At 33.3% G+C, this 72,089-nt stretch overlaps 4 protein-coding genes and 1 pseudogene across 17 annotated transcripts; 1 reads left to right on the top strand and 4 right to left on the bottom strand.

The window, feature by feature from the left end:
- Positions 1-68: 68 nt before the first annotated feature.
- Positions 69-5,881, bottom strand: LOC115983643 (zinc transporter 1-like). The gene is made up of 3 exons (XM_031106374.1): positions 5,270-5,881; positions 5,009-5,158; positions 69-374 (listed from the first exon to the last, which is right to left on the bottom strand). Exons 1-3 carry the CDS (start codon positions 5,879-5,881, stop codon positions 69-71), a joined length of 1,068 nt encoding a protein of 355 aa, XP_030962234.1.
- A 23,621-nt stretch (positions 5,882-29,502) lies between these two features.
- On the bottom strand, positions 29,503-32,187 carry LOC115983642 (zinc transporter 1-like). The gene is made up of 3 exons (XM_031106373.1): positions 31,382-32,187; positions 31,052-31,201; positions 29,503-29,871 (listed from the first exon to the last, which is right to left on the bottom strand). The coding sequence occupies exons 1-3, from the start codon at positions 32,003-32,005 to the stop codon at positions 29,566-29,568; spliced, it is 1,080 nt and encodes a 359-aa protein (XP_030962233.1). The 5' UTR covers positions 32,006-32,187; the 3' UTR covers positions 29,503-29,565.
- Positions 32,188-36,418: 4,231 nt separating this feature from the next.
- On the bottom strand, positions 36,419-38,247 carry LOC115986183 (zinc transporter 1-like). The gene is made up of 4 exons (XM_031109039.1): positions 37,777-38,247; positions 37,567-37,704; positions 37,045-37,194; positions 36,419-36,724 (listed from the first exon to the last, which is right to left on the bottom strand). The coding sequence occupies exons 1-4, from the start codon at positions 38,245-38,247 to the stop codon at positions 36,419-36,421; spliced, it is 1,065 nt and encodes a 354-aa protein (XP_030964899.1).
- A 5,223-nt stretch (positions 38,248-43,470) lies between these two features.
- LOC115987458 lies at positions 43,471-46,423 on the bottom strand (annotated as a pseudogene).
- Positions 46,424-57,044: 10,621 nt separating this feature from the next.
- On the top strand, positions 57,045-67,302 carry LOC115986413 (pentatricopeptide repeat-containing protein At3g26540-like). 14 transcript variants are annotated; one of them, XM_031109418.1, is made up of 7 exons: positions 57,045-57,262; positions 59,767-59,949; positions 60,842-63,518; positions 63,595-63,677; positions 65,123-65,168; positions 65,302-65,400; positions 66,590-67,302. In XM_031109418.1, the coding sequence occupies exon 3, from the start codon at positions 60,975-60,977 to the stop codon at positions 63,102-63,104; it is 2,130 nt and encodes a 709-aa protein (XP_030965278.1). In that variant the 5' UTR covers positions 57,045-57,262; positions 59,767-59,949; positions 60,842-60,974; the 3' UTR covers positions 63,105-63,518; positions 63,595-63,677; positions 65,123-65,168; positions 65,302-65,400; positions 66,590-67,302. The 14 variants fall into 14 exon arrangements, with proteins under 14 accessions (XP_030965278.1, XP_030965277.1, XP_030965275.1 ...); XM_031109417.1 differs by having other exon boundaries at positions 65,298-65,400; XM_031109415.1 differs by having other exon boundaries at positions 65,290-65,400.
- The last annotated feature ends 4,787 nt before the right edge of the window (positions 67,303-72,089 follow it).

Genomic DNA, 72,089 nt, shown 5'->3' with positions numbered 1-72,089 from the left:
TTATAGGACTTGTGATGGACATTCTTAGCTTGTATAATTGCATAGCAAAATATGTGGTGCTAAAAAATTCAAGACCATTTGGCCAACACAGACATACAACCAACCCCTAGAAGAAGTGATGCATTTGCCCCTAATTGGATCCTCAAGTTGTTTTGCACTCTTGGGTTCATGAAATCGGCTGCTAATAGGTCAACAAGCGCCATGTAAATCAAAATCCCAGCCGAAGCAGCATCGAAAATCCCTTCAACAATCAGAGCAGTTGGGCCATTCTCATTGTAAACACCTGATATTCCAATACCAATTGCAATTCCTACAGGGGCTGTGAGGGAGAAAAATGTTGCCGTAAGTGCTGCAGACCTAGTCTTGAACTGTGCCTATATTGTAACCAAAAGTGTATTTAAATAAGAGATAAAATAAAAACTTCGAAAGCATATCTTAGCATGAAACGTAATACTAGTTACACAAAATTATTCACAATCTTTTTCATAACTGTGGATATCAAGTTGTTATTAGAAGTAATAACACCTCTGATAAATTGTTTTACTCTAGACTTATGGCAGTATGTGTTGGTTTACTACACAGCCAAAGACATCTTTGGTCCGGGAGAGTGGTAGATTAAGGATAGAATATTTCTAACCTTGATTTAAAAAATGGCAAATTGGATGTACGGCTGATTAGGTATTCTATAAGCTGATTTAAAAAAAAAAATTAAATTGATTGCTTGAAAGTTGACATACTGGATGTACGGCTAGCGATATTTTTAATTGACATTTCAAAAACTATAGTAGTGTTAGATTATATTACTCATTAGCATTAACAATTATTAAAGAAATGATGTGCTTATTCCGAGGATATTAGTCTCTCTCTCTTTCTCTCTGCGCTTACTTTAAGTTTCAGTGCTATAACTGAACTTATGCATAGAATTCATAGATGCAGAATATTGCTTATAACAAATGCAAATGGTTCACAATTTTGCCAATTAACAGAGCCCCACTTGAGAGGTCAGGGAGTCATGGCTATAGAATGAAATCCTATGAAGCACAGGTGCGTTTCGAGACTCGGGTGCGGGTGCGGGTGCGGGTGCGGGACTCGGCAATTTTTGAAAAAGGTGGGTGCGGGTGCGGCAGGACTCGGCGATTAAAAAATTATTAAAAATATTTTTATAATATATGTTTAATATATTGCTAAGCATACTTTTACTTTTTCACATTATATAAACAAATACCAAATTTAAGAGCAATAGTAGATAACAACTAAAACATGATGTTCATAAATTAAATATAATCCACAATATTGAAACTAAAACATTCCATGATGTTTGGAAATTAGAATACAACTCATAAGTTTGAAACTAAAACAAAATAAAAGATAATCAACAAAACAATCAAACACAAATATCATCATCCTCAAGATCAATAGCTTCACTTCGAACTTCACTTTCACTAGTAGTAGCACTAGTGTTAACATTCCCAATAACTATAGCCTCCAACTCTGGCTCATCAAGTGTAAGAGCTGCATTCTCAAGAATTCCAGCTCCTCCATGCATGTCGCTCTCATTCCAAGAGTCTCCTGCAATATCCCACATCTTTGTTGTGGTATGTATGTACTCTTCATTGCGCCTTGACAAGAGTCGAAGATTATAATGCACATATACCAAATCCTCAACGCGTGCAAGAGCCATTTTGTTTCTTTTTAAGGAATGAATGAATTTGTACGTGCTCCAATTTCTCTCAGCACATGAGGATGAGCAAGGTTGTCCAAGAAGTTTAAGGGCAAGGGTTTGAAGAGTTGGAAATGCGGAGCCATGGTATTGCCACCAAACCAAAGGTAGTAAGGTCCACCTATCCGTCAAGGCACTTGGTGAAGGAAACCTCCCTCCTGAAAATTTAGCAAACTCATACTTCACCACCGTTAAGTCATTCTCATCTTCAAAGTATCACTCCAAACACTTGCTTCTTTCCATAGAAATTTCATGATCCCGATGTGGAGGGATGCGTTTTGGATTCTCCGAAATCCATTCAATGGAGTAATACCTAGTTAAAGATTAAAAAACAAATATAGATCAAACGTATGTTTTACTAAAAGGGTGAACTAAGGAAAATAGATAATAAATGTACTTACTTAGGATTTAAGTAATGAGCCAAGCAATGTAGTGGTGTAGAATTTTTAGTCCACCGATCAATGAGTATATCATACACCACACCCCAAAATGAGCTATATTGATCCTCTTCCAAGCCTTCATGCCGATATATCACTGCTTTCACCTTCTCTATCATGGAATTCCATATCTCATACACAAGATGAAGACAAGGCTTATCTGTGTCGGCTATTCGTAGCATATCATAAATGGGTGCCGTGAATTCAAGGATATAATCAATATTGTCCCACCAAAGATCACTTAGAATCATATCTTTCACCTTTTGAGCTTTTCCAACGTCATCCTCCCTATAAGAAGCCCATTGGTCACTAATAGCCATGGCTTGAAGGCATCTTTTTATCAACTTCAACCTTTTCAACGTTACAACCACCGAAGCAAATCTAGTATCAGCAACTTGGAGCAATTTTAATGGACAAAATTCATTAAACATTGCCAACCTCATAGAATGGTTCATGATAAAAACACGTATGAAGGATGCATCATCAACAACACGTGTAATCCAACTACATTCCTCATATGTAACTTCATTCTTTTCAGTGTTTTTTGCTGCACAAATATTCTTCAAAGCTAGATTGAGAGTGTGGACAACACAAGGTGTCCAAAATATTTTAGGATACTCACCCTCAATAAGAGCTCCAGCAGCCTTCATCACATTTGCATTATCAGTGATGACTTGGACAACTTTTTCATGTCCAATCTATTTTATAGCATCCTTCAACACCCCAGCAATGTAATGCTTATCTTTGAACTCACCTGACCCATCAATTGCCTTTATAAACACTGGACCCCCATCTGATACAGCCATAACATTAATAAGAGGCCTCCTTTGTGGATCTGACCATCCATTAGAAACTATACTTACACCATTTTCAAGCCAAGAGTCCTTAATTGGTTTCAAGAGTCTTTCAACATGAGCTCTTTCCTTTTGCAAAAGTGTTGTTCTCAAAGCATTGTATCCAGGAGGAAGATAACACGGAATGCTATGAGTAGCAGCAAATGCATAGGAACTACGATAATGTGGGTTCCTTGCAAAGTTAAACGGAAGCCCACCGGTGTAAAACATCCTAGCAATTCTACTATCTAAATCATGTCTAGCATTATTCTGAAATGCTTTCTCCAAAGTAGTATTCATAGTCACCTTCCTCCTCTTAGCATCACCCGGATTTGTACTATGACTACTATCACTCCCTTCTTGTCTCCGAAATGGGGAAATAGGTATCCCACGGCCTGGGGGAGGTGGGGGTAAGGGAATATGACTTCTCTGTTCTTGCTCTAACTTATTAGCCTCAACTTGATCATGCATTCGCTGCATTTCCAACCTATGGCTCTTTGACACATTACGACATGCTCTAATACCTTTGCCAGAAATTTGTAATAAATGAGCCTTAACCCTAGAATAGGATCCCATAAAAACATTATCACAATAGTTGCACTTAAAATATGTGTTTCCACCAGATTTCACAGATGCACCAGCTGGTTTTTCTACTTTAGTCACATACTGCCAAAGAGGGGATTCAGCATTTGACACTTCTTGTGAACTTTCTGTGCTATTAACTTCGTCCATTGTAAATTCAATAGATTCAATTTAACCTACAAATTAATGATAAATCAAACCAAGTTCACAGCAACAAAACACAGCAGCCAGGTTCACACTGTGAACTTCACAGCAAAAAAACACAAAACCACAAAACCAAAAAAACCCTTTAACTCCCACAAATAACCTACAAATAATAACTATTAACTAAATAAATTAATGATAAATCAAACCAAGTTCACAGTAAAAAAAACACAGTAACCAGGTTCATAGCAAAAAAAACACAGAACCCTTTAACTCCCACAAACCACAAATCACAAATCATAGGTTAACAAAACCCTTTAACTCCCACAAGAATTGAAAAAACAAGCAAAAAAACACAGCAAGCAGTCAAGCACATAAATTTTCAGATTCACAGATTTATTTCTAAGCAATTTGAAAGAGAGAAATCGTAAAGAACAAAGAATAAAAATTCAAGAAAAGAGCAGAGAGAGCACACCTAAAGGCTGAAGCAGTGCAGTGTGCACACAGCAATCACTATGGACGGAGCACACAGAGATGAGGGACGAAGCAGTGAAGCACAGTAGCACACAGAGAAGGCAAAGGGAGATGAGGGACGGAGTGCTAGAGGAGATTTGGATGAAGCGTGAGTGACTTAAGGGGTCTGGGTATTTAGGTTAAGACCCCTTAAGTCAAACGGTGCGTTTGCACCTTTTTTTTTTTTTTTTTTTTTTTGAATTTCGGCCTGACTCGGCCGTTTCGGCCGATACAGGCCGATACGGCCGATACGGACCGAGTCGGCCCGATTTCGGCCGTGTCGGCGCCGATTTCGGCCGCGTCGGCGCCGACTTTGGCCGCGTCGACCCGCGTCGGCCCGAGTCGGGATCCGCCACGTGGCGCGACGCGGCACGACGCGAGACGGACGCGCGGTCTGCGGCGTCCCTCCCGCGTCGCCGCGTTGGACGCGGGTGCGACGGCCTGGGAGCCGCGTCCGTGCATCCCAGATGAAATCTAAACCAACATTCAGGTGGCCTAGTTGGTAATATACTGGGCCAACAAGTCTCAGGACTTGGGTTTGAGCCTTAACAGTTAGCTGTGTGTTGGTGATCCTTATATTCTATCCCTATTTCAAATAATCTAAAAAATAATAAGTAAGTTTCTCACAGACCGGGAGTATAGGGTCTTGCTTGGGAGCGGATAGGGTGTTATTATGGTCACGTCCAAGTAGAGAAACCACACTAGTCACCCTCTACTTACTTTTTTTTTTAACTAAAAAAAGAAAAAGAAAAAAAGAAAAGAAAAAAGAAATCTGATACCTGAGCGATGCAGCCACCAAGCCCCATACCCTCAAAAAACTGATGGAAAGACAATGCTGCTAGTAGAGGCTTTATTGTCTGAGGGCTTTGAGAAGAACCCAATGATATTCCAATTATCACTGAATGAGCCACAATTCCCAACTCCAATACCTAAGAAAACACACCCTCCAAAGTTCATTAAAATCTGATTCTAAAATCAAACTAATATAAGATACCCCATAAGCCAATATCACCCAACAATTAATCTGAAATTAACCTTACTTGTGATATAACCCAAAAACGGATTAGCTCTGCCAGATTCAAATCCTCATGATGTGTGGCTGAGCCATGAGCATGACCATGTGTGGCACGTGTATGAACATGTACATGTCCCTCATGCTCTTCATGCATCTCTTCATCTACTCTATTTACCTGCTTAGATTGCCTCTTATAAAACCTCGTTGCGAATGAGTCCACCATTAATGTTCCTATAGCAGAAACCATGGCAATGAAGCAGGTAAAAGGGAATTTTCCCCATGGATTTTCATTAAGGCATGGTGATGTCAAACTCGCAAATGCATCCAGTAGTATGTGAATGAACCCAGTTGCTAGAATTATACCAGCTGCATAGGCTTTGATCGTGAAAATGATGTCATTTTCAGGCCTTAGTGTTCGGATTTTCTTGCCTAACAATGGAATGCTTACTCCCACAGCACCAGCAAAAAGAATTACAGCTATTGAAACTACTTTATATTTAAGTGCATCATTTTTGTTGTTCTTTGTGGCCTCAGCATCACATGTACAATCTCCAGAAACTATAGTGGGGAGGACAAAAACAATTAGAAGAAACAATATCTTTAAGATGTTGAAAAAACAAGGTTGAAAGTTGAACATGATGTATTGGTGCACAAGAGAAAGGTAGAGACACTAGAAAAACTTAAGGAACGAGAGGAAAGATCATCAAATGTTTTGGGTTCTTATATAGAAAATGGAAAAGAAGGTGCAATGCTGGTTGTTTGAATTCATTGGAAGGCTCAATTGAAAATCAAGCATACGAAGGCTTTGCTCAAAAGGCTTCTTAGGTAGATTAGCTTTGTGTCATTCGTGGGGCTTGTCGTCATGTGTTTGATGGCCATATCACATGCACTAAATAGCAAATCTTGATGTTGATAATCAGCAAGTTTGGTAATCCATCTGTGGTCCTGTATAGTACTCTTTCATGTGGACCATGCTACATGCTTGGGGTCTTAGAGACAAATGTTTTGAAGATCATGTTTAAAAGAGGGACTTGAGTATCCCAATTTCTTTTAAAATATGGTAGATAATGGAGTGATGTTTTATTTGTTCATCTTTCCCGTCCCAATTTCTTTTAATAAAGGATCATCAAATCCTATGTGCATAAAAAAAAAAAACCAATTAACGTTTTTGTTTGATGGTAACACTACAAGAAATTTGGTCTTTTGCGACGGCATATAGTCGTCGTTAATGCTTTAAATATCATCGCTAATTATATTGGCGACGAAAAATGTCGTCGCTAACTTTCGTTAAACGAAAATGGTAACAAAAAAGTTTTTTAGTGACGATATTAATGTCGTCGCAAATACAATACTATTAACGATAACAAAGTCATTGCTAATAGTGACAATTGTCGTCATAAATAACTCAAGGACCCAAGACAAAATGTCGTCGCTACTAGCTCATTAGTAGTGACGAATTTTTTTGTCGTCGCTAGTAGATTATTATTAATGATGACATTTTTATTGTCGCTAATATGTCATTACTAGCGATGGCGCTTGCTGTCGTCACAGATAATGATATATTAGTGACCATAAATATGTCATCACTAAAAATTGCATATTAGTGATGATATTGTTTGTCATTACTAATGATATGATAAAAATATTAGCGACGACATTGTCGTCGCTAATAACATTTTACTTTTTTTTTTTTTTGGATTTTTCTTTAAAATTAACATTTTGAATTTTACATGAGTACCTGTTGGGAAATAACAAACCACAACCCTATACACATCACAAATTTTTAATCACAAATACTCATATAAGCATAACAACTGCTCAATCAATAACTACTAATAAGGGAAAATAATACCCAAATGGTATTTATCCATTTAGACCCATCTAATTAAATAACCAAATGGGTCTTTATCCATTTAACCCAAATACTCAAATAGGTTGGGTTAAGACTTATCCAAATAAGGTGGGTAATGGGCGGGTTCATGGATATGGATAAAAATTGTCACCCCTACCCACATTGAGGAGAGATGCCTCCCATCCTTGCCTTATAAGCCTTTGGCCTAAGGAAGGGTGTATCGTAGTGTGTGCACCCCAAAGTGAACAATACCTGATTGGGGACCGAGACGAAAGTCCTCCCACAAGAGATTTCGAGGGTATTTTGGTAATTTAGAGATTTGGGGGTATTTTCGTCATTTTCAAGGGTATCTTGATATCTTACATGCATCAAGAATACATGTTTAGATATTGATGACTTTGGTTTTGGAGGAAAAAACAAAAATAGCTTTAGTTTGAAAACCATTTGAAAAACCCATGATTAGAAAGAGTTAATGTCAAGATAAAATGAAAATCTAATGTTTGATCCAGAGGAGCACCTACCAGTATCTTCCCTTTATACATTAAATTTTGAAAATTAGTACTTTTTATGGAAAATATAATTTTAAAGGTAGTACTTTGAACTACTCCTACCACTCCCATGTGTCATCAAGGGGAAAACATAGCTTTAAAGGAAGTACTTTGTGAAACATAATTTTAATGGGATGGTCAGATTACAAGAACAAGACTAACCAAATCTTCATGGAGTCACATGGCATGTGTTCATCATGCTCCAATTCATATTTAAATCTTGATCAATCGATTGGAAAAGAATATTCAAATATTGTTGTCGGCGAAATTTGAGAATAACTGGATGGTCAAATTGAGAGAACAGAGCCAATCAAAGCTTTTTGCCATGCAGGTACACGACACATGTCCATCACATGCCATAGCCATAGTTTAGGGGTGGCAAAATCAACCTAAACCATTCGCCCACCCAAACCCACCTACTTATATGAGACCCAAACCCACCCAATTAACAGCAATGTTTATTGGGTTTTAATTGGGTGCCTAATTAAACCCAATTATGATCCAAGTATCATTTCAACAAATCACCCAACTCTAAAATACCCCAAAACCACTAAAAATACCCCAAAACCACGAAAATTACCAAAATACCACCTCAACCTAAGGTTATGTTTGGTGATAGTTTTTATTTTCTATTTTCAAAAACTTGTTTTGGAGAATATAAATAAAAAACAATTTTCTTGTATTTTTGAAATAAAAACCATGTTTGGTTAGCTAAAATTAAAAAGATAGTTTTCTGAAGAAAAAAAAATAGAAAATACTAAAATATTTTGTTACTAAGATTTCAACTCTAATGCTAACTCATTAAATGAGACAGATTTATTAAACTAAATGCGTGTTTTCATTGACTTTTAAAAATTAGAAACTGAGAACAACCTTTTACACGTTTTTAGTTTTTTTTTTCACAAATTGAGTTTTGAGAAAAATTTTGTTTTCTGTCTATTTTGGGTTATCAAACAAGTTTTTTAGTCTCAAAAATAGAAAATTGTTTTTGGAAACAGAAAATAAGGGAAAAAAAAAGTTACCAAACATACCCTAAAAAATGACCAAAATAACACCTAAACCTAAAAATAACCAAAATACCCCCAAAACCTTGAAAAAGACCAAAATACCCCTTACACCTATAAAATGACCAAAATACCCTAAAACCTAAAAATTACCAAAATAACCCCAAAACCTACAAAATTACCAAAATACCCTTAAAACCCAAAAATGACCAAAATACCCCCCGAAATCCAAAAAATGACCAAAATACCCCTAAAACCTAAAAATTACCAAAATACCGCTGAAAAAAAAAATTAAAAAAAGACTAAAATACCCCCAAAACCTAAAGATGACCAAAATACCCCTAAAACCCAAAAAAGACCAAAATACCCCCGAAACATAAAAATTACCAAAATACCCCCAAAATCCAAAAAATGACCAAAATACCCCCGAAACCTAGAAAATGACCAAAATACCCCAGAAACCTAAAAAAATGGCGGAAATAACCTCAAAGCCTAAAAATTGACCAAAATAACCTTGAAACCTGAAAATGACCAAAATACCCCCAAAACCTAAAAAATGGTCAAAATAACCCTGAAGCCTAAAAATTTACCGAAATAACCTAAAAACCAAAAAATGACCAAAATACCACCGAAACCTAAAAATTACCAAAATACCTCTGAAGCCTAAAAAATGACCAAAATAACCCTGAAGCCTAAAAATTGACCAAAATAATCTAGAAACTTAAAAATGACCAAAATACCATCCGGAACCTAAAAAATGACCAAAATAACCCCGAAGCCTAAAAATTGACGAAAATAATCTCAAAACCTAAAAATGACCAAAATACCCCCTAAAATTATAAAATTACCAAAATACCGTCTAAACCTTAAAAATGACCAAAATACCCCTTGAAACCTAAAAAATGTCCAAAATACCCTCAAACCTATAAAGTGACAAAAATACCCCTAAACCTTTGAAATGACCCAAATAAACCCAAAATCTCTAAAATGACCATAAACAACCTGAAACCTCTAAAATTACCAAAAATACCCTGAAACTTCTAAAATGACCAAAATACCTCTAAACCTATAAAACGACCAAAATACTCCTCAAAATATCTAAAATGACCAACATACCACTAATCCTATAAGATGAGCAAAATACACCTGAAGCCTCTAAAATTACCAAAATAGGGGTTTGGGGTATTTTGGACGTTTCGAGGGTATTTTCATTAAATTAAAGGTTCTAAGAGCATTTCAATCATTTTGTAGGTTTCGAGGGACTGTCACTAATTTTTTAGGTTTTAGGGGTGTTTTGTTAACTTTTAGATTTTGGGGCTATTTCGGCAATTTTCTAAGTTTTGGAGGTCTTTTAATCACTTTTCAAGTTTTGGGGATATTTCAATCATTCTTTAGGTTTCCGGGGTATCTTAGTCATTTTTTAGGTTTAGGGGGTATTTTGGTCATTTTTTTTATGTTTAGGGAGTATTTTGGTCATTTTTTAGTTTTAGGGAGGATTTTGGTAATTTTTTAGGTTTAGGGTGTATTTTTATCAACTTATAGGTTTAATGGGCATTTTTGTCATTTTATAGGTTTTCGGGTATCTTGGCTAGTTTTTAGATTTTGAGGATATTTTGGTCATTTTAATGTTTAGGAGTTATTTTGGTCATATTTAGGTTTCAGGGGTATTTCGGTCTTTTTTTAGGTTTCAGGGGTATTTCAATTAATTTTTACATTTCGAGGGTATTTCAATCATTTTTTAGGTTTAGGGGATATATTGGTCATTTTTAGGTTTCTAGGTTATTTTGGTCAATTTTTAGGCTTCTGGGTTATTTTGGCCATTTTTAAGGTTTTGGGGGTATTTTGGTCATTTTTAGATTTCGATGTTATTTTGGTCAATTTTTAGGCTTTGAGGTTATTTTGGTATTTTTTAGGTTTCAGAGGTATTTTGGTAACTTTTTAGGTTTCGGATGTGTTTTGGTCATTTTTTTGGGCTTTGGGGGTATTTTAGTCATTTTTTAGGTTTCAGAGGTATTTTGGTAACTTTTTAGGTTTTGGAGGTGTTTTGGTCATTTTTTTGGGCTTTGGGGGTATTTTGGTCATTTTTAAGTTTTAGGAGTATTTTGGTCACTTTTGGGTTTTAGGGGTATTTTTGGTCATTTTTAAGGTTTTGGGTGTATTTTGGTAATTTTTAGGTTTCAGGGGTATTTTGGTCATTTTTTGGGTTTTTGGGGGTATTTTGGTAATTTTAAGGTTTTGGGGGTATTTTGGTCATTTTGTTGGTTTCAAGGTTATTTTGTTAATTTTGAGGTTTTGAGGTATTTTGGTCATTTTTGAAGATATAGAATACTTTGGTCATTTACACTTTAGGGGCATTTTGGAAATTTTGATAATTGGGTAATTGGGTGGGTTGGGGTTTACCCATAATAATTGAGTTGGGTTGGGTTTGAGTTAGAAGCAATTAGTTAAATAGGTTTTAACGGGAAAATGAATTTTATACCCAACCCAATTATGCCCACCCTAAACCCACCCAAACTTGAGTCCAAATCTTGGGTACTACTTGTTATGTATCACTTTATGTTCCACCAATTACTACTTGCCATGTTTTCATTTTACTCTCCTTATAAAATAATTGAAGTTTAAAATCGAAAGCAATCATACACATGGTAAGATGTGATTAGTGGAACATAAAGTGGTATAGAGGATTTGCATTCCTTAAACCCACCCATTTGACACCCCTACGCCATACTTAGATCTAGAATCCGACCGTCAGATTTGAAGAGTGCACTGAAAGGTAAATTATGGTAAATTATGGTTACAATCAGACGGTTGGATTTAGAGAAATGTGTGGTCAAAGTTTAGTTAAAGTTAGTCAAATCTAGTCAAACTTAATAGATAGTCCCGAGACCGCTAGATTTGGTGAAACTAGGTTAAGTGGGAAGGTTTTTAGTGGGTTATTGGGTATTGCCATAATTGTTAGCAAATCTTAAAGAAGAAATGATTTTGCAAAATGATGAACATGATGTTAATATTGACTTAGATAGAGTTAATTAGGCAAGATGACGAAAAAATCTATTATTTTGGCTCATATATCATGTATTATCACTTCTGGGTTTAATCAATTTGAATATATATGTTATAAATATATGTCAATTTGATTTATTTAGTTATTTTGATAAATATTATTACATAATTGATGATTAAATTGTTTATTAGTTGAATATATTATAATTTTATAATGAATATACCATTCATATATATGTATCTATATTAAGTATTTATGTATCTTACGATACATGATACAGAATAATAAAATATTGATTCACAATATGATTCGCATTTCGATAACTATGGGTATTGGTTAGTATTAATTTTGAGTGAAATCAAAACATTATTGATTTTTGTTATTTTATCGATTTCAAGTTTCAAATGGGTAAAATTATGATTTGAGAGTATTTTGAAGCAACAAGCCCTCCTTGTCTCTTTGTTTTTATTTATTTATTTATTTTATTTTATTTAACATATTTGATAATTACTTTAGAGGTTTCAAGGTCATTTTGGTTATTGTATAAATTTGGGGGTATTTCGGTCATTTTAACGAGGTTAATGGTATTTTAATCATTTCAAATATTTTAAAGGAATTTGTGTCATTTTAAATATTTTAAGAGGCATTTGGAGGATATGATAAAAAAAAAAAATCATATTATATCAAAATTATTTTGGCCACATATTTGTGACGACAATCTTTGTCGTCATTAAAAGATCTCTAATAGCGATGACCTAATTTGTCAATAATATATAATCTACTTCCCTCCATTAATTCCCACCACTTTTTGAGAGTGAAAATTTTTCCCTACATCATATTTTGGTAGATATATTTGTGACGACATGTTGTGTCATTGCTAAAAGGTGACTATCAGTGATGACAAGTTATATTGTTGCTAATAGCCTTCTATTAGTGATGACCAATGTGTCGTCGCTGATAAAGAAAGCATGTATATAATATATTTACTATATATTTTTTGCCACATATTAGCGACGACCCACAAGGTTGTCACTAAAAATTATTATTAGCGACGATAGATGTCGTCGTTAAAATAAATCTTATTTTAGCGATGGGAATGTTGTCACTATAAAATTTATTGTCGTCGCTAAAAGTTTCCCTCCATTTTCCAAAAGTAAATAAAATTCCCTCCATGGCATTAGCGACGACTTATTAGCGACTACCTTAGTATCGTCACTACTATGCACTTATTAGCAATGACCATATATTATCGTCGCTAATGTGTGCCTAACAGTGACGACTTTTTGGTCGTCGCTAAAACATTGGTCGCAAAAGACCAAAATTCTTGTAGTGTAAAGAGCAATAATGGAATCAAATCTCATTCACATAAAAGAAACTAATTGTGATCTTGGATCGATAATAAAGAATAATTATTAAGCCTTACAGTAAAAAAAAAAATATCATAGAGAAGACGCCATACCTATTGAATCTTATTGTATCATAAAAATTATACTTAAATATTGTTTACATTCTTAAAGTTTGTATGAAGTTCAATTTTTTGTCTCAATTTTTTTTTTTTAAATTCTAAAAAAATTCTGGTTGTTTGATAGCTCAAATTTTAAGTTAAATAAATTTATAGTATCTATTTTTTCGAATGTAGTGATCTTAATTATTTCCTATATTTGGATGGAGAAGATGGGAAGAAGAAAGAGAATATATATTCTAACCACCCTCTTTTCTCTTTCTTTTTTTTCAGTCAATTTTTTCCCCTCTAAATATACCAAGTGATAATATATTAGGTTTCCTAATGTAGTTGAGAAATGACATATTCAACCAATGGGAAAATGTAAGCACAATATTTTGTTGACTTCAAATTATTTTGCCATATAAAGTATTCAGGTCTCACAATTTTCAATGTCAATATTATAATATATATATACATATATATATAAATATTTTAATTAAGTTTATATTCTATTGTATATTTATGGTTAAAATGCAAAATTTATCTTTTACGTTTCACTAGAATTCATTTAATTAGTTCTCTAACTTTGTTTTTGATTAATTCAGTCCTCTAAGTTTCAAGTTTATTAAATTAAGGTATCTTCATCAATTTTTGTTAAATGTTCAAGTTAGTTGTCCAAACTTTTAATTTTTTTTCTTCAAAATTTTTAAGTTAAAAAAATTCAATTAATGATTAAAAATATTTTCCAGAGTTTTTTTTTGTAAAAAATGTTAAGTGAAGTTGACTTTGAGGCCTTAATTGAGTAAATTTGAAAATTTAAGGACTTGAATAAACAAAGACAAAGTTAGAAGTCTAAAATAAATTATGGTAAAACTTAAAAAAAGGGTCTTGCATTCTAGCCTATATAATAGAATAAACACTTCCATATACAAATACAATCAACATTAACATCTGTAAGGACTTAATTTGTAACGACTCCAAGATGGTATTGGGTTTGTACGTTAAAGGCCCGAACAATATAATTTGTAGAGCGTGGATGTTCAAGAACTAGATTAATTTCTTTAAAAGTAAAAAGACTCAACCGCATGTTTATAGATGGATTAGAACCGATATAACAATCTGTTTTCCTTTGAAACAAATACAATTCTTTGGTTTGCAAGCTTTTTTCCTGAGTGTTCTTTGTGTTTTTCTCTATGTTCCGATCCCTTTTTGCATACTTTTCTTTCATGTTATATACCGCCCTCTTCATATCATCTTCATCACACACGTGTAGATTGGGTTCAGGGGATCTCTTTCTATCCCATCTAACACCTTCTGGAACCTCCTTCTAGTAGCTGTAAGGCTGCTTCATCACTGTTCAGGCATCACTTCCACATTAATGCGACCAGAGAGTTGGTTGAGAGGCAATTAATGCAGAGGCAGCTGTTGCCATAGATATTTGTTTGCCTTCTCTCTCTTACCTTTGGTCCCTTATCCCACCTTTAGTAGTGACGTAGCTCCGAAATATGTTTGTAACAAGATGGCGTCTTGATCGTCCTCGGACTCATATTGCTGAGAAGGATTTTGTTCTCGGGCGAATACTAAACTCACCTTTCGTAATATTCACTCTTCCTTTCATTTGGTTACCCCTTTAATCTGATATGGGCCTCCTCGGACAGGTTTGCATCCTCGGATGGGTCACAGCCCCAATTAACTTGACTTTAATAATTTTAGTGACTGACCGACCCCCACAACATCTATTAATGATTATAATAATTATATATCTAATAATTAAATATAATAACAAAATAATAATGAATACCTATTAATAACTAACATAATTGTTAAATTTCATATTTAATATTTCATAGATAAACACAATCACAATAAATATATTTAAATAACTATCACAATTTTTTTTTTTTTATAGAGAAATGCTAATGGAGGCCCTTAGAGCAATGATAAACAATTCATTTAAAGAAAATTTTTATAAGAAAAGAAAAAAAAAACAATTAGGGTATGTTTGATAACTATTTTTTTCCCTTATTTTCTGTTTTTAAAATAATTTTCTATTTTTGAGACTAAAAAACTTGTTTGGCAACCCAAAATAGATAGAAAATAAAAACTGTTCTCAAAACTTATTTTGTGAAGAAAACTAAAAACATATAAAAGACTATTTTCAGTTTCTAATTTTTAAAAGTCAATGAAAATATGTGTTTAATTTAATGAATCTATCTCATTTAATGAGTTAGCATTAGAGTTCAAATCCTAGTAATAAAATATTTTAGTATTTTCTATTTTTTTCTTCAAAAAATTATCTTTTTAATTTCAACTAACCAAACATGTTTTTGATTTCAAAAATACAAGAAAATTGTTTTTTCTTTATATTCCTAAAAACAAGTTTTTGAAAATAGAAAATAAAAACTATTACCAAACATAACATTAATGTTTTGACAATTTTTTCCATTTTCTATAAAAGTGATTTCAAAAATTTTTTAAAATGGATTGTTAACCATTGTCTTAAGGGCACTCGTTCGTATGACCACTTTTTATAAAATATAGTAATTATCAAATTTGATATTTATATACATAATAAAATAGAGAAAAAAATAATTTTTTGAGATAAACCATATTTTATTTAACTTTTCTGTGGTTGCTGACTAGTTTATAAACAAAGCAGGGTCATCTTTCATTTTTCTTGTTTAGAGCATCTCTGACGTTTTAATCAAAATTTTATACAAATTGAGTTCAAAAGTAACTTAATTTTCTAAAGATTAAATAACATTTTCGACTTTTAAAATTTTGGGTTGTTTTTATTTTTTTCACTAAATTATGAGATTTTTCATTTTGGTCCACCAAGTTTGATTTAGTTTTCGTAGTAGTCATTCAATTCATAACTGTGGCTCATCTAGTTGTGGAGAGAGAGAGGCTGTTTTATTGGCATTTAACTATAGCTACCAAATTAATTATGGAATTGAACAGAATGAAAATTTTAAAACTTAATCAAACTTTTATTTTTGGAGAAATAACTTGATCAAACTTGGTGGATCAAAACAAAATTTTTACTTTATGGGTCCAAAAAAAATTCTCAAATTTTCATGGTCAAAATTTTTATTTATTCTTTTTTAATTTATTTAACTACTTTTTAAATATTCTTTTAATAATTTATATATATTATGAATATATACTCCAACAAATTCTCTATTTTATTTAAATTTTCTTTCTTTCTTTATTTTTCCATTTTTCCATTTTACCTACCTTCATAACTAGTAAATATCTTATGAGTCCACTTACATGGAGCGGACTCACTAGATATTTTCTTGTTATCGGTCAATGTTTTGAATCTCGTTCTATTTATGCTAGAATATTCCATTCCTATACATAAATTAGTGCACTAAGCCTCCTATTCTATCTTGGTCAAAATTTTGGCATGTACTGGCCTACTCTGGCCAATTTCCATTATTTTAAGTGGATAATCCGGACTGAAATTGTTTTTATGGATTTCTAAAATTTTTTCTCTAAGAAATAGGCTCACTTTTATAAGATTTATTATGAGCTTTTTTGGTTTGTTTCATTGTGCACAAGATGTTTTTCAAAAATAAAAAAGTATCAGGCTTTATGAACTTTTAGTTGTTGAATTATGTATATGAGATTTTATGAACCCTTGTCTTTTTTTTTTCTTTTTTTTTTAAATGTTATATATTTTATTTATGTTTTTTTTTAGAATGATATTTTATTTATGTTAATGCTTGTTAGGAATCCGGTGATTCCTAATGGAGATTGATGGGAATTATAGGGAAATTGGTGGGAATTGTAGAGAAATTGACTTAATTCGAGGTAGTCACCCTTCATAGAGAAAGAAAGAGATTAAGAGGGGGAGATACACTAATGCACTAAGAAATTAGTTTATTCTTCAATGATGAAAATGTGATTATACAAGTAGGTATTTATAGAATTATAAAACTATTTTGTTAGCCCACATGGCCTTATCCTAATGGTTATATTATTCCCTATTTGCACTAATAATTCCAATATGTGCTAAATGTGATTAACGTGCTTGACATTGTAACTAACTAACTAAATCTACAACATTTAGGAAATTGATTTAATTCGAGGTAATCACCCTCCATAAATAAATAAAGAGATTAAGAGAAAGAGAGTTGCACTAATGTACTAAGAAATTGGTTTATTCTTCCATTGATATCTAACGTTGAATTATGTAGTGGGCCTTTTTTGGTTAAAGTTGGCTAGGCTACCTCCTGTGGCATTGGGCCCAAGTATTCTAAGTAGGAGAGTTGAGACCGGTCCAATTGCAACTTAATTTGGTCCGGCTTGTACGCAAACTATGTCTCGTCTGCCAGGAGCACGTTTACGGCGGGCAAAACTGTTTCAGATGGATTGCAGCAGGCAGATATGATAATAACAAGATAAAATAAAGTGCTTTGACATTTTTATTAAGGTAAACAGATAATCCCTACTTAAGAAAAAGATAATCACAGTTTAACAACAATTATTTTATAAGAAAAGTAAGGGGAACAAGTGGGTAGTATATGAGTTGATTAAGAGAGGAAATAAATCAGATCAAGTCTAATCCGCAGGACCAAAACCAAAGAGGGAAGAACACCTCTTCTCAAAGTGAATAATCTCTTAGGGAGATCTTGCTGTGGAAATTAATCACTTTGAGGAAAGCGGACCTGAATGGTCGGTACGGTACACAAGAACACTCTTTGTTTCCGGCAGAGAAAAAGATTTTGAGAGGGAGAGAGGGAATCAACCTATTGGTGCATGCTTGCCGTTCTAACTCTGTGGTGGGCCTTTTTGTGGTTAAAGTGGGCTGGGCTGCTTCCTGCAGTATTTGGCCCGAGTATTCTGAGTAAGGGAGTTGAGACCGGTCCAACTGCAACTCAATTTGGTTCGGCTTGTGCGCAAACTATATCTCGTCTGCCAGGAGCATGCTTACGGTGGGCAGAACGTGGTGCTTATCCTTTGTTTCTGCCGCAGAAGTAACTTTTCTCCAGTTTCTACCGCAAAAAGAATTTTTCTTCAGTTTCTGCCGCAGGACTGACTTTTTTTGCTATGTAGCAAAACTTTCTACTGTGCAATAAAGCTTCCTGCTGTGCAACAAAGCTTCTTGCTGTGCAACAAAGCTTCCTGCTATGCATTAAAGCTGTCTATTGTGCTTTAAAGCTGTCTGCTGTGCTTTAAAGCCTTCTGCCGTGCAGTAAAACCTTTTGCAATGTGAATGACTAGTCTTCGTTTTTACTACATAAATACTTTTCTACTTCCTGCACATAAACAAATCTAAAGCCCAAAGAAAATACCCATCAAACAAATGTTAGTTTAAATGGGTTAGCATATTCTCAAATATATACATACATATATGAGTATATATACTTATACGTATTCACATATACATATATAAAATATATTTTGCAGAACATGAGAAACAAGATATATGTATATATATACTTATGGCAGGATAATGATTAGTTTGTGTCAACAGTGAAACATGTAATAACAAATAAAAATGAAAGCTTCCGTAGAAAAGGTTTAGCTAGTATAATAGCTAACACGGTACATATAATGAAAAGGTGCTACAACAGAATAACTAGTACAAAAAGTAAAGATACCACAGCAGAACAACTGATGCAACAGACGTGATAAAAACGTGTTACGGCAGAATGACTAAATACAGCAGATATAATTTATAATGAGAGAAATCAAATATATTTGCAATCAAAATCAAGTATTGAATCTTCCCATAGGATAATTTAACCAAGAAAGAACCTAAACCCCAACTTGAACAACCTTGTCATAGGCTTTTGCCATCAAAGTTGTGCATTTTGGAAAATAGGCCTAAATGGCTACTAGCTGTTACTTTTGGGGACATTAAAGAGTGGGTTTGCTAAGAGGGAGGAAAAAGATGGTCTATTGATGCATGCCCCTATTCCTGCCGTATTTTCTCTCTTTGTTTTACCACTTTCTTTCTTTCTCTACGTTCTTTCTTTACTCTTAGTTTCTTATTACTCTCCTGCCATGGGTTGTTCCTCCTTTTTGGTCTTTACTTTTCCTGGATACCTCTCTCTGGGTGCTTACTACTCTCTTACCATGGGTTTTCTCCCCTTAAGTGCTTCCCTCCATTAGGTCTCCCTCTTTTAGTGTTTTTCTCTCTTCCCCTGTTTTTTTTCCTCTTCCCATGTTTTTTTTTCTCTTCCATTCAGCCTCCCTTTTTTTTGCCTAGTTACCTTCCTTTTATAGCCAACTGATTCAATGGGATTTCTCCCTTTTACCCCTAGGGTTTCACCAACTATTTTTGGTTTGTTGTGGACATCCTTTCAAGATTACCCACTCACTCATTGGTTGCCCAGATCACTGCCATTGTTCAGTTCATGTTTGCTGCACCACTACCCATTTCACGACAAAATATTCTTTTGTTTGTTCCTGCTGTATACCTCTACCTCACTACCTAGCTCTATGGCATGCATCAAATGGTCCCAACCATTTATTACTTCTTTTGGGTAAGATACCATCCCAGCAAGATATATTCCCCAAAAGAAGTCACGGTAGGAAACCAAATATAGACCCCATTTTCCCCCCACCACCAAACCACGCCCTCTGAATCCCCTTGACCGTGAGCCCACCTTCCTTGTATTGGTTGGGTACAGGTTGGTGGTGCCCTGGCCCTTCTGTGCTTGCTCTGCTATCTTCTGTGTTTGCCTCCCACGCCGTTTCTGCCGTAGCAGATTAGTTTTGTTTTGGTCTGCTGCGTGTTTTGTCTTATTTCTTCACGCGTTTCCTACTACGTTTGTCATTTTCCTTTGGTTTGGCTTTTCTTTCCTTCACGTGATTCCTGCTGCTGACACTTCTTGCCGCTCCTTGTTTCTTTTCATCGTGCTTCTTCATATCAGTTTTCACGCTTATCCTTTTATACAAAAGAATTTGGGCCTTTGTAGGCCAGATAATGTTGACTGGATCAAAAGGGTCTTGGGCCCAATTTGTCTTTGTCTGCCGAAGCCATTCTGCCAAAGAACTGTATTATGCAGCAGATCTGTATTCTGCGGCAAATTTGTATTCCGTGGCAAATTTGTTTTTTGCTGTAGGTTGCTTTCACTTGCATTTATTTCTTTGGACCTTTCTTGCTCTTCGGTCTTCTTGGTGGGTCTTTGGGCCTTACTTTTTTCATTGGGTTTTCTTCCTCATGGGCCTTTGGGTATAGTTTTGCAAAAATGGGCATCAACAAACTCTCTATCTTTTTCTTTCCTTCTTTTCTAATATTCCCCTTTCTTATCTTTTTCTTTCTACTTCTTGTTCTTAATCCTTGTTTTCTATTTCTTGGTTTTCAAATTTCTAATATCGTGGTGCTTGTTGTCCCATTTTTCCTGTACACGACAAGGGCCTCTTTATAGTGCCTGCCGTGACCAGATTTTACTATTTTAGCCCTTAACCACGTTTGTCTAGTTTGGGTGTACCTGCCGACCATCATTAGTCCGTCTGTGTGCCACTCCCCATCGCTAGACAAAAGAAAGCCATTTTGTTTGTTTGTCTGCTGTGGCACCCTTTCCTGCTATGGTGTGGGTACCTTCTCTCTCCCTATCCCTCATGGCATGCACCTAGTGGTTCCAGCTTAGGTTTGCTCCTTTGGGTGGTATGTCATCCCAACAGGACACTTCCTCCAAAAGAGCCCTAGCAGGAACCTCAAAATAGGTTTTCCCCTCTCCCCACCACCAAACCATGCCCTCTTACCTCTAACCCATGACCTCACCGTGTCCTGTATTGGCTGGATACAGGCAAGTGAGGTTTGAGCCTTATGCGTGCCTCTGTTCCATGTATGTCCAAAATCTGCCTGCTGCTCATGCGTTTGCCGTGATTGGCCTACACAGTCTACCATCCGTTTTTGACTATTTTCTAGTTTCCCTTTCCTTTATGGCTTTCCCTATTCAGGCTGGACCTTGCTTGACGGTAGGCTTTGCTTTCCTTCAATCCACCTTTTTTCCTGCTACCATCTCCTGCCATACCACTTTATCATTCCTGCTACGAAATTGTTTTGCCTCAATCTGGTTGGGCCTCTTTGGGCCTGCTGTTTATTCTTCTCCCAATGGTCCAGTACAGCCATTGGTTCTTTTATTATATCACTGGCAAGCTCCTGTGTCCCATTTGTTTTCCCTTGGACGTCCCAGGCCCGTTTGCTTCCCTTGGGCTTCCTCGGCCCTTTTTCTTAACTTTGCATTCCCATGGGTTTTTACTGAATTCTTTGGGCTTCCCTGATCCAATTACATTATCCCTCATCCTTGGGGTTCATGGGCTTGCCATCAACCCCTTACTTTTTTTGCTTTCATTACTTTGGGCCCATGGCCCATTCTCACTTTTCCACATCATATAATGCCCATGGTTTGCTTTTTCTCTCTTTCCGGGCTCCTTTAAGCTCATTTACCTCCTCAAGGCCTATTTGTTTATCTCATGGGTCTGTGATCCATTATTCCTGCCGCTTGAGCTTAATGGGTTTTCTATCCATTTGCTAACTCTTTTCTGTCCGTGTTGCTGGGCTTCTCCCTTCTACTTGGGCTTCTGAAATGGCTATCAACAAATTACAATAATGTATTTATAGGAGACTAGATCTAATCCCATTGGCTCACATGACCTTATCCTATTGGTTCTATTATTCCCTATGTGCATTAATAATTCCATCATGTGCTAAATGTGATTAACATGCTTGGTATTGTAACTAACTAACTAAATCTCAATACAACAATTATTATCCATATGCTTATAGCATTCTTAACATTTCCCTCCCCTTGAAAACACCTTACCCACAAGGTGTTGTTGTGAAATAGCATCTTCATCAAAGGAGATCTTCCAATGGACCAATACCTTAGTGACATTTTGATCACCATATTCATGCATTTCTCTTTGACAAGCGGTCCCATGCACATGAAGGTTTCTTCTTCATAGATCTTCAAACTTTGCTCAAATTCTTGAGCTTTCAATGGTTCTTCAATCTTCAAGGTCTCATTGATTCTTTGAACCTTGGAATGTTCTTGTATCCTCAAGACCTCATTTGATTCTAGAACCATTAAAATTGTTGGCGCTTGCATCTTAGATTCTTGGATCACTGACACTTGGATTGCCAATTCTTGAATCATAGACTCTTGAATTGAAGCCTCCATTGGTGCATCAAGAATTGGTTCTTATAAGATCATCATCACCTTCTTTGTTGGTTCTTTGGACTAAACTTCAAGGGCAGCGTGTACATGTATATCATCATCGACTTTGACACAAGAATCAACATCTCGGCTTGCAACAACAGCATTAGATTCTTGGAACTTGATTTGTTGTTCGAGTTTCATTGAATTAAGAGATTGTAATTCCTCTTCCGTCATGTTCTAGAAATCCTCTTGCAATCTTGAGAGCTCTTCATTCATGGCCTTGTTAGATTCAACCAAGACCTTAACTTTCTCTAAAACAACATTGTGAGATTCATACAAAGTCTTGACATCCTCTGAAACTTTTTTCACCACTTGCCGTAATCCTTTCCAAAGTTCTCTTTGGTTACATTTGTCTGTATCAAGATCAACGGCTCTGGTACCAATTGTTAGAAACCCGGTGGTTCCTAATGGAGATTGATGAGAATTATAGGGAAATTGGTAGGAATTGTAGGGAAATTGACTTAATTCAAGGTAGTCACCCTCCATAGAGAAAGAAAGAGATTAAGACAAAGATGCACTAAGAAATTGATTTATTCCTTAATGATGGAAATGTGATTATACAAGTAGGTATTTATAGAACCATAAAACTATTTTGTTGGGCCATATGGCCTTATCCTAATGGTCCTATCATTCCTCATGTGCATTAATAATTCTAACATCTACTAAGTGTGATTAACATGCTCGGAATTGTAACTAACTAACTAACTAGCTAAATTTACAACAATTATTATCCATATGCTTATAGCATTCCTAACAATGCTGGTTAATTAGATGGTATGAATTATAAAGTATAGACTAATTATATATATATATATATATATATATATATATATATATAAACATGGTACACCAGTGCATAACAAGTATGAGTCAACTTTGTAACGAGGATGATCATAATTCAATTTTCCAAAAAGAATTATAACCTTCTCTCCTCTCCTCGTGTATGTGTGTTAAAATACTTAGTATTCTTAAAATAAATAAATAAATAATTCCAAAAAGAAGTGTGATGTCATTAATGAAGAAGGGGAATGTGTCATGGGAGGTGTAAGGACATCTCACAATTGCTACAACATTGTCCCTAACATTAAATTGTGTTGCAACTATGTTTAGACTATGTGCTCATTTGTGAATAGTTTATTTAGTTTTTTGCTGAAAATGTGTTAAAGTATACTTGTACTTTGAAATTTTTTGAAAAAGTGAGGTTTTAAAAATCTGTACATAAAAACTAAAAACTAAAGCTGATGCCAAACATACTCTAATTGATGTTGAGTTCTGGTATCAATGTCATGCTAGTAGCTAATACCTACAAGCAGTTGGTGAAGATTTCAAAGGTTGAGGCTGTGCTTAGTTTGCCTAAGTTGGGAAAAGTTGAAAAGGTTGTTTGCGGTCCTTGCCAAATAGGAAAACATATTAGATCCCAACACCCAAAACTTCTGATGTGCTTACCACTAATCCTTTGGAGCTCTTGCATATTGAGGTTATTAGGTCTTCTAGAATAGAGAGCTTAGGAGGTAAGAGATATATCTTCACCCATTGTACTTGGGTAATCTTGCTAAGGGAGAAGTTAGAGTCTAGTGATAAAATCTAAGGCAAAAGAAGCAAAAGGGAAATTCTACTTTTGTCTACAAAAATCTTGAGGGGCAAAGAATCATGAAAGGATGTGTTACATGTGTACATTAGGGAAACAAATGGAAAGAATGCAACTTTCCTTCTTTTATACACACACACACACATGAGAATCATTAACTGTAAGCAAAGAGGTGATTGGTATGTCCCAATATGAAAGAATTCACATTTGGAAAGAGGCAATTCCAAGACTTATTGTCCCAGGTATTGCATATACAGAAAAGTAATTCTAGTCTCTATGGTTCAAGTTCATCCATTAAAGAATGTTGGGTTATGTGAAGTCTAGTTGTATTTAATTCAGATTATGACCTGACCTATTATAAAAGTGATTTTGTGGGATATAAATACCGTTGCTTCAGACTAGGGTTTGAGGTGTTTTTTTGAGAGATGAAAAACTGTACTACAGTATCTTGTATTTTTCCTTGAAAATAGTGAAATTAGTACAACTTCATGGATGTAAGCAAATTGTTGAACCACGTAAATATTGTCTTGTGCGATTGTTTTCTTTGGCGCATATTTTTTTTTTTTCTATTTTCATTTCTCACATATCTAGAAATTTGTGTATATTCTCTTCAAAGAGTGATGCAAATTCCTGCAAAAGTAATTGGGAATACTTATTTTCCAGTTACCACTTACCACTAACCTGACATTTTGCTTGTTAGGGTTTGAGTTTGTAGTGTTGGCAAACCATGGCAAATAGTAAGTCTTGTAAAGTTAGTGTTAAGTTTTTAGACCCCTGAAAACACAGTTTGTTTAATCTAATTTATTAGCCAAGTTGTTACCTAGATTAATTATTCAGATCTAGATTAAACATTCATCACACACATCATGCACATTGGAAAACTAAATAACACAAGATGTGATGACTCAGGAAAACTAATGAAACAAACTAGTTTCAAGGTAAAAACTTGCGGGGGAACGATCTCAAGAGAATAATCCACTATATCAAATTGAGATTTACAGTCAAGAATACTAATTCGTAGTAAATCTAATTACATTTACCAAACCGAGCTCTGAACCCCTCAGACTTCTTTGAAGTGGACTTGCTCCAACATGAACCTCCAGTTCACGTCTTAATCTTCAGTACACTTGATAACTGAAGCTTGGCTGCAACTTTACTCCACCAGTACTTGTAATATGAGGGTGATCTCCGGTAGGTGCTTGAAAGAGTTTGAAGGTACAATCATTTTACAGATCTCAAAAGAGTAACTCTCCAATACTTGTAAAACGTGCTTTAGGGTTTTTCTTATATACCCAGTAGGTTTGGATTGAAACCCTAAACAGTTCGCGGGCTGTTGAGCCTTAAAACAAATTATGCAGTTCGCGGTTCGATTGATCGAAGCTTTCTCTTGATCGTTCAAGCTAGTTAGATTTTCAATTATTATTTTTTCTGCAACTTGTATGTTCTTGAATCTTGACTTGTATCACTTTAAGCAATGTCTAAAACACTTCATAGACCCTAAGATCTAATTCTAGACAAGTTTGTGTTCTCGATTTGCCAACATACAAAGTATTTAGAACCTAAACATTTATTTCTAAATATTTAGAACCTAAAAGTTAGAATGTGTACTTCCAAGTCCAAGACAAAGATCCAAGCCCATGATAAGAAACATGTGAATCTGTTTTTTTGATTTGTACTCGATTCCTATTCGACCTATCGAAACCATTTGATTGCCACTTAATTCCTGTTCAACTTTTCAAAAATCGTAAAATCAGCAAAAATTAACAAATGTGAAAAAGCCCACAACTTTTCAATTTCAAGCCCAATTCGTGATTTGTGTATGACGGTATTTAAAGAACATTATAAGCTAACCCTAAAGAGCTTTTAGAGAGAGAGAGAGAGAGAGAGAGAGAGAGGTGTCTCTTATGCCTCATTTTCTATATCTAGGTATCTATACCCAAAACTCTCTCATATCTATCGGTGGTATTCTTTAAAGAAACTCAAAATCCGGTGTTGTAGAAGTTTTTGCCTTATACTAGTCATCATAGCTGCTAGAAATTCAAATCTTCAATGAGATTTTGAAGTGTGTGGATTGGAGGTTCACATTATAGTGATTCACTATAAGGGAAGTCTGTGGGATTCTGAGCGTAGTTTGGTAACTGAAGTTAGATTTACTATGAATATGGTTATTCTTGATTGTAAATCTCCATCTTATAGTGAAACTGTTACGTCAAAATTGATTAGGTCAATTCTTCAATGAGATTTTGAAGTGTGTGGATCAGAGGTTGTCTATGGGATTCTGAGCTCAGTTTGGTAACTGAAGTTAGATTTACTATGAATGTGGTTATTCTTGATTATCTTATAGTGAATCTGTTACCTCAAAATTGATTAGGTCAAGTCTTCTCATGTTTTTCCTGTAAAAATGGTTTGATTTCATTGGTTTCTTAAATCATCATATCCTATGTCATATTTTCCAGTGTACATGATATTGATACTTGTTTGTTTAACCTAAGGCTTTCATAATAGATTTAATTAACAACTTGACCTTAAAACTGGTTGAACACTGTTTTTGACATGGGTCTAAATCTAACACTCCTGAAGCCTATTGATTTTATTATTTTGCACTAATATTGGTCTATACTCTTGCTCTTTTTAATTTAAATAAAAAAAATTTTGAGGGGGTATTTATTATATATCTTAATGGCATGGTATTTATGCTTTACTCTTTATTCCACACAGTGACGTTGGAAGGATTAGGCTTTGAATAATGCAATGAAACTTTATGTGCTGCCATTGGATCAATGAAATAGAAGACAAACCATGTTTCCAATAAAGTCCTCGAAGTTACAAGTCAAGGAATATGCCCCATTTTATAAAATGTCCTAAAAGCCTTCAATATTCTTGCATTTGCCACTACTTTTGAGTTCCTCTTGGGATGGTCTTGAGAGAAGTACCCTGCTTTTTTGGACGCAAGAACAATGCTTTTAGATTGTAAGAGCATCCACACCAGCTTGTGTATACTCATCTAAAATACAAAAAGGGCTCCAATTTACACATTTTACCCCAAAATTCTTCCACATCAGTTCATGTAAAAATGTCTATATATACACGACGTCTTGCAAAATGAACAGTAACCGTGCATATATACACGGTTACTGTTCACCGTGTAAACAATTTTTTAACATTATTTTCTCTCCCCTGTCAAACGACTTCTCTTCCCCAACCATTACAACAATCCAGCGCGCCAGAATAACCACCCAACCACCAAACCCAGCGCCACCACCAAACACCGAAATCTAACACAGAGTATTAACCAAACTCAACTGAAAATTAACCCAAAATCAACAGAAAACCCAAAATCAACTGAAAATTAACCCAAACACATCCACAGACAAATCAACATAGAGATACACTTGCTCAAAAGTGAAAAAAAAAAAAAGAAAAAAAAGAAAAAGAAAACACAGGGATACACTTGACTGGAACGATCGGAGCTCGTGGGTATGGGTCTTGCCTGATCGGAGCTAGGGAGATCGGTGCTTGCCTGATCGGAGTTGTGGATCGGAGTTAGGGAGATCGGTGCTTGCCTGATCGGAGCTGTGGATCGGAGCTATGGATCGGAGCTAGGGAGATCGGGAGCTATGGAACGGAGCTGTTGATCGGTATAGACCGAGAGGGAGAGTTGATTCAGATTTGGGTAAGAGATGGGTTATGGGTGTAGAGAGCTGTATCAGAGAGAGAGAGAGAGCTTCATCAGAAAAAATGAGAACCAAAAATGGGTTTCGGTTCTCCCAGAGAGAGAGAGAGAGAGCTTCATCAGAAAAGAAAAAATGAGAACCGAAAATGGGTTCCCAGAGAGAGAGAGAGCGCTTTATCAGAGAGAGAGAAAGTGAGAACGAAAATGGGTTCCCACGAAAATGGGTTCCCAAAGAGAGAAAGTGAGAACCAGAGAAAGTGAGAGCTTTATCAGAGAGAGAGAAAGTGAGAACGAAAATGGTTCCCAGAAAGAGAAAGTGAGAACGCGCGTATAATAATGTGATCGGTTGAGGAAATAATAAAAAAATTGAAAAAATTGATTATTTAAATAAAGAGGGTGATAAAATAGATGAACTGATGTGGGTGTTTTGTAAAAGTGAATGTGTAAAATAGAAAAAATAGGTTTTTAGTGTAAAAATGGATGTGTAAAATACACGGACTGATGTGGTTGCTCTAAGGGTGGTAATTATATGGTCGATAAAGTAGATAACATGGAAGCTTGCATCTTAGAGAGAGAGATGCAAAAAGTTAAAATTATGCAATAAAATTGCAATGCAATACTTTAAAAAAAAAAAGGGGGGGGGGGGGGGGTGAAGCCTTGATATTATGCGACATCCTAAAATTTCATAGCCTTCAAATGTTGATTCAGAACTAGAGATTTTGAACGTGAAAGTAGTTGAGACTTGAGATACATTTTCCATTGTGAAATTGTAGATATATTTCACCAAAAAGAATAAGGCAATCTGATGGGATAGCACCTGCTAGTTGATAGTATAGTGGGGTGGGCCTTGCACGTCATTGATGAAATTTACCTGCTCATCTAGGGTGACTACAGTATCACCATTTTGTATATATGGAGGAGCACCTTGAAGGGTCACAAACCAAAGTAATTTATGCAAAATAAACAAATAGAAAAAAGTATTCCTTTTTGCGTTATTTACATATATAGGCATGTTACCTATATGTTTGGATAGGAAAGAGGAGAGGAGAAAAGATGGAAAGGAGTGAACCATTTTTTCTTCTCATCTCTCTCTTCATATATATTCATCCAAACATAATGTGTCTTTATTGAGATCGATATATTAAAGAGGTAGCCATATATTTTTGACTTTAGATATATACTTTAATGAGAACTAAAGCTAATAATATTGTGGTTTCTAGTTAGCCCAATTAGTAAAGTCTCTGATGGTTAAATATGAAATCTAAGACTCAATTCCCGCCTACACCAAAAACTAATTGGTGTCTTAGTCTGATGATATCATCAAGAGTAGATGTCATAGATTGAAACTCTCAAAAAAAAAAAAAAAAACAAACAAACAAAAAACTAATAGTCTTATAACTCAACACCATCTACTCTCTTTTATTAAGACAACAAACCCCTCTCTCCTGGTATTCTAACTATTGAATATATTAAAAAATAAAAATAAAAAAATAAAATAAAATAAAATAAACTGAAGAATATACCTAAGCTCAAAACATTGACTTGGACTAATATAACTCTTAGACAACTTAGATGTCAAAGAGTCGAAGTGGGTGGCATGAGAGGATTGAATTGTGTATGAAAAGAAAAAGAATCTGACAGAGTATTCCTTTTGAGGTTAACTTGAGATTAGATTACATATAGAAACTCTATCCTATCCTTCTTCTTACTTAAAAAAATAAAAGAAAGTTGACTAGTTTTAGAACAATTTTAAATGAAAATGTTGTGGTTAATATGATGCAAGACAAGGCTGTATGGTAAGGCAGTCGATTAAAGAACAACTATGCACTTTTTGTAATGCCAAAATAAACAGATAAAATATTTTGTATGCTATGTACTTTGTTTCCTTTCTTGGTCAGACTTGTAATGGACATACTTATCCCGCAAAAAAGGATTTGTGATATTATTTTGTTGTGCCATTTCTTAAATAAAAAAAGCAGTAACAGTCAAAATTAACTTTTATAGCAAAATACATGGTGCACAAAATTCAAGCCCATTTGGCCAAGACAGACATGCAACCAGCCCCTAGAAGAAGTGATGCATTTGCTCCAAATTGGATCCTCAAGCTGTTTTGCACTCTTGGGTTCATGAAATCTGCTGCTAGTAGGTCAACAAGTGCCATGTAAATCAAAATCCCAGCTGATGCAGCATCGAAAATCCCTTCAACAATCAGAGATGTTGGGCCATTCTCATTGTAAACACTTGATATTCCAATACCAATTGCAATTCCCACAGGTGTTGTGAGGGAGAAAAATGTTGCCATTATTGCTGCAGACCGAGTCTTGAATTGTGCCTACATTTTAATAAAAAATTTGCTTAAGTTAGAGATTATGAAAAAACAACTAAAACATATCTTAGTACCAAGAGTCATGCTTGGTTGACAAATATTTTCACATTCTTTAATTTTCATAATTTTCTGTGATAGAAGTAATATTATTTTGATATGGGTCCACATCTAATATCATATTTTTTAACACTAAGGGCCTGTTTAGTTTCAAAAAGTGGTGTATCCACTTTTCATTTTCTGTATTCTATATTCAAATCCTAAATTTGAATATAGAAAAATACAATCATTTTCACATTTGGTAGTGTTTGGTAAGTTGTTTTGAATACATAATTTGATTATAGAATATATCATACCCGAGTTTAGTCATTGTTTTCTATTAAACAAAAATGTAACTTTTCTCACTCACACACATCATATCACTCAAAAAAATGTTTTCACAATATTCACGAATATGTCACTGTATTCATATTCATAGAAAACGAAAACGTTGAAAAATTGTATTCATTTTTTGTATTCAAATCCACTTTTTTTGAAAACTAAAAATGATTATTGAGTACAAAAACACAAACAAACCAGTTTTTTGGTGGTCAATCCCACAAATAATTGAAATTGAATACTGAAAACACCACTTTTTTCTCTTAACCAAATAGGACCTAAGCATATAGCATGCCATCCCCGTGCGAAAGATAGAGAAAAATTTCGTTGACTCTAACTTATTGTAGTATGAAATGTTATACAAATTGTGTTAGTTTGATGAAAAGTTGACGGTAGATAGGGTACATATTATAGACTTTATATTCTATGAATTGATTTTTTTTTTTTTTTTTCTTCTTCTTCTTCTGTAAACATTATGTAATATGACTGTGTGAAAGTTGACTAGTTGGATGTACGGCGAGCTTCATTTTGAGTTGGCACTTCAAAAGATTTTATTACTTGTTAGCATTAACAATTATTAAATAAATGGTTATGTGCCCATTCTTTAAGTTGAATGCCATAAACTAATTAAAAAAAAAAAAGTTTGAATGCTATAAAGTACTAAACTTGTCATATAGAATTCAAGGATGCAGAATTGTTAAATGCAACTGGTTCTCAATTTTCTCTATTAAAAGAGCCCCACTAGACCACTTTGAGAGGTCATGAATATAGAATAAAAATGAATAAAAATAAAAAGAAAGAAATCTGATACCTGAGAAATGCAACCACCAAGTCCCATTCCCTCAAAAAATTGATGGAAAGACAGTGCTGCTAGTAGAGGCTTTATTGTCTGAGGGCTTTGAGAAGAACCCAATGATATTCCAATTATCACTGAATGAGCCACAATTCCTAACTCCAACACCTAAAAAACACACCCACCAAATTTTAATCAAACTCTGAAATACCCATCAGTCAATATCATCCAATAACGACAACCAAAGTTATAGATCCTCAACAGATTAATTAAATTCCATTATTCTTTATTCTGTTTATCCAAAATCATACAATAACACCCAAGAATGAATTTAAAATTAAACCTTACTTGTGATATAACACGAAAACGGATTAGCTCGGCAAGACTCGAGTCCTCGGGATTGGTGGCTGAGCCATGAGCATGACCGTGTGTGGCATGTGTATGCACATGCACATGTCCCTGATGTTCTTCATTCATCTCTTCATCCACAACATTCACCTGCTTAGAGTTATTGTAGTGCAGCCTCTTATAAAACCCAGTTGCCAATGAGTCCACCATTAATGTTCCTATAGCAGACATCATGGCAATGAAGCCGGTGAAAGGGAATTTTCCCCATGGATTTTCATCAAGGCATGGTGATGTTAAACTTGTGAATGCATCCGGTAGTATGTGAATGAACCCGGTTGCTAGAATTACACCAGCTGCAAAGGCCTTAATCATGAAAAAGATGTCATGTTCAGGCCTTAGAGTTGGAATTTTCTTGCCCAGCAATGGAATGCTTACTCCCACAGCACCTGCAAGAAGAATTAAAGCTATTGAACCTACTTTATATTTAAGTGCAACACTTTTGTTGTTCTTTGTGGCCTCAGCATCACATGTACAATCTCCAGAAACTATAGTGGGGAGGACAAAAACAATTAGAAGAAACAACAACTTCAAGATGTTGGAAAAACAAGGTTGAAAGTTATACATGGTGTATTGGTGTGTGAGAGAAAGAGAGTAGTAGGTTAAGGAAGAGGAAAGATTGTCAAATATATTTGTTCTTTGATAATGGCTTGAGTTTTGTACTTTTATAGCAAATGAAAAAGAAGCTGCAATGTGGGTTGTTTGAAATCATTGGATGGTTCAATTGAAAAACAGTAAAGAATAAATCAATGGATGGCTGATAATAAGCCAAGCATCTTATATATATAGTCAATACCAACATAAAAATAAATGAACATAGGCTTTGCTCAAAACTCTTCTCAAGTAGCTACTAGCTAGGTTAGCATTGTGTCATTCATGTGGCTTGTCAGCATGTGTTGGATGGCCTGGAATTAAGTATCCCATATGCATAATGGGTTTACATGGAAAGCAAATCTTGATCATCGATCAGCAAGGTTGGTAAGGGACCAGTACTATCTTTCATGTGGACCAATTTACATACTATAGACAAATTATTGTGAAAATCAAATTAAAAAGAGTGATTTAAGTACCCAATTTATTTTTGTTATGGTAGGTATTGTAGTGACATTTCATATGTTCATCTTTATAAACGATTTTTGTAGTAGGTATTGTAGTGACATTTCATATATTCATCTTTATACACGGTTTTTGTAGGTTTTTTTTAGTTCAATTGGTAAAGTCTCGTTCCCTCGAATATAGGATTAGATCTTGCATGCACAAAAATGAAATTCATTGATGTTTTAGTATGATAATAAATAACAATCATGGGATTGAATCTTGCTTATATGGTACAAAATCAATTGGTCTTTTGGCCTAATTGGAAAAAAAATTATTAAGCTTGATAGTAATAACAATTATCATGGATCATATTGCATCTATTAAAAAAAATTCTTTATACACAATTTTGAGTTAATACATTTACAATACGTTTGTTTTTAAACCCCTGAACACAATGTTTAACATGATTTTATTGCCAAGTTGTTAAGTCAATTATGCAGATATTAGGTTAAACATAAATCTATCATATCATACAGTGGAAAAGTAAATAAAACGCAAATATGATAACTTGAGAAAACCAATGAAATAAACCAATTTCAAGGTAAAAAAAAACATGGAGGGACCAATCCCAAGAAGAACAATCCACTGTAACAAATAGAAGTTTACAGTCAAGAATATTTAATTCACAGTAAATTTAACTATGATTATCAAACCTAGCTTTGAAACTCTTAGATTTTTTTAATGTGGATCTACCCTAACATGGACCTCCAATTCATGCCTTTGATCTTCAGTACATTTGATATCTGTAGCTTAGGCTGCAACTTTGTTTCATTGGTACTTGTGAAATAAAATTGATCTCTGGTAGATGCTTGAAAGAGTAGAAGAGTAGCTCTCCAAAACTTGAAAAACATGCTTTAGGGTTTTCCTTATATACCAAGTAAATCTGGATTGAAACCCTAAACATTTAATGGGCTAACGAGCTTTAATAAAAATCTGCACAAGGAGTTGATTAACACCAGAATTTTTGTTTGGATTAAAGTTAAAATGGAGAGTAGATTAGAATGGACCGAAAATAGTGTTTGGAAGGAGAAAAGGCTACACGGCAATATTTTGAAAAGTTATGAGGGTATTATAGTCATGTAAAGAAGCAGTAGAGCACAAGGAAGGTGATGATGAGATCAAATAAAGGAATGATGGTGAAAGAGAATAGGATAATTTATTAGCTTTACTAAAGTAGTTGAGAAATGATACATTCAAGCAAAAAGCAATGGCAAAAATGTAGACACAATGTTGTCATGCAAACTCCTTATTCAAGGTCATTCAGCTTAGATTGCATAGTTATGTTACCTCGTTTAACAAAAGCCAATCCAAATATGTCGATATAATGTGTTCTTTCCCTTACTGCAGTCCACTGCTTAGTAGTCCTAAATTATACGATAATGCCAACTTTTTGTTTTATTCTCTCTCTTTTGCATTAGATAGTGCTTTGTGCTTACTTGGTCGTGGCAGAGAAGGGCACGTCTTTTCTACTATTTCTTAAAGAAAAAGTAAACAAGTTATATCTTTTTTCCTGTACATTGAACTTAAGCATTTCCTTCAACTTAATAGGGATACAAAAAATTTCACAATTTTTATCATAATTCGTCATATGACAAATTATGAGTGGTGGAGATGTGGACCTACCTTTTGACCTCCACCATTCACAGCTTGTCATGTAACAAGTTGTGGTAATAGTTATGAAATTTTTTGTATCTCTAACATTTTCTATTTTATACACAATGCATAAATGTTAAAGCATTTTTTTTAAGCACACCCCTAAACAATTCTCCAATTTTTTTTTTTTTTGAATTTTTTCCTATCTAATATAAATTTTTATTTATTTTTTTACTGGTCTTCTCAAACTAAGAAAAAGTTACTTATATGAACCTATTATGAGACATCTCTCTCACAATATATGAATCTTACAGGTGAATGCACTAAATGCTTGAGGAATACATGAATCTTATGCACTAAATGCTTGAGGAATACATGAATCTTATAAGTCTTTATATGAACCTATTATAAGACCGTAACATGAGACACCTCTCACACAACACATGAATCTTATAGGTGAATGCACCAAATATTTGAGGAATACATGAATCTTATAAGTGAATGCACCAAATGCTTGAGGAATACGACACAAGGTTAAATACTTTTGTTGAGAGTTGAGAGTTGAGAGTTATAGTGGCTCTCCACGTTTAAGCAATTAAAAAATTTGTCTATTAGTTTAATTACATGTATGTATATCTTGTCTTGCTCCGCAAAAATTGGACAAAAAGAGTGCAAAAAACTCATCTGTTAGAGATGCCTTTTTTAACTTAACTCTTGATAACTTATCCCCCCAAACCCCACCACTAAAAAAAGAAAAGAATAGAACCCTTAACTCATGATAAGTGAGTTCAAAAGTAATGAAAGAATTATATTAGCAGAGAAATTCTTCGTGCATTAATTAAACACAAATTAGTAAGAGATAATAATATCTGTCATTAAAAAGTCATAGTATTATCTGCTTAATCTTTTGGTAAGAGTTGACACATTAAGTCTTTACCGTGGCACCTGCATGAACTAGAGGGACTATCTCTCATGGATGATTAAACCACGAGTCAAATTTTCAAGAATAAAGAGTTTTAGAACAAAGTCAACCTTCATTAAGAATCTCTTAATTTAACTATCATATCTTAATGTTTTCATCCAAAATGTTCAATATTTAAATCTCCTTTCAACCACCGCGCACCCTTGGTGCAATGGTCATTCCATAAATATAAATGCTTGTAAGGTGTGGGGGGCAAGAGCCGAGGTTCAAGTCTCTAAGAAGGAACTTCATACACATATACAATTAGATTAGGTTAGAATAGAAATTCTATCTTGTATAAAATAAAATAAAATAAAATAAAAAATCTCCTTTCAACTATTAGATTATTAAAATAAATAAATAAAGCTTACCTAAATGAGCATTGGGAAATGAAAATGCTACATGAAAATGCTACAAGACCCATCATGAGCCATTGACAAAACTTTTACATATAGTTTGCCAATGTTATTTTTTATAAATAATTTTTTTGGCGAACCAAATAAATATTGTATTAAATACTCGCTAATTTTTGCAGGATAATATTTAATACTCACTAAACATATCTGTAATGAGACTATGAGTGCCTAAAACGTAGGAAATTTACTTACTAGAAATATGAAAATCGTACGGATTGCTTAAAACAGGAGAATAAGCTCAATATGAATGGGACTGGAATATAAATATAATTGAAAAAAACTATATAATTTTTCTTTGTACGTTCACCATAGAAGTAGTTAAAGAATTCAATCAAAGTTTATGAAAGAAAATTAATAAATAAACAACATTAAATTTTAATGAAATAAGTTAATAATGAATACCATTTTTATAGAATCAAATTATTGAATTCCTTACCTAATTAATGCAAGAAGAAAAGGGAGATTGAAAAATTAAATAAAAGTACTTCTCCAGTAACTAAAATTAACAAATTAAGATGAAATTGAAAATAAAAATAAAACCCTTTCTATCTAGCTATACATTTCCCTATATGGCGTCTTATCTAATGACACTATATATGTAAAATATTCTTACCATGGACGAACTAGGCTGAAACAAAAATAGATATAAAAATAAATAAATTTTCTCTAAAAAAAAAGTTGTAAACTAAGGACAAAGAGTGTAGGATGAGGTAATCAAGTGAATAAATAAATAAAACCATTTATTATTTATTATAATGGAATTTTCTTTTCTTTTGATTTATCTCAAATTTGATATGTTCCTTTGAGTTATTTATGGTATTGTGTCAACAAAACAATCAGGAAGTTGCACAAAAAAAACTATATCAAGACAAGTACAACATGATAATGTAAAGACTATATAGTGCTTAAGAATCAAGCCCATTTTGCTATGAGTGACATAAATCCAGCCCCTAGAAGAAGTGAGATATTGGACCACAATTGGATCTTCACATTTTTTTGCAGTCTTGGGTTCATGAAATCTGCTGCTAATAGGTCAACAAGTGCCATATATATGAGAATCCCAGCAGCAAGAGCATTGAAAGTCCCTTCAATAATTAGAGCAGTTGGGCTATTATCTTTGTAAGTGCTTGCTACTCCAATTCCGATTGCAATTCCCAGTGGGGTTGTGAGAGAGAAAGATAATGACATTATTGCCGCAGATTTGGACTTGAATTTAGCCTACATAGCCAATAATTAACACAAGGAAGCAAGTGTTAATCAATAATTCAATCGATTTGAGGTGAGCCGATCAATTTGACCTTTTAGAATTATTATAATGTTAAACCAACATCTCGTTTCGGTTAAAAGATAGATTATTTTATCTATTAATAACAACAATGATAGAAATGAGGATGTGATCATTATGAAGACATTTCGCAACACTCAAAACTATACCTAATATTAAAAAAGTCAGAACTGCCTAACATTATTTTCAAAACCCAATTTTCTAATTGGAAAGAGCAACAATTTGAGGCTATGGCTTAAGCATTGTGTTGTACCTGAGCGATGCAGCCACCAAGCCCTACACCCTCAAAAAATTGATGGAATGACAATGCTACTAGAAGAGGCCTTATTGTAGAAACGTTTTGATTAGCACCCAAATCCACTCCAATAATTACTGAATGAAAAATAATTCCTAATTCCAATACCTTGAGAGAGAGAGAGAGAGAGAAAAAAAAAACCAATTAAAGTAAGAAATCATATGAAATACATTGGATTGCATTTGGACTTGAGGATTTAAAATCAAGGATTTGATGAACAATTTGTTAACATCAATAGCTTGATGTAAATTTAATAACACATTATGATATGAGTTTTGAACATTTTGTTCAAAGAAAATCACTTGTGACATTATGAATTTGAATTGGCATATTAATAAAGGTGAAATCCATATATAATTTCATTCTTTATTAATTGAAAGCAATCAAACTAGAGAGTAAATTCCAATTTTTTTTCTTTGAATTCCTCTATCCAAACGAACCATTGGGAAAGATTAGAGCAAAAAATGAAGTTGCCAATACTTGTGCTATAACACGATGACGGGTTAATTCTGTTCCTTCAGAAGGGATGACTGAGCCATGAGCGTGACCATGTGTGGCATGTGTATGAACATGTAAATGACCTTCATGCTCATCTTCTTTTTCCTCATCTGCACCTGCCTGCATTTGTTATAATGTAATTAAAGAAAAAGTTATTGTATAATATTTTGGTAGTTTAATTAAGCACATCACCTGTTTAATCAAGTGCATCCTATTAAAATAACTAGTGGCATACGCATCCACCATTAATGTTCCAATAGATGACAACATTGCAAAGAAACCTGTGAAGGGAAAATTGCCCCATGGATTTTGATTTAGGCATGGTGAAGTCAAGCGTGAAAAAGCATCCGGTAGTACATGAATGAACCCGGTTGCTAGAATCACACCGGCTGCAAAGGCCTTGATTACGAAAAAGAAATCATTTTCTGGCTTTAGAGCTTTAATTTTCTTGCCCAGCAATGGAATGCTTACCCCCACAGCACTAGCAACAAGAATGGAAGCTATTGCACCCAGTTTATATTTAAGTGCTGTGCTATTGCCACTCTGTGTGCTCCCGGAATCGGTACACCCACAATCACCATATGTAGTAGGGAGGAATAGAACAAGAAGAAATAGCAAATTCAGGATATAAGTACTGAAAGAAGAAACTTGAAAATTAATCATCATGAAACTCAAGGGAAAATGAGAGAAGAAAATTTGCTTAGAAAGCTTTTGAGATTTTGGTTCTTTAAGAAAGCAGGCTGAGTTTACTTCTTATCATAAAGGAGAAGGATGTAATGGTTGACTCTTAATCACTGGTTCGCTGTTGTTGAATTAGTCGTTTAAGAAAAATAATTTAGTTGTTTAAGCAAAAAATAAATCACTTGGTGATGATGATAGAGAGCATGAGGACATCTTGTAAGGTCAACGATAACACAAAATAGAAATGTAGATAGGTAAATAGGGCTATTAGAAATATAGGTTTTGCACATGTACTCGTCTTTAGAACCTAACTCAGATGAGGAATGAAGAGACAAGCTAGCTAAATGGGTGACATTGATTAAACCAATGTTTTGTGAATGTCAAGATCGCTTATTAAATCCTAGCAATGCAAATATGTCTAGGTTTTATCTGCCTGAAATGTCTGACTCCCATTCCTTGGAAAATCATCTATCCAAATAATGCATTAAGTTTATATAATTCGTAATTGTTTACATTCATTTTATTCCCAGACCTACCAACATCATGAACAAAATTATCTTTTAAGAGTTGTTGCTCGTTGGGATACATGGAAATCTAGAAATTGATGAAAGTTGTTAGGTGCTAACAAGGAGATGAGGTCATGTAAAGGTACAAATCTGAGAACTGGGTCTTTCCGTACTACAGCTGATCCTAACTAGGAGGATTCATTAAGCTTAAGGTATGAACATTATGTTGTCATGCAAACCGTTCTAGGACTTATCGAAGTCAAGGTCAAAATATTGATATTTTAGTTGCTATTTTGCTATACATGCATGCTTGTCATGACTCATGATCACAATATATGATTCATTTAGTTCACGCTGCGAGTTACAAACAGATGTGTAAGATCAATTTAACTTTTAGACAATAGATATAGAGTGAGTGATCTCACTGTTGATACAAAATTAAATATAATCATAGAGTTATCATTATTCTTAATACAAAATCACTGGTCACACTTACATAGATGAATCCGGGGGTCGAGGGGGTTGACAATTGTCCCCTGGGTTGCCAAAACTAAAAAAATTAATACTTTAAGCGCAAAGTTAAATATAATCATAGAGTAGTCATTATTCTCAATACAAAATCACTTGTCTTGCTTACATAATTGGAGCCGGGGGGTCGAGGTTAGCAAGAAGGTTAAAAAAAAAAAAAAAAACATAATTTTTATCTTTAAAAGTGGCGCGTGCACACACATATTATAGATAATAGATACTCAAATAATCTATGTTACTATTTATTTTCCTACATAAAATTTAGAAGCAATGAAATGTGAGGATAATTACACGACATAAATTTGCATAAGTTGAATTTGGTGTCTATTTAACTATTAAAAATCATTTCATTTTCAACTGGAAATTTTGACTTAAAAAAAAAAAAACAGAAAGAAGGCCTTTTTCATGAAAAAAAAAAAAAAACCTTAAAATATGAACAAAATATAATGAGTATGATATTTTTGTGAGTTTTCTATCACTCAGCAAACAGATATGTATGGTTTTTTATAATCATGAACAAGGGCGGCTTAATGTATTTGGGGGCTTAAGGCAAAAACTGAAATTGAGGCCTTTTATATATTTAAATATGATTTTTAAAAATTTAAATTCAACTATCTTATTTTAGATGTAAAATTACTACTAATTAACATGACCATGTAGATTTTTTTTTGAAAGTCTATAGATAAAAATTTTGACAAAACTTTTCACACCTATTAATGTGACAGATTGATAATTTGATAGTGATAAGTAAAAAAGTAATGTTAGTGGTGGACTTAGATAAAAACTAGTAAAAGTTTGTCAACTCAATTTGTGAAAAATGTTGTATATATATATATTTTTTTTAGAAGTGCTATATTCATAATATTTTCATAACAAATCTGAGGAGTTAATTTGTTATTGGTTCTAATTTGAACTCATCACTGAAATTAATTTTTTATCATTAATAATACCATGTAACAACTTGTCTCTTAGAATTTATTTTGAAAGTGTTGTAAAAAATGACGTGGACGTAACATTTTTTTTTCTTTTTTTTTTCATTTGATAAAAAAATATTATTTTATTCATTGGCTAATACTTGGACTTAATTAATATTGTGGGGACCGGCCCAAAATAACAGGCTAGCTGGGCCCTAGGCCCGTCCGAGGAGTCAACGTGGCCCAAGCAATCCTTATTCAGGCTCACTGGGGGCAAAGAGAACATGTCCGAGGAGTAATTTCTCCTCAGATATTGCAAAATTTGGAGCAAAGGTACATCCAAACCACTATAGTCCATCTTCCAAATACGTAAAAAGGAAGGAAACCCGAAATATCTCAGCAAAGGCTGTCACCACCACATTAAATGCATTACAACTACTCTCCTGGCCACATTAATGAGGAGAAGACCCCTCAACAGTGCTACCTTGGCTACCGCAACTCACAAAGAATTGATAGGGGTGTCTGATGGAACAAGTGGTCAAGTAAGGATTTGGATGATCAACAAGTGTAAAGCCCAGATGATTGGAAAGAGCCTATATAATATGTAAAAGTCCCCCAAGAGAGAGGACGAAAAAAAAAGAGGAGAGAATACTGTAGAGAAGTCTTACTGCATTGAGCTGTATCTATTAATCAAGTTTTTAGCCTTATCATTTGGGGAGACCTTTCTACACGGTGGCATTTTCGTTCTTGTTTGTGTATTCCCTTAACCCATGCAATAAACCGTTTAAACTAACTGAAACCGAGTTCTTTAGCCCATACTCTACAAAAAAATTCATTGTGTGGGACTTTTTGAGCCAAGATTTGACCGACAAGGATTGGGCCACTAAATTGTTCCCCTACAAATATTATTATAATATTTTTTTTAAACCCTAATGATTAAAATTTGGGGATTTTTTTTCTACTTGGGGCCTGAAGCAACCGCATCAGTTGCTTTATATATAGAGCCGGCACTAATCATGAATCATATATAAACTTATGTGAAACGCCAATAACGAAAAAGTAAGTTATGAGTCTGGAAAAAAAAATCTAAAAATTGTCTATGTTGGCCTCAGATACGGAGAATAGTATTGCTTTTGCTTTACATTTTTGAGTGACCCAAATTTTGTAGGGATGAATACTATAATGACATGTTCATTCTCATTAAACACTTTTGTCTAAAATTCCACGATAGATATTGTTATTTTCGTAAGTGTTATTTTCTAAGTGAGGGTAAATTTAGAAATGTATAAATTTTCGTGAGTGAATTTAACGGTGTTAAGATGTTAGGGAGGTGAGTATAATTTATTTTGAAAGTAAAGAAGATCAATGTACAGTCCAAAATTAATAAGAAGGTTAGCATTATTTGAGTAAACCTCAAGAGAGGCAAGTGCAATTTTCCCTTTATTTTTCTCTATTTTGTTTTTCTTTACACTGATTCTCTCTCATGTCTCATCTCCTCTTGTTGTCTCACTTTTTTTTTTCTCCCATTTTTCTTCTATAATTGTTAGGTTGGGCAATGAGCACAACAATGGGTCTCTTTTGCTGTTTTGCAGTTCATTGAATTTTTTTTTTTTGGGAATTTTTAGAGATTTTGGAATATTTTGAAGGAGAGTTAGGTCGAATTAACAAATAAATAAAAAGAGGTATTCAATATTCCACTGAGTTTAAACTCATGAGTAACAATGTTGTAAAGCCCACACATAACGGCTAGTTTGACTCATGAGTTTCAACTTAGTGGAATATTGAATTTTCAAGAATAAAAAGTTTTAGAAGCAAGCTGACCTTAATGGACCCATGAGCCATGAGCCATTGACAAAACTTTATTAGCTTGAATGTTTAAATTGTTATTTTTATAGATAATAATTCATAATTGTTTTGGTAAACCAATAAATATTGTATTCAATACTCACTAAATATCAGCATGGAACTAAGAGAAAATCTAATTAAATTCTAAATTAGAATTTAATTTTGTGCTACGTGTCTCATCCAATTTTTAAATTTGTATGTTAAGTGAATTATTAGGTGCAAAAATCAAAAAATCTAAATTCAATTAGATTCTAAATTAAATTTTAATTGAAATTCAATTTTGTGCTGTGTGTCCTATCTAATTTTTTAATTTTTGTGACAAGTGAATTATTGGATGCAAAAACCAAAAAATCTAGATCCAATTAGATTATAAATCATATAAAACAAAACTAATAAATAAACAACACTAAATTTTAATGAAATAAATTAAAGAATACCTAATGTAAAATGAAAAAAAAAAAAAGATTAAGGAAGAAACTAAAACTAACAAATTAAAATGAAATAACAAAAACTTTGTCTAACGACAACATTTCCCTATATGGCTTCTTATCCTATGAGACTATAAATGTAAAATATTGTTACCATGAATGGAGGACTGGGCTAAAACTGTTTTTTTCTTTTTTTGGGTTGAGAAACTGTTAAAACAAAATTAGATACATAAATAAATAAAGTTTTTCTTTTAAAAAAAGTGCAAAGTAAGGACAAAGAGTGTAGGATGAGGTTGTCAAGTAACTAATCAAATAAAACCAATGTTTATATTATTTTAAGGACAAAGTTTAGTTACGAAATTCATTGTAACTTTAGGTTACAACCTTACTCAATATTTTTTTATTGGTAGTGAATGTTTATAAATCCACTATTAGATTACATTTTCTTTTTATATCCTCCATACTTACAAAATTTCTAGAAAATTAAAAAATAATAGCTATGTCATCAATAAATTATTTAAATCGCAAATTTTTGTAATTTAAAATTATGCATAAAATATAATCTTATAGATCATATAGTAAATAATATCTAATTAACATAAAATTTGAAATATGTATTAAAAGCATTAAGAACATGCAATTTAATAGTTAGATTTTCAAAATATGTAGTAATATTTATTTTATTGAGTAAGGTTGTAACCTTAGGCTACAATCAATTTTGTAACTAAACTTTATCCTTATTTTAATGGCATTTTTTTTTCTTTTGATTTAAGTTAAAATGTAATATAATAAAATTTTATGTGATATATATATATATATATATATATATATATATATATATATATGTACCTTCTATTTATTTATGGTGGCTTGACATTGTGTATAAAAATCCGGAATTTGCACCCAAAATGTGTATATATATATATATATATACACATCATGATTCATGACAGGCACGACTTAATAATGTACAGTTCTTAAGATTCATGCCCATTTTGCTATGAGTGCCATACATCCAGCCCTAGAAAAAGTGAGACATTTGACCCAAATTGGATCCTCAAATTACTTTGAAGTCTTGGGTTCATGAAATCTGCTGCTAATAGATCAACAAGTGCCATATATATGAGAATCCCAGCAGCAAGAGCTTTGAAAGTGCCTTCAACAATTAGAGCAGTTGGGCTATTATCGTTGTAAGTGCTTGATATTCCAATACCGACTACAATCCCTAGCGGGGTTGTGAGTGAGAAAAAAAATGACATTATTGCCGCGGACTTAGATTTAAATTGAACCTACATAGCCAAAAAAGAAGAAGTTAACTTTGAGATAATCTACTATAAATGACAAATTAACATATGGAAGAAAGTGTTTGGGTAATTTATCAATAATTTAATTGATTTGTGCTAAGCCAATCAACTTGAAATTTAGAATTATTGTAGTGTTAATCTTTTTTCTTTTTCTTTTTTTTGCTGAATATTATAGTGTTAATCAACATCTTGTTTAATTAGTTTAAAAGTTATATTATTTTATCTATTAATAACAACTATTATAGAAATGAGGATGTGATCATTATGAAGACATGTTAACTATACAGTCTATACCTAATTTAAAATAAAATATAATAAAAAATCAGAACGGTACACTAGATATCATTTTCAAAACCCATAGGGTCTGTTTGGATAAACTGTTTGAAAATGAGCGTTTTTAAAAATAACGTTTTTAAAATGTGCGTTTGGAAAACACAATTTTAAAAATTATATTAAAACGTTTGGTAAAATTCGTGTATAGTATTAGTCTAAAATTTTTGTTTTGGTGCAAATTACCAAAAAGGACTGGAAAAGACTTAATTTTGGTGATATTATTCTAGCATATCTGAAATTGCTCATGAAAATAGTAATAATAATAATAATAATATTCACTACCCCTCTAGCTTTTTCTTTAAATAAAAAAAGTATTATTATCAAAAGCAACAATTAAATTAAAATAACCCCAGTTACTTTCTCTTTCCCCAAAGCTAATATCAACCACAAGTAATGAAAGTGAAAAAGAGATAGCAGAGAGATTAACCAAAGATTTCCTTCACACGGACAACTTGTTATTGCAAACATGGAAAAAAGAGCAAGTGGACATGTTGTCCCTGCGAGTGCTGCTCTCTTATTTCCATTTTCAATACTGCAAAGATTGAGCTCTTTTTTGTTGTATCAACATTCTCCACTGCCGTTCCAACATCTGCCTGAGACCTTGAGCACAGTGTAGGCACTGGAAAGTCAGGGAGTTGAGGTTATTTGCTGGCCGGTGATTTTGTCATTTAGCAAATGCGTGAGGGTATATCAGGTATTTAAGCCTTAAAAAGTATTACGAGATCTGCGTTTTAAGTGCTGTTTTCAAAAAGTTATCTAAAATTCCAGTTTCAAAATGTGATATTTTGCGTTGGAAAGAATGCAATTTCTAGTAAAATTACAGTGCCAAACGCACAAGTATTGGCGTTTTTAATAAAAACACACGTTAAGGATTTTAAAACAGCCTATCCAAACGAGCTCTATAAGAGGCTATATATGTCTGAACAATTTTGTGTCATACCAGAGCGATGCAGCCACCAAGCCCTACACCCTCAAAAAATTTATGGAAAGACAAGGCTACTAGGAGAGGCCTAATTGTAGCAACGCTTTGAGAAGCACCCATATCCACTCCAATAATTACTGAATCAAAAACAATTCCTAATTCCAGTACCTTAAAACAAAAAAAAAAAAAAAAAAAAAAAACAAAAACAAAAAACAAAAAACAAAAAACGATCAAAGTAAGAAATCATATGAAATACTTTGGATTGTGTTTGGATTTGAGGATTTAAAGTAAAGGATATGAAAGAACAATTATTAACATAAATTGTTTGATATAAATTTAACAACGCATTATGATATGTGTTTTAGGCATTTTGTTAAAAGAAAATCACTTATGATATTATGAGTTTGAAATCCATTTTATAATTAGTTAATTTAAATTGACATATTAATAAAGATGAAATCTATTCATAAATTTCGTCAATAGAAAAAATTCTATAAATTCATACTTTTTTTAATGCTAAGATTAAATTCCAATTTTTTTTCTTTGAATTCCTCTTTCCAAATGAACCATTAATGGGAAAGATTAGAGCAAAAAATGAACTTAGAAAGTAGCCAATTAGTTGTGCTATAACACGATGACGAGTTAATTCTTTTGAATTGATTCCTTCAGAAGGGATGGTTGAGCCATGAGCATGACCATGTGTCGCATGTGTATGAACATGTATGTGACCCTCGTGCTCATTGTCTTTTTCCTCATCTGTAACAGCCCGCATGCATGTGCTTTAATAACAACTTAAAAAACATCATTAAAAAATTAAACAGAGAGATTAAAAAAGTAATTAATGAAAAAAAGTCACTTATATAGGCATAATAGTGATATTGTATATAGTAGTTTAAACAAGCTCTTCACCTGACTATTAAAGTGCATCTTGTTAAAATAGCTAGTGGCATAAGCATCCCCCATTAATGTTCCAATAGATGACAACATTGCAAAGAAACCTGTGAAGGGAAAAATGCCCCATGGATTTTGATTAAGGCATGGTGAAGTCAAGTCTGCAAATGCATCCGGTAGTACATGAATGAACCCGGTTGCTAGAATCACACCGGCCTCAAAGGCCTTGATGATGAAAAAGAAATCATTTTCTGGCCTTAAGAGCCTTAAACCTCCTACCTAGCAATGGGATACTTGCCCCTACAGCACTAGCAACAAGAATGGAAGCAACTGAACCCAATTTATATTTAAGTGCTGCGCTTTTGTTATTCCCTGTGTTCCCAGAATCATCACACATACAATCTCCATAGATAGTAGGGAGGAAAAGAACGAGAAGAAATAGTATATTCAAGATGTAATTCAAAGAACAAACTTGAAGATTAATCATGGTGAGACTCAAGAGAGTAGGAAAGAAGAAAATCTGATTGGAAAGCTTTTGGGATTATGGTTCTTTGAGAAAGGCGTGAGTTTACTTCTTATTAGAAAGGAAAAAGGATGTTCTGGTTGTTGTAATCACTGGTTCTCTATTGTTGTTTATAGAAAAAATTAAAACACTTGGTGACTGTCTGAGATCATGAGGAAATCTTGTATGGTCAACTATAAGTCTATAACACAGATAGAAATGTAGATAGGAAAATAGGACTATATGAGAGTTTCAGGTTTTGCACATATACTTGTCCCAGATGAGGAATGAAGACATAAGCTGAATTAATGGGTGACGATTTCAAATTGATTAATCCATTTTTTTGCGAAATGTAAAGATGGAATGATCAAAATTATCTTTTAAGAGTTGTTGGGGACTTGGGATACATGGAAATCTAGAAATTGATGAATTGCTAACTGCTAACTGCTAACTGCTAACTGCTAACATGGAGATGACAATTCTGAGACCTAGGTCTTTTCAGTACAGCTGATCCTAGGAGGATTCATTAAGCTTAAGATGTGCAGATTATGTTGTCATGCAAACCCTCTAATCAAAATAGTTTATCTTAGGATTACACCATTTTAGGGCCTAATGATGTCAAGTTCAAAATATTGATATTTTACTTGCAATTTGCCAATACATATATGCTTATCATGATGACAATATATGATACATCTATATTACACTACGCATCACAGATGTATATATAAAAGACAATTTAACTTTCAAACGATAAATATTAAATGAGTAATCTCACTAGCTACTGTCATTAAATTAAATATAATCATAAAATTTTCGTTATTCTCAATATGAAAACACTGGTCTTGCTTACATAGATGGAGCCGTGGGGTCGAGTGGGGCTAACAATTGACCCCAAGCCACCAAAACTAAAAAATTAATACTTAAAAATTTTAATTTTTGATAAAATCTATGGGTCAAAATAGTATTTTATTACCATTTAAAAAAAAAAAAAAAAGCTTAAACAAAATATAACCAATATTATATCATTTTGTGAGTTTTCTTATATATATTAATATATTGCTCAGCATGCACATGTATGGTTTTTTTTATTTTTTATAATTATGATTACGCAACTACTTGTTTAAAACTCCTCAATGTACTTTTCATCTATGAAATCAGCCTCTAGAATGAAATTCTGATTACGCCCCTACTTGCTTAAAGCCCCCTCAATGTAGGTTTCATTTATGCATGTGGCTTGTAAGCACGAAGAATATGTTGGACAGCCTTGAAGGCTTGAACTTAATATGACGTTAAGTGAAACCCCAATAACGAAAACGTAAGTTATGCCCATCACATAACAGAAAGAAAAGAAAAAAGTAAGTTATGGATCTAAAAAAAAAAAATCTAAGATATATTGTCTATTTTGGTCTTAGATATAGAGACTAGTGCTTTTGCATTACATTTTTCAGTAAACATTTTTGTTTAAAATGCCATGATGGATATTTTTTATTTTCGTAAGTGGAAAAAAAGTGGCTATTTTCCTTCATAGAAGAAGTTACGAACTCTATGGCTAAAGTTTTAATATATATATATATATATATATATATGACAAAATTTAGTTACAAAATTGGTTGGTAGTCTTATATTATAATCTTACGCAATATCTTTTTATTAGAAGTGAATTTTAACGAATTCACCATTGGATAAAATCTTCTTCTTATATTTTTTATATTTGCAAAATTTATAGAAAATTAAATATCAACAACTATGTCATCAATAAATTGATTAAATTGCAAGTTTTTGTATTTTAAAATTATGTATAAAATATAAGCTTATAGATCATATAGTAAATAATATCCAATTGACACAAAATTTGACATGTATATTAAGAGCGTAAACAAACATGCAATTCAACAATTAGATTTTCAAAATATATAGTAACATTTATTTTATTGAGTAAGGTTGCAGTGTTAGGTTATAACCAATTTTGTAACTAAATTTTATCCATATATATGTGTGTGTTTTTATTTTTGTAAGCTTAAGTCAATGATAAGGATTATTTTTAATCAGCTTACGTTAGGGATTAAGATATAATAAAGGGTAGTGATTAATTGATGAAAAGAAAAAAGGTAAATAGTTAAAAAATTTATAATGAGAAGGAATTAAGGCTTTAATTGGGAAGGCCTAGGAGTGAAAAAGTGTGGGGATAGATAACTGTGAGAGATAGAAAAGATTTAATTTTTCCATACATGTGTTTACTTGGGATGAAAAAGTAAAGGGGCTGAAAACTCTTTCATTTGATTAAGAAAAAATATGAGATGAAAGAAAACGTAATTTGTATGGAAAAGATTATATAAATAAATATATATATATATATATATTTATATTTATATATATGCCCCTACTACATAAAAAATATTTAATAGTTAATATGGGAAAAAAAGTAAAAACCTAATTTTTAAAAAATAATAATAAATAAAAATAATTGATGTGGAGAGAGGAGAGGGGAAAATGGGTAGATTCTCGTCTAAGCCCTTCTCCTTTCCTATTTTCTCCCCAATTTGGGGAGACAAAGAAATGGCGAGCTTAGGATATTCATTATATTATATCTATTTGTGACATTTTTATAATTTCTTTTATATATAAAATATATGAGGCCAATATAGACAATTTTAGGGTCTTTTTATATTTATTTACTAGGGTTTCTTTTATATATTAATATATCCAATATGTACAAATACGATTTTAACAAATATGTTTTCTAATGTGTATATCAAAAATGTTTACACCCAGTAAGTCTTCACATAACTTAAATCATCCAATCAGTTTGTAGATTGTGAACTATGTTATAATCATATTGATTAATATTCTTTAGAAATTTTGAATCAAGAGTTTTTGATACATAATGTTGTATAAAGATGTACGAATAAAGAAAAAAAAAAGTCATCCATAAAAATGATGTAGTAGTACTTATTAATTAATTAAATGTAGTAAACTTTTTTTTTTTTTGGAAACCTAAGGGGCCCTTAGTTAAATTTTATAACTAGATATTCAAGTGAAACTTTTATTTTTTGTGAAATGGTTGGGAGGATAATTTAAAGTGGAACAAAGATTAACTATAAACTAATTTAGAAGAAAATACTCTAACCCAGTATGTGACGATTTATAAGTCTATATATGTATTATTTAAACAAATCATGTGTGCCTAATTAAAAAATTTATGTGAATAAAACTACACATGAACATTTTCTAAATTAAAAATGAAAAAAAGTACCCATGAATGGTTTCTTTAATAATCACATGATGTTTTGAGGACTAGCTTGAAACCAGTTAGAAGTAAAAAAATTTCCTTTCAAGGGCGAAGGTGTAGACTAATACAAACTACTTCATTATAATCAAGGAAATTTAACATAAATTGCATCATAATGCGGTTTAGTAACAAAGTAAACCTCAAAATATTGATATCTTGCAGTAGTTCCTTACCTTAACAAAGTCAAACTAAAATTGTTGATGCCAAAGGACCCAATTGGTTTGATGGAACCTCCCTAGGTACTAAGGGTTTGGGTAATAGCTTAGGAAGATATCTAACCATTTCAATATATATATATATATATATATATATATATATATATATATATATAATTGTTGATATCTTTAAAAATCTATATATATATATATATAATTGTTGATATCTTTAAAAATATTTTTTTTTATATCTTGCCTTTAATATATATTGATGCCAAAAAGGCAAAAACTCAATTGGTATGATGGCACCTCCCTAAGTACTTAGGTTTTTTTTTTTTTTAATAGAAGGTGCTTATTGGGGATTTGATTACTGGGCTTTGACCCAAATGTACCCCTATAATATCGATAGATAATTTGCTAATAAATATTCCACAATAATTGTGTAATAATCTAATGGATATGTGTGTAGCAAATGTATATCTATATTGATATATTATACTATAATATATAATAAAAGTAAGTTAAAAGTTATGATTGCACCATGTGCCTATCTAATACAATAATTATTAAATTAGTTTCTTTAGTTAATTGACAGGATAGTTTAATTTATTTAAAATTATATTACCTGATTTTGAAGAAATTAAAAAATTATAATTCAACTAAAATTCCATTTATCTTATTAATTCTTAGAGTGGTCTATTCTAGGTAACACTCTATTATTTAAGTTTCAAAAACTTTAAAATTTTTCTCCAACCAAAATTATATTACCTACAATTTAAAGAAATTTAAAATATATTTTAATATTTATTTCAATTATTTTAATTATTTATCATAATTTTGTAGTTTAAAATAATAATAAAAATTGCACAATACATATTGTCCCTACATCAAGTGGCATGCACATGCGCATACACACATTGTATGTCCTTAATCATTTCTATTAAAGATTCTGATAAGTGACACATTCATTGATCATTTTCTTCATTTAGCTTTTGACACCATCAAACCTTTACATTTTATATCAAACTATTGAATCATTGTCATGTTTTAGTGGGAAGATGCATTTATTTCTATACATTAATTATAAGTGTAATTGTTTGTTAATGTCTCATCACTTAATTTTTTTTTTTTTTTTGGGTTTAATATATTCAAAAATTTACACTGTTGGGTCACACATTTTCATTGCCCTTAACATGTGCATGCTGAATTTTGTATTAATTGAATACTATTTACTATTTGATCATATATTTTACAAATAAATTTGTTAATAGTCTCTTATCACCTTAATATTTTGCAAGTATAGAGATTTTAAAGTGCAAATATAATATCTTACCTTTTTCACTCATTTTAAGGACATATAATATATAATTGAAATTAATTTCCCAAATATAATTAATGACATGTAATATAATCAAAATTAATTGCTAAATTTTATAATAATTAATGAATATTATAAATGAACCATAAAAACAATTTCTTATTAAAAATTTTAAAATAACTAAGTGTACATGCGCATCATGTAGAACATCAGCTAATTTGAATAATAGGGCAAATCAACACTTGTCTTGAATATGTTTTTAATATAAAAGCTTTAAAAAAAATTAAGTTGTATATTTGGAGTTCCAAATTTCGACCAACAATTGTCAAAATAATCCAAAATGTATGCAGAATTAGGGCCATTATCTTCCTAAAAATGTCTAAGTCATTAGTAGAATGAGGGTTGAGAGTCATACCATTTGTCCTCTCAGCTGGTTGAGGGGCTTAGGAAATGACGTTATTATACTGACGTTAATTATGCACATGAATTGTCATGTTAATTTCGAATATATTATGGTAAATATTTTAATAACTTTAGAATTTTGTAATAATTTTTGTACTTTTCATTTTGTTTTATTTTTCAACAATTTCTAGTCTCTCAGCTCATATTTCTAACTTGATTTTCTACATTTGACCCCTCCCTAAACAAAGAGTCCCAAGATTTTTCTTTGCTTTTATATGGTATTTAAGTATAATCAAATTTACAGTTTCATGTATATAAATTTTTTGTCCCATTTTTTGTATTTTACTTTATATTTTATTAATCACAGTTTGTTATATATTCATTTGATTTTCTTTATAAAACAAGTTAAAAAAAAAAAAAAATCAACCACATGATATACCATAATTAATGGAACACAGAGAAAGACAAAAAATTTGTACTCAAGTTTCATATATGAAAAATTTGAAGCCCACATAAAATAGCACAAATTATGCCACAACTGTTTACGTGGTAGACTGTGAATAGTAGAAAAAAATTGGTGGGTTCATGTAAAATAGTTGTGTCAAAAGTTAATTGTGGCAATTTATGTGGTCCTAAAACTACTCTTCATTTATATACCAAATGCATTTAGTACGATCCTCAAAAAAACAAAACAAAAAAAAAAACTGCATTTAGTAGGAGCATGAGCTGGCTTGTCCACCTCTAAAATGATAAAACCTTGATATGCATTAATTTTGCTATTCTTTAACAACTATCATTAAAAATTTAAAACCTAACATGCAATTCTCATGGGTCACCCACTAACGCAGGCTATAGTTGTGTTTTCAAAACATAGTTATAACTTCTAAAAATGTGGCTATAGGTCAATTTGGTCTACAGTCATAATTTTTATAATTGCGTTTTTAGGTGTGACCTAAAAGTTGTTACTATAGGTTCGACAAGTTAATAGCCGCGTTTATTTCAAACACAACTATTTAAATAGATGTATTAATTATTATGAATTGGCATGATTTAGAAGTTAGGGTGTGTTTGGTTAGAGTTGAAATAGAGTGGATAGAAAATAATGAAAAAAATGGGTTTGTGTGTTGTTTGGTAAAAAAGAAAGGAACGAAAACTTTTTGGGTGGAGCCTAGGTATTTTTCAACTAGACCCATACAAAACTTGTCTCTTCACATTAGAGAGAAAACAAGCATGAAAAGCTTGTTAGAGCATCCACATCAATGGATGCAAACTTCTCGCCTATTTTACACGAAAAGAGATACTTTTTCTATTTTACACACCCACTTTTACAAACCACACACATCAGTTTATCTATTTTACACATTTATCCAATAAAATATTCAATTTTTTATTATTCTCTCCCTCACCGCCCCTCTCTCTCACAGACCCATCACTACCAACGATCCCTCCACACCTAGCCACCATCATCACCACCCAGCCACCATACCATCATCACCACCCAACCAGCACCATCAAGAAAAACCAACTCACTCAATCCAAAGCTCAGTCAATCCTAAATCCATTCAATCCCAAACGGGCCAAACCCATTCATCACCCACCAAACCTGAAACCTAGTCAAGCCATCATCACCCACCCAACCCGAAACCCACTGACGATTTGATGATTTGATCGGCGTGGTTTGATGATTGGAGAGGCCTTCATTTGATGATTTGATCGGCATGGTTGGTGATCGGCGTGGTTTGATGATCGGCGATCGCGTGGCTTGATGATTTATCGGCGGCAAGTAAAAGATGATCGGCGGCAATGGAGGATGATTTGATCAGATGAAGAAATGGAGAGTGAGGTGAGAATTATGAGATGCGTATGACCCAGAGACAATGAGAGAGAATAAATTATTAAAATAATAAATAGAAGAGCACAGTAACCGTGTAAATATACACGGTTACTGTAGCAAGTGAATAATTATACACATTTTTACACATTTATAAAAGAACTGATGTAGAGCATTTTTGAGATAAAATGTGTAAAAATGGGGTCTTGTTCTATTATACAAGATTATACATCCACTGATGTGGATGCTCTTACTACTCTAATTACCACGTTACTTCTCTTTTGTTTCTTCTGCTCAGCTACAAGCCCACATTACTTCTCTTTTTTTTTTTCTTTTTTTTTTCCATGCCACTAATGTATCATATACAATATATTATATTATAATATATAATATATTATATGTAAAATTTCTTTAACTCACACTCATTTTCTAATGTGGTATTAACCCACTTTTTTTTTAGAATATTAAATATTTTTAACACACACAATCCTACCTTCTTCTTATTTTTTTTAATAACACTGAATATTTTTTTAACACACACGGGAGAGAAAAGAAGGTTTTAAAAAAACTTACAGTGATGTAAATCTAAAAGGATCTATAAGGACCAAATTTGAGTCCCTAGCCCAACAGATGAATGAACCTAGGCCTAAAAAACCCAAAACAATAAATTTGTAGAGAATGGGTTGGAAAATTGGGTTTCAATGAATTAGACAAACACAAAAGTAGGTTTAGATGATAGGAAGATGTAAATAAACTGGGTTATAATGAAGAAAAACGTCATCGGCAAGATCTGAGGAGAATCGTTCTTATATATTGTTCTTAAATTTAATTACAAGTTTGGTTCTCAGTTGCTACAGTGTTTTTCCCTTAATTTTCTCATCCCTCATCTCATAGTCTCCTCCTTCTTTTGTACTGTCTCCCATTTCCATTTCCACCTTCCACGTGTATGCCAGACGGTTTGTGTTGATACTTGTCCCATTAGTACTTCTCATAAGTCCTCATATGGTAGCTGTAAAGCTGAAATTCACTGTTCAGGCATTACCTCCACATTAATGCAACTAGAAAGTTAGCTGTAGTGTATTTAATGCGGAGGCAGCAACTTTCCCCTAAGATATTTTCAAGATTTCTCCCTGTCTAATGTCACTGCAACACTTATCCGCATCAATAGAACTTCCTAGAACATTACCCAGGACAACAGACAACTTCTTCAGACCTCAGCATTGGTTAGCCGAGGATGTGCTTATCCCCGTCCCACCCCTTGAGCCTTTATGACCAAGACTAATCTCTTTACTCATCAATACAGTCTCTTCTAGCAAAGATATCCCTTCCTCGGACACCCCTTCATCCTCAGATTGGGCCACAGGTCCAAAACAAAAATAGATAATGAATCCCAAGCCCAATATCCCTACAAGGTCTAACTCTTGGTTATACAAAACATGCTTTAAACCTCTTTCATGGCTGGCCGGCTGGTCCTCATCCATGGCTGGCCGGTTGGTCCTCATCCAAGCCTCTTCCTCTTCCATTCCGAATTATGTCATGCAGCAGGCTTCGCTCCCGAACAAAATCCTCAAGGGCATTGATAGGGTCAATAGGAACTTTTTATGGGGATCTTCTGATCATGCTAGAAAAATGCATTGGGTCAATTGGGATGCTGTCACTAAGCCGAAGAAGCTGGGAGGTCTTGGATTGCAGTCGGCTAAAGGCAGAATTACAGCTCTCCTTGCCAAGCTTAACTGGAGATTTCACACTGAGAATGATGCTTCTTGGGTCAAGGTTCTTAAATATAAATATTGTACGAGGCAGAGAATCAACTCGAGGAATGAAGCTAATCTCCCAAGCTCCCCTACTTGGAAAGGTATGAAGATAGGTGAGGATACTTTCAAGAAAGGGTTAAAGTGGATCCCAGGGCACGAGAGCAACCTTAATTTTTGGGCTGATTGCTGGTCTAATCTTGGCTCCATTAGAGCCCTCATTCAGGGTCCCCTTCCTCTAGACTCGTCCACCCTCAAGCTTAAAGATGTGATATCTATGGGAAGATGGGATTGGTCGAAGATCCCTTTCAACCTCCCTTTAGGGATTAGAGAAGAAATCCAAGCAACCCCGATCCCCCTTATAGCAAGGAACAATGATAAGTTGGCACGAAAGTATTCTCCAAAAGGGAGTTTTGACATGGGGAGTGCTTATCTTATTGCCTCAAATCTTATGGAAGCAGAATCTTTTGCTGGATCTTGGATTTGGAAACTCCAAACTCTGCCTAGAATTCAGATGTTCATTTGGAGATGCATGCACAATAGTATTGCAGTCAAGGAGGTTATAGCAAAAAAAGGAATCCTTATTGATACTTCCTGGCCAATGTGCCAATCTGAAGCTGAATCTTTAACTCATGCGCTCCGGGATTGTAACCTGGTTAAACCGATTTCGCTTAAACTTGGAACTAACTGTCTGTGTCCTTCTTTCTTCTCCCAAGGCACTAAAGATTGGTTGATTTCTAATTCCAGCCTCAAGTCCTCCCAGAATGCAGCTGGTCTTCCTTGGAACATTCTCTTCCCTTATGCGATATGGATGATATGGAAGCAGAGAAACAATGTTTGTTTTTCCAACAAAAGGCCCAATCCGAATCTTGACAAGGTGGTAACTAAATTAGCTACTGAGTTCCTGCTTTGTGGTGCAAAACCAAATCGTAATATGCATATGGTGGTTAAGCAAGTCAGATGGGAAAAACCAGATATGGGCTGGTTTAAACTCAATACAGATGGTGCAGCAAATGGCTCGGCAGGTAATGCAACTAGTGGTGGTTTGATAAGGGATGACCGTGGCAATTGGGTGATGGGTTTTTCTAGGAAGATTGGAAGAGCTGACAGCTTTGTGGCTGAAATTTGGGCTCTCCGGGATGGTCTCCAGCTTTGCCGTCAATTGAACTTTGGTGCTGTTGTGATTGAACTTGATGCAAAGTCGCTGGTGGATGTTCTAAATAATTCTTCATACTGCAATACTGTAATTTCTCCCCTGCTAGATGATTGCAAGCTCTTAATTGATCAATTCCCTCGGGTTCATGTTAAGCATACTTTCCAGGAAGCTAACAAATGTGCGGATCATTTAGCTAAGTTTGGTCTGGCTCAATCTTTGGATTTTTCTGTTCATTCTTTTCCCCCTCTAGAGTTGATCCCTCTGATTGAGGCTGACTCTTTGGGTGCTTACTGTAACAGGCTTTGTCCTGGTTCTTGTTCTTCCAGTTAGTTTTAATATAATTTCCTTTTGACCAAAAAAAAAAAAAAAAAACCTCTTTCAATTCACACTCATTTTTTAATGTAAGATTAACTCATTATTTTTCTTTTGAGAATACTAGGCTTTTTTTTTAGTAGTCTTATTTTGTAGAAAAAAAAAACTTTGTTTTTTATTTTATAATTTATAAGTGGATAAAGTCATTTAAAAATTAACAGAAAAATGATTTTATTTTCTAAGTCAGGAGTTAAAAGTTATATTTTTATGAAATTTTTATTTATAAAAAAAAAAAAAAAAAACTACAAAAAGAAAATAACACATCAGACTCTATCAAAAAAAAAATAAAAAATAAAAAAAAAAAACACATTAGACCATCTACGCACGCTTGACGCTGTATCTCACGGCTCCACGCTCTGCCTCTCTAGCTTCTTCTCTTCCAATCCAACCACAAGAAACAGACAGCTGCTAAACAAAACCATACCCACAAGAGAGAAGAAACAGTATTACAAATTTTCAATCCAACTCGGCGGCACACCCACCACCTCAAATCAGCGGCGCTTCTTCTCTTCCAATCCAACTCGGCGGCGCCACCCACAATCTTCAGGTTCTCTCTCTACATAGGATTAACGCTGATATGGGTTTATATTATTTCTCTAAACTTTGTGTGCTATTGTTGTTTTGTTTGAGATTAGATTTGATATAAGAACTCCACTTTCACCATCAATTATAGATTTATAGTTTTAGTTAATTAGACACTTTTGATAAAGAAAACCAATTTCATCAATTTCTGATAATGCCTCAAAGGCACCCCTCATATCTCTGCAAATATTTAGCCTGAATAACTTTGTACAACTTTGTACAGTAATACAATTCAAAGTGATACTCATAGTTCACAAAAAAGAAAAAGGAAAAAAGTTTCTTCTGTGCCCCAAAGCATTCAATAAACAGAATTTAAAAATAAAGTCAGAGGAAGTTTCTTTAGATGGCTTAGGCATGGCAATGAAGAATTAGAATTTCCACAAATATAAGAGTCATTTGGTAGTGCTTCTTTGGCGCTTAAAGCAATGTAAAGGGTTAAAAGGAGTGTGAACCGATGATTTGAGAAAAAAGATGGCTCAAGTCACTATAGAATGGACAAATTTATTCAAGTTTACCACCCCATGTACTTAAAATGTGCGACTGTGGAGTTGATTTAATGAGGAGGTTTTGCATGCATTGAATTCCAACACAAGTCATAGAAGTTGGATCAGGAAGCTATTTGTGTCATACTGTCATACAGATGTTATGAAATGCAATGTAGTTTACAATGATTTTTGAGTTAGATAGTAAACTCAAATTCAATGAATGTCATTGTTAACGCAAAAAAGATTTACCTTGCAAAGCTCTAAATAGAAGATTTTCAACTGTTCTGCATGAGTCCTCATAAACCACTTCATTGGCCAGGGACTTCCCCATAGCATCACTAGCTTGTAATCCTGTCATTTCAGCAATTTTTACATTCCATCCATTGATGAGATCGGCTGAATCAACCCCAAAAATCGGAACTGTTACTGTTTAAATCAATCTGACTATTTCACATGCCACTGAACTGAGTTCATCTATCCCCTGCATCTCAGTAACATTCTGCTGAATGAACTTCAATGCCTTAGGTTCGCTGTCCTCCATATCCTGAAATGAGTCTCTCATAATAAGCTGCAAAGAATGAGTTGCATTAATTTCTGAAACCTCCCAAGGCAAGGAAATAGGCAAAATAGCTAACAACACAAAGCAGGGACACCAACACTAAAGGAGTTCTGCCTTGGGCCTGCATTAGGAGACACTTTCCTTGGGTTTTGCTTACCCTTTTCCCTTCACTCTCTATTTCTCTCTCTCTCTCTCTCTCTCTCTCTCTCTCTCTCATGATTTGAGGTGATAAGTTCGCATGCCACTACCCAAATAAACAGATTCCCTCACGCCTTAAACCATTGCACTTCTTATTCTTCTTTACTCACCAGATCCTAGGACTTTTTCTCTCCCAATTTAAACTAATAGACTGAGAGGAGGTCAAAAGCTAAAGCTAAAGCTATGGCTAGATATCTCTATACTATACTTCTTTGGCTTTCTATTGTGGTGCCTGCTTTGCTTGCTTTACCTCTAATTATAACATTGTCCCTCCATCCCATGTGTGTTGTTGCAGTGAAAATTTGCGTAGTGTGTAAATATATGAGTTCTATTGAAACAATAAATTTTGGTTTAGCTGAGAGATAAAATGAAAAGAATTTGATTTTATAATCATAAATTTACAAGTTCTGGGATATTTTGTATGTTAGATAAAATTTCAAATAATTAACAAAGTTATTATAAAGCAGCTGATGTAATTGTGGGTGGGTAAAATTGGGCTGTAGAGGTGACGGTGATTTCTCCCGCCTTTCTTGATGGACTTACAAGAAGTGTACCAATCAAGAAAAAGAGAAATTATAAGAATGATGTTGGAAGGGAAATTGCTGAAAAATTGGCAAAGGAAGCAAAGAAGAATGAGCTGATATTGAGTTCTTCAGGCACTATCAAGAGCCTTGGGTGACTACTGCCTGAAGGAATTTGGGGTTATTTCTGTGCCAGATGTGACATAAAGGAACATAACTAGTAGAGATAAATTGGTCATATTGGCAACATATGGGGTATGTATTTTCTTGATGATGGTTCCAACTCTCTCTTTTCCTCTCTTTTGGCTAGGACCTTCCAACTTTCTCTTAAGCACACAATGGCTTGCTTTTTTCCCCCTCTTATTCACAACTCATTATAATTTCCATTCTTATTGTGAGAAGGTATTTTAGAATGACAAAATATTCAGTTGTCAGATACAGAGCTCTTGAGAAGTAAGCAAGTTCTTGAATGAAATCACTATCCCATAAGACAATATCATCTAGTGTAAAGAAATTGTGGAATGAATATAAATAACAAGAACATTTTCTGTGATGATTTTTAAAATTTTATTGCATAGTATAAGGTAAACATGTTTTGAGAAGTCTATCATAATGGTGATGGCATAAGTTTGAGCATATTTATCTAGCCTTATGAATAACAGAGTTACTTTACGCTGTATGTGATGCTCATTTCTTTTCTTTTCAGCTATGGGAAGTTATTTCCAACCAAGAAGCTGTACAGATTGTTTCTTTAGCATCTGTTAATGAAAAGTTAGCTTAAAGGCTGGTGGACAACATCTCAGCTATTTTTGCCTCTTCTTTCACACTTCAACCTCTCAACCAATCAACCCTATTCAAGTCTCAAAACAGGTTGCATGAGAAAAGCTAGGTGATTGCCTATAGCCATTGCTTTCCTTATTTTGTTATGTGGGGTTTTTTTCCTCATTTTGTTTGATTTTGAGACTTAGTCCTCTAATAATGTAACTTCATTTGTTTATTAGATTTTCATATTTCTGTAGGCTATGTGCATACTTGTTTGTTTTCTTTTATAGAGTTCTATCATCTTCTATTGGCCTTTTCTGTCAGATTTTCCCTATTATTAGCTATATTTTTTGGTGGTTATGGTCACTTGCACAAATTTTTTTTTTTTCTTTTCATACTTGCATTTGGGTTTCATTTAGTTGTTGAGAAAAGTTAAAGATAGCATTTGTTATGATAAGCACCTTATCCATGGTCAAACATTAGACATTCTTTCATCCCTCAATGATTTAGTAGCTCATAAAAATTATTTTAGTGTTATTTTACACATGTTTGAGTTTTTGTCTAGTTTTTCTGTATTGTGAAACAGTGTGAGCAACAAAAACATTTGACTAATATCTCTGTCTTGTTCTCAATTCCTTTGTTTTCTTAATAATTTTGTGGGTTATTGATGTTTCATCTTTATATTGTATAAGGAAAAAGAATTAGAGAAAAGAATCGATGCTTTGGATTTTAATTAGTTTATTACTACTTACATGGCCAATTTTTTCTCTTGAACATGGAAAGGTGGCTTAGGTTAAGGAATTTCTAGATAATTTGTGCAAGATGCACCCACAAAGAGATGAAAATCAAAATTTTGGTTTTTGTGTGAAAGGATTATCTAATGGTTAAAATGAAATTGTTGGCCACATCATGATTTTTGTTTCCCTAGATCCTTGTATATAAACATGAGCAGCATGTTTGTTTATATTACTTGTACTTATATGTCCCTAAAGCTGTTGAAATTCTATTTGATTACACAGGTGGTGTAAACCCTTATCTGAGCAAACTCTTAAAAGGGTACCTGTTAACCAGATCACGCAAACCCACTAGATAATGATTTAGTATTTGAATTTTCAGCCAATTCTTCTTTCTTCTTCTTCTTTCAACTGTTACATGGGTGTGAGTGCCGCCTCTATACTCAACCACATTCTTTACAGCCGAACCCACAAGCCCCAAACTCAACCTACTAGCGCCAAAGCCTTAACCAACACCATCTTCACTCACCTCAAAGCGGGTCGTCTCCAAAAAGCTGTCTCCATTCTCTTTGCTGCTCCAGTACTTTTCCCTTATTCCCTTTATGCCAGTCTCTTCCAAATTTGTGTTTCTAATCATGCCATTGTTGAAGCTCGGAAGGTCGAGTCCCATCTGGTCACCTTCTCCCCTACACCACCAGTGTTTCTCCTGAACCGAGCGATTGAGACTTATGGTAAATGTGGATGTTTAGTTGATGCAAGGGAGCTGTTTGAGGAAATGCCTCAAAGAGATGGGGGGTCTTGGAATGTGATGATTACGTCGTATACACAAGGTGGGTATCCTGAGAAAGCCTTGTCATTGTTTTCGGACATGAATAGATCAGGAGTTTATGCGAGTGAGGTCACTTTTGCAAGTGTTCTTGGGTCTTGTGGTGCAACGTTGGCACTTTGTCTTTCGAGACAGGTTCATGGGCTTATTGTGAAATATGGGTTTGTTGGGAATGTAATTTTGGAGAGTTCACTTGTTGATGTATATGGCAAATGCCAGGTTATCAAAGATGGCCAAAGAATGTTTGATGAGATTAAAAATCCAACTGCTGTTTCTTGGAATGTGATTGTGAGGCGGTATCTTGAGATGGATGATGGAACAAAGGCGGTCTTTATGTTTTTTAAGATGTTCCAGACTGCTGTTAGGCCCTTCAACTTTACATTCTCTAATGCACTTATTGCTTGCTCAAGTATATCTGCACTAAAGGAGGGGAAGCAAATTCATGGAGCTGCAATTAAAATAGGTCTTGAAGATGATGAGGTTGTTTCAAGTCCTCTCATGGATATGTATATCAAGTGTGGGAAATTAGAGAATGCTCATAGGGTGTTTGAACAACTAAGTTCAAAAGATTTAATTTCTTGGACTTCAATTGTGTCAGGGTATGCTATTAGTGGGAAAACTAGGGAGGCAAGGGAGCTTTTTGATCAGATGCCTGAACGCAATGTGATATCTTGGAATGCAATGTTGGCAGGGTATGCCCGTTCCCTCCAATGGGAAGAGGCTCTGGACTTGGTATTTTTATTGCGCAATGCAACTAAAGATATTGACTATGTCACAATTGGGTTAATATTAAATGTGTGTGCTGGGCTTTTAGATGTTGAAATGGGGAAACAGGTCCACGGTTTTATATACCGAAATGGTTTCCTTTCCAATCTCGTTGTTGGCAATGCCCTTCTTGACATGTATGGTAAATGTGGTAACTTAAGAAGTGCCAGAGTTTGGTTTTACCTAATAATAAGTCAATGGAGGGATAGTGTTTCTTGGAATGCTTTATTGACTAGCTATGCTCGTCACGGCCTTAGTGAACAAGCAATGACAATATTTTCAGAGATGCAATGGGAGACAAGACCAAGCAAGTTCACGTTTGGAACCCTTTTGGCTGCTTGTGCAAATACTTTTTCTCTTGAGCATGGCAAACAAATTCATGGATTTATGATTAGAAATGGTTATGAGATGGATGTTGTGATCAGAGGAGCTTTAGTAGACATGTACTCAAAATGTCGTTGTCTTGAGTATGCTCTCGTAGTTTTTTTAGAGTCAGCGTCACGGGATGTAATTCTTTGGAACTCCATAATTTTTGGATGTTCTCACAACCGAAAAGGTAGGGTGATACTTGAATTGTTTGGGTTGATGGAGGAGGAAGGTGTAAAAGCAGATCATGTCACATTTCAAGGTATTTTGCTTGCTTGTATATATGAAGGCCTAGTTGAGTTGGGAACACAGTATTTTTATTCAATGAGCAATAAGTACTATGTCATGCCTCGGTTGGAGCACTATGAGTGTATGATTGAACTCTATAGTCGGTATGGGCACATAAATGAGCTGGAGAAATTCATTAAGAGGATGCCTTTTGAACTCACTGTTCCAATGTTGACAAAAGTCTTTGATGCTTGTAGAAAATATGAATGCTTGAGGTTGGGAGAGTGGGCTACTAAACGACTTAATGAATTGAATCCTTCAATGGAACTAAAATTTCAAATCATGGACAGGGAGAGGAAGTAATCACTGTAAATTAAGATTGAAAGTCTCTTGGATTGGCCAAGTGTTTTTTATTCCCTTCTCAAATGGAAGCTAGTGGAGTGTGACAGTGGTGGGGGGATGATAAGGATTTGGAAGACAACCTAGTGGATATGTGGAGAACTTTTAGGGTATCGGAGGTGGAAGGGACTGCTATACTATTGGTGGAGACAAAACCCAAAGCACTGAAAGAGAAGGGTCAATTTAGTCTGCTGGCTAAGCTTTTCACTTATAAGAGATTTATTGGGAAAACCTGAAAACAACTCTATGCAACCTGTGGAACCCTAAAAGAGGTGTAAAATGTAAAGAGTTAGTGACAACCTTTTACTCTCTGCTTTCAACGATAGATATGATTCGGTGAGATTCGTAAGAATGAGCCCTTGGTAGCAGACTTTGTAAGTAAGTTTTTTGTTCTATTCTTGTTCATTTAATTTGGTTGTGGAATATGTTAATAACATAGTCTGTTGTCTTTCAGCTTCTAAGTGAAGAGGTTTTTGATTTCTTGAGGGGGGAGATGACACAACAGAAGATCAAAGATCTTAAACAATCATTGAACTGGTAATTTCTGGATGGCCATATTAGGAAGTGGTACTCTAGGTTGTTGTTTCTCCAGGTTTCTATTTGTGCTGCATCTACCGCTTTATAAGTTGTGAGAAGGACCAATGTCTTTTGTACATGACAAGTTTTGCATATTTGGGATGTTCTTAGAATATTTTGCAAGTGAATTTTGTCAGAAATAAGTTGCTTATATATAAATCTGTTCTTGAATTCCCTATTGCTTTAGGTTGAGCTATCAAAGAACCATCAATATCTCATCAAAAGACAGAGTATCCATTTAACAGTGTGTTATATGATCAAAAAACCCATTACATGTGAAAATCACTTTAGTTGCCTTCTTGAAAGTATTGTGCAAATATCTAAATTGTTGGAAATTTATTTACACAATTGCACAAGACTTTGTTCATTGCCACAATTACCATCAACAACTGATTGGGTTGAAGCAGATGGTTTTATTTCATTGGAAACATTTTCACATGGATTAAAACCACATCTTTACTTATTCAATCGCTTCAAATTGGCTGGTCTAAGTGACATGGTGTTTAATGTGCTGAGAATGCTATTAACAGTTCATCAAGTCTCTCACATTCCATTTTTACTTATCAAAAAAACCGAAAACAATGCATCAGGTCTCTCTCTCTCTCTCTCTCTCTCTCTCTATATATATATATATATGTCAATTCTAAACATCATGGTTTCTAGGTTTTAGGAAATCCACAAGTAATCTATAATATTTGGTCCCTATGGTTACGTTAATATTGTGATTCTTGGAAGTGAAATTCCGAAATGGTTTACCCATCAGAGTGTGGGGAATATAGTTAATGCAAAAGTTTTTTTTTTTTTTTGATAAGTAACGTAAAATATTATTAAAAATAAAGCCAACCTGAGTACACTGGGGATGTACCATGGGGGCACAACTTAGGAACTAAAATTACAATGATCAAGTAAAACAAGGGAAAAACAAGAAAAATGAGACGAAGCCACACTCCATTCAAGAAGAGTTTGCAAGAAAAAAGACTTAATCTCTAGCGTAAAACGTTCACATCCCTCAAAACTTCTGGCATTCCTTTCATGCCAAATGCACCACATCAAGCAATGCGGTACAAGTCTCCAAAAGTCTATATTGCAATGTCACCCAAACTTACCCTGCCAAATTTTAGTTAAGTAGTTTTGAATTTTTTTGATAATAAGGTACAGGGAAATTTATTGCAAGTAAAATATTTATATATATATATATATGTATCACTTGCTTGTTTTATTTTAAATTTTTAAATTTTTTGGTTTTGTTGTTTACGAAATTCTTATTAACTTTCTATTAGTTTTGGTGGAAGGTTAATGCAAATCAACAATTGGCTTTGCTTTGTTGAGTATATTAGCCTCAGCTGCTCTATATTTGCACTCACTAGCAGTTTCTCATTCTTCCCTCTCTCACTCACGGTCAGCAGCTCCTGAAGTAGTTGTAAGCAGTGGCAAAACAACTTTCTGTTATAGGTGAGTGCTTCTCTTTTTTTTTTTTGGTTTCATACCTGAATGCATCATTGCTGTATATTTTCGTTTTCTTGGATTTCGTTTCATGGAATTATATTTCTGTGTTTGATGTAATGAGATGAAGAAATGTAGTTAGAATGCACTCACCAGTGGATTCTCATTCTTCCCTATCTCACTCACGGTCAGCAGCTCCTGATGTAGTTGCAAGCAGTGGCATAACAATCGTCCGTGAAAGGTGAGTGCGCCTTTTCTTTTCTTTATTGGTCTCAAGCTTGAATGAATCATTGTTGTCCCTTTTTTGTTTTTATTGGATTTCATTTGATAGATCATATTTCTTTGTTTGATGTAATGAGATGAAGACATATATGTTAGAGTACAATTGGCTATGTCTAAAATCGAGTAGATCATGCTTTTGTAGAATACTTTGATTTTGCAATACAACTAGCTGTTGTTATGGTTTTAAGATTTTCATAATGGACCTAAAGTATTCCTATTTATACCCTTAGTTGGACTCTTTCTAACATAAAATTTAACAAAATAAAAATGTAGTTAGTCAAGGGTTTTCCAATATAAGTGTGGCTGTCAAACTGAACCATGAAAATATTACTTCTGTTGTCTTTCCTTCTCAGTCTCAATTCTGAAAACTTCTATTTTACATATTCTAACAATATATGTAAGTGAGATTTGGAATTGATATGCTTAACTCATGCAAATATATTCTTGACAAATTACCTACAAGGTGCTCGTGAAGATATTCGATTTTAAATTATTTTTACTGAATTTTGGCTTATTCAATTGAGCTTTCTCTATTGAGTTCACTTAAAAAAAAAAAAAAAAAGAATATATACACACACACACATACACTCAGCTTGGGTGTGAATCTATTTAGAAAAAGGACCTATTTTCTTCTGCTTTTGGTTTTGCTATGAAACTTGTTATGTTTCTTCTGCTTTTATGCATTCAAGATCTTGAAGGAAGACAAGAATACCTATTTAGGTGTTTGATAGAAACAAGAGTCTCCATTCTCTAACATCCTTATGCAGGTTGTACTTTCCTAAATTGTGTTGTAATTCTCTATATTCAAATAATATATTTCTGCCTTAAATTTTTTTTTTTTTTTTTTTAAAATGCAGTCTCTTGGCATTTTTCTTTTTCATTTGCCAAGAGACTGCATTTTGTTTTGATGGTACAGAATGTAATGCTTTGTACTATGTTATAGTAGCTTCTGATTGCCACAAAATCTGATGCAATTAGATGGTACTTGCAGCTTTTACTAGACAGCTTTCGTATTGCTGGAGGCACTTTCTTTGTTATATGTCCCAAGATTGTTTGTTTAACATTCAGAGTAAGCTTGGTCTGGTTGAGATTGGAAGTAAATATAGGCATTTGGATTAATGAGAAAACAATGTAATATTCTTTTGCAGGTGCATGGAACTGTATAAGGTAGAAATGCCCCAAGGTTGAATGGTGAAGATCATCTGGTTTCTCAAAGCAATTCCAAAGCATGTCTTTATAGGCTGGCTAAGGGTTCACAACAGACTGTCCACAAAAGACCGAATGTTGTAGTGATGTGCTAATCTTGATACCTATTTTGTAATTCTTCTATCTCAATGAGGATGAGGTGAACCATAATGAGCTAGGTGCCGAATAAAATCCAAAGTTCCTTTGGCCTGAGATTATGCTCTATGATTAGAAATCTGTTGTGTCTAGATTGGCATTGGGGTCTACTGTGTGTCATATTTGGCTTCAGAGGAATGCTAGTATTCATCAAGGAAGACTACCTTTTGAAGAGGCTATGGTCAAAATGATCAGGTGGGAAGTGAAGATCAAAGTTGAATGTAACAGTTACTGCAATTCTATTCAAAACAGGAGAATATGCTGTCTTTGTGGGGTATTTCGTGTTCATCAGAATAGTAGCAGTTAATGGTCCTTTTCTCCTTGAATTAACAGATTTGCAAATTTAATTTTGTAACGTTTATGGTGCAATGTAGATTGTTTCTGTATTGGTGTTGTATTGTTTGGTTGTATTTTGAACTGATTGTACATCTGTTTTTTTTTAATGAATTGCTCTTTCATCCAAAACAGAAGATTGCTTCTTCTTTTTTTCATGGTTGTATCTGCTCTGCAGTCTTTGTTATTTCTGAATGGCACATTTATGGATGAGTTGTTGGTCATTGGTTTCAAACTAGGTGTACCCGGAAGGAGTTGGCATGATATGGTGAAGAAGGAAAAGATGGATCGGATTTTCAAAGAAAAATGCTACATTGCAATTTCTCTTTTGGTTGCAAGACCAGCAAATATGATGGCACCCTCAAGAATGCACAAAATCAACTAGAAAAACTTGATTTATGCATTTAAGATCTTGAATCAGGACAGGAATACCTATTTAGGTGTTTGATAGAAACAAGAGTCACTATTCTCTTTTTTGATACAAGATAAAAATTTTACTTTAGCCTAATCTAAGTGTATATGTGTATGTAGTTCTCTTTTAAAAACTTGAACCCTAGGCCTTGTCCCTCTCACCCCACATGAACTTTGTACTTGTAGAGCGATCATCACACCAATGTGCGCGGTGTTAAGAGTCTCCATTCTCTAACATCCTCAACCTCGAGGTCTTCAATTTATGTAGGTTGTACTTTCCTAAATTGTGTTGTAATTTCCTATATTCAAATAATATATTTTTGGCTTTTAATTAATAAAAAATGCAGTGTTTTGGCATTTTTCTTTTTCATTTGTCAAAAAAAAAAAAAAAAGCTTAGGATTTAGCTTTTCATCAAATGCTAAATTAATATTGTACAAAAACATTATTTGTTTATGTAGCATTAATATATAGAGCCTGACTAATGGATACTTGATGTGCAATCATGTTGAGCTAAAGTTGAGAAATCTATCATTTTCTTTTCAAATAAGGTTGAATTTATTCACTTATTTGATTAACTTATGCTTTTCTTATATAACACAACAACTAAATTTTTTTAGCCCTTTAGAAATCTATGCTAATAATTATTGACTAAATAATAGTTAAAATCATGTTATTTGAGTTAATTAAATAGAATGATCTTCATTAATGAACTCATAAAAATTAGATTTATATTAAAATTTTATAATTAAAAATTTTATATAATTATTACAATTAAAATGGACCATTTATAATAAACTTATACAAAAAAGTTCAATGAACTTCACAGAAAATACTCTTAGAAGAAGACAAATAGACAAAATCATGCTTAATTTTGAGTTCGAATCCCTATTTATTAACTAAAAAGAAATTACTCAATTTATTTATTTTATGTGAAAAAAATTTATAAATTATTTTTCAAAACAAAAGCATACATTTGTTTAAATTAGATAAGTGAAGTAAAAAAAAAAAAAAAAAAAAAACTATATAAATGATCTCATTTAACTTTCATTCTGCTCACATTTGCATTTTCTTTAGCTTTGCCTTAGCGCTAGCAACTGGAACCAACGTGTCAGTCCACGTGATCAGATAATGGGGAAAAACGCTAGGAACACATAAAGTTATACCATTTTTGCCATAATTTGCCATGTATCAAGTTGTAAGTAGTGGAAATGTATCCACTTGAACCCAGATTTACCACTCATAACTAGCAACATGACAATTTGTGCAACTTCATGTGTTCCTAGCATTGCCCATAATATCTTGTACCATTTTTGCCATAATTTGCCATGTATCAAGTTATGAGTAGTAGAAATGTATCCACTTGAACCCAGATTTACCACTCATAACTAGCCACGGGACAATTTGTGCAACTTAATGTGTTCCCAACATTGCCATAATATATATATATATATAAGCCTCATCACACGCACTTCGCATGTGCGATGAGGGTTCAATGTCATAATTTTTCATTTATAACCAAATTTTCTATAACATCTTTCATATAGTTCACATATCATAAACGGTCATAGAGTTACCAATTCACAATATATGTAGTTGAGAAAGCACAATACACAATATAATTAAATTGATAAAGTAGTATAAAAATTTTGGTGAAAAGCTTACCAATTTTGACAGGAAAATGCCTAACCATTGAGAAGAATTCAGTACATGAAACAATAAATGTGGAAACAGATAATGTTGGTTAGAATTAGGATGAAATAATAAAGAAGAATTTGAAGGAAAATTGTGAGTTCGAAGTTTTTGAATTCTAATGTTATTAGAATTTTTTCTCATACACTTTACAACATTGGAAAAGAGAGAGAGGAACAAATGAAAGAAGAAGTTTTTTATTTTTTATTTATTTTATGTGACGTGGCTGTTTGGCAAAAAAATATGTGACATGAGTAGTTTTATTTTTTTTTTTTAATTTTTTATGGATTTTTTTTTTTTTTTTTTTTTTTTTTTTTGGTGAGATCTTTCATTCACATTTTTTTCCATCAAGAATGTTTTATAAAACTCTTAGACTCTCGAATTTGGAGTATCTTACTTTCATGCAATTCACAGAGTTCAACAAGCAATCGATATTTCACGATCAGAGGTGTAGTACTATTTGTAGTAGTGGTTCTTATGTATTGTATTAACAATAGAAAGATGGTCAAAAGAAAAAATATCTATTTGACAAGACTTCTTCCTATACCCATGAATTTCATTGGACCTAGAAATGATACATTGGAAGGCTCTTTTGGCTCTTCCAATATCAATAGGTTGATTGTTTCGCTCCTGTATATTCCAAAAGGAAAAAAGATCTTTGAGAGCCTTTTCCTAGATCTGAAAGAGAGTACTTGGGCTCTCCCAATAACTAAAAAGTGTATCATGCTTGAATTTAACTGGGGTTTGCGGTGGTGGAGGAACTAGATCGAAAAAAAGAGGGATTCCAGTTGTAAGATATCTAATAATGAAATCGTCGTTAGAATTGAGATCTCATTCAAAGAGAAAGATATCAAATATCTAGAGTTTCTTTTTTGTATATTATATTGATGATCCGATCCACAAGGCCCATGATTGGGAATTGTTTGATCGTCTTTCTCCCAAGAAAAGGCAAAAAAGAATCAACTTGAATTCAAGACGGCTATTCAAAATCTTGGTGAAAAACTGGATTGGTTATCTCTCTTTGCTTTTTGTGAAAAAATATCAATTGAGGTTGAGGGTTTCTTCAAACAACAAGTAGCTGGATCAACTATCCAATCAAATGATATTGAGCATATGTTTCCTATCTCTTCTCGAGAAACAAGTGGGCTATTTCTTTGCAAAATTTTGCTCAATTTCATATGTGGCAATTCTGCCAAGATCTATTCTTTAGTTGGGGGAAGAATCCGCATGAATCAGATTTTTTGAGGAAAATATCGAGAGAGAATTGGATTTGGTTAGACAATGTGTGGTTGGTAAACAAGGATCAGTTTTTTAGCAAGGTACAAAATGTTTTGTCAAATATTCAATATGATTCCACAAGATCTAGTTTCATTCAAGTAAGCCAATTGAAAGGATCTTCTAATCAATCTAGAGATCATTTTGATTCCATTAGTAATGAGGATTTGGAATATCACACATTGATCAATCAAAGAGAGATTCAACAACTAAAAGAAGGATCAATTCTTTGGGATCCTTCCTTTCTTGAAACGTTTTATTTTTATAAGAACTGTATGGGTAGCCTTTCTTTTTTCTTTTTCTTTTTTTGGTTAGAAACATGGGATAGTGGGGCTGGGAAGTGGGAAGTGTGAGGGTAGTGGGAAGATTTTTTTTTTTTTTTTTTTTGTGTGTTGATTTACCATTTATATATATATATATATATAAGAGATAGGTTCAAGTTACACTTGGTGTAACTCTTGTAAAGTTACATATTTTTTACATTATAAATTTCTAAGAGATCTAACGGTTGAAAAAATAAACATCATTAAATATTATTACTTTTTACCTTATTAATAATATTACCTAATTAATACTAACATTCTCTCTCTCCTTATTTATTGTTGCTTTCAAAATATCAATTTTATTTAGAATAATACTATACATACATTGCAAATCATTGCATACTTTAATTTAAGAGACCAAATAAGTGGAGAGCAAAAAAAAAAAAAAAAAGAGACCAAATAAGTTAAAAAAATACACAAAGGACAAGATAAGCCCACGTTCAGATTCCTTAGCCAGTTAGCCAGTGGCAGCTTAATGTATTTGGGGGCCTAAGGCAAAAACTGAAATTAAGGCCTTTTATATATTTAAATATGATTTTTTTAAAATTTAAATTCAACTATCTTATTTTAGATGTAAAATTACTACTAATTAACATGAACCATGTAGATTTTTTTTGAAAGTCTATAGACAAAAAAATTGACAAAACTTTTCACACCTATTAATGTGACAGATTGATAATTTGATAGTGATAAGTAAAAAAGTAATGTTAGTGGTAGACTTAGATAAAAACTAGTAAAAGTTTGTCAACTCAATTTGTGAAAAATGTTGTATTTTTTTTTTTTTTGTATTGCTCTTCTTTTTTTTTTTTTTAGAAGTGCCATATTCATAATATTTTCATAACAAATCTTAAGAGTTAATTTGTTATTGGTTCTAATTTGAACTCATCACTGAAATTAATTTTTTATCATTAATAATACCATATAACAACCTGTCTCTTAGGATTTATTTTGAAAGTGTTGTGAAAAATGACGTGGACGTAACATTTTATTTTCTTTTTTTTCATTTGATAAAAAAATATTATTTTATTCATTGGCTAATCCTTAGACTTAATTAATACTATTATAATATTTTTTTTAAAAGCCTAATGATTAAAATTTGGGGGCCTTTTTTCTACTTGGGACTTTAAGCAACCGCATCAGTTACTTTATATATAGAGCCGGCACTGCAGTTAGCCGACAAATTTTTTTCATATAAATTAGAATAATACTTTTTTTTTTGCTCAATAAAATAAAACTACTCTTAATTAATTAATTAAATAGCCCTGTTAGGTGGCA

The sequence above is a fragment of the Quercus lobata genome, chromosome 4 (genome assembly GCF_001633185.2).
Source record: "Quercus lobata isolate SW786 chromosome 4, ValleyOak3.0 Primary Assembly, whole genome shotgun sequence".
Lineage (NCBI taxonomy): Eukaryota > Viridiplantae > Streptophyta > Magnoliopsida > Fagales > Fagaceae > Quercus > Quercus lobata.
Note: the sequence above shows the minus strand (reverse complement) of the source record. Positions and strands in the feature narration are given on the sequence as shown.

Bases quoted from the DNA above. Each gene is read 5' to 3' on its own strand.
- LOC115986413 (XM_031109407.1), top strand. From the start codon at position 60,975: ATGGGTGTGAGTGCCGCCTCTATACTCAACCACATTCTTTACAGCCGA.
- LOC115983642 (XM_031106373.1), bottom strand. From the start codon at position 32,005: ATGTATAACTTTCAACCTTGTTTTTCCAACATCTTGAAGTTGTTGTTT. The intron at 31,202-31,381 runs GTAAGGTTTAAT...TGTGTTTTTTAG, and splicing joins GTTTTCGTGTTATATCACAA to GTGTTGGAGTTAGGAATTGT. The intron at 29,872-31,051 runs GTATCAGATTTC...ATTAAAATGTAG, and splicing joins TTGGTGGTTGCATTTCTCAG to GCACAATTCAAGACTCGGTC.
- LOC115986183 (XM_031109039.1), bottom strand. From the start codon at position 38,247: ATGATTAATTTTCAAGTTTCTTCTTTCAGTACTTATATCCTGAATTTG. The intron at 37,705-37,776 runs GTGATGTGCTTA...TAACAAATGCAG, and splicing joins GGATGCACTTGATTAAACAG to GCAGGTGCAGATGAGGAAAA. The intron at 36,725-37,044 runs GTACAACACAAT...TTGGCTATGTAG, and splicing joins TTGGTGGCTGCATCGCTCAG to GCTAAATTCAAGTCCAAATC.
- LOC115983643 (XM_031106374.1), bottom strand. From the start codon at position 5,881: ATGTTCAACTTTCAACCTTGTTTTTTCAACATCTTAAAGATATTGTTT. The intron at 5,159-5,269 runs GTAAGGTTAATT...GTGTTTTCTTAG, and splicing joins GTTTTTGGGTTATATCACAA to GTATTGGAGTTGGGAATTGT. The intron at 375-5,008 runs GTATCAGATTTC...GTTACAATATAG, and splicing joins TTGGTGGCTGCATCGCTCAG to GCACAGTTCAAGACTAGGTC.